The sequence below is a fragment of the Oncorhynchus masou genome, unplaced genomic scaffold, assembly GCF_036934945.1.
Source record: "Oncorhynchus masou masou isolate Uvic2021 unplaced genomic scaffold, UVic_Omas_1.1 unplaced_scaffold_1479, whole genome shotgun sequence".
In the NCBI taxonomy this organism is placed as follows: Eukaryota; Metazoa; Chordata; class Actinopteri; order Salmoniformes; family Salmonidae; genus Oncorhynchus; species Oncorhynchus masou.
The window spans coordinates 92,501-146,680 of record NW_027004787.1 but is presented as its reverse complement, the minus strand read 5'-3'; the positions used below and the strand labels follow the sequence as shown (position 1 = coordinate 146,680).

General features: G+C 44.7%; 1 protein-coding gene, 1 long non-coding RNA gene and 1 pseudogene across 2 annotated transcripts in view; 2 read left to right on the top strand and 1 right to left on the bottom strand.

Moving 5' to 3' along the window:
* The first annotated feature begins 2,214 nt into the window (after positions 1 to 2,214).
* Positions 2,215 to 3,369, top strand: LOC135530996 (uncharacterized). Its single transcript, XR_010453932.1, has 3 exons — positions 2,215 to 2,389; positions 2,515 to 2,574; positions 2,806 to 3,369. It is a non-coding gene; the product is annotated as an uncharacterized LOC135530996 (long non-coding RNA).
* Positions 3,370 to 21,129: 17,760 nt separating this feature from the next.
* Positions 21,130 to 32,412, bottom strand: LOC135531000 (tripartite motif-containing protein 16-like; annotated as a pseudogene).
* A 13,305-nt stretch (positions 32,413 to 45,717) lies between these two features.
* Positions 45,718 to 54,180, top strand: part of LOC135530999 (tripartite motif-containing protein 16-like) — a 13,318-nt gene continuing 4,855 nt past the window's right edge. Inside the window, exons 1-3 of the mRNA XM_064959154.1 lie at positions 45,718 to 46,399; positions 46,834 to 46,929; positions 51,607 to 51,840. Coding sequence (XP_064815226.1) covers positions 45,803 to 46,399; positions 46,834 to 46,929; positions 51,607 to 51,840 — 927 coding nt within the window. The 5' untranslated portion in view covers positions 45,718 to 45,802. The remainder of the gene's footprint in view (positions 46,400 to 46,833; positions 46,930 to 51,606; positions 51,841 to 54,180) is intronic.

Genomic DNA, 54,180 nt, shown 5'->3' with positions numbered 1-54,180 from the left:
CCCTCTCTGTCCGTCCGTCCCTCTCTCTGTCCGTCCCTCCCTCTCTCTCTCTGTCCGTCCCCTCTCCGTCTCTCTGTCCCGTCCCTCTGTCTGTCCGTCCCTCTCTCTCTCTGTCTGTCTGTCTGTCCGTCCCTCTCTGTCTGCTCTGTCCGTCCCTCTCTGTCTGCTCTGTCCGTCCCTCTCTCTCTGTCTGTCTGTCCGTCTGTCTGTCTGTCTGTCTCCCTCTGTCTGTCCGTCCCTCTGTCTGTCTGTCCCTCTGTCTGTCCGTCCCTCTGTCTCCGTCCCTCTCTGTCCGTCCCTGTCTCTCTCTGTCTGTCCGTCCCTCTCTCTCTCTGTCTGTCCCCCGTCCCTCTCTCTCTGTCTGTCCCCCTCTCTCTCTCTGTCTGTCCGTCCCTCTCTGTCTGTCTGTCTGTCCGTCCCCTCTCTCTCTCTCTCTGTCCGTCCCTCTCTGTCTGTCTTTTTTTCCCTTTGATAATGTCCGTCCCCGGCTCTAATTCTGCTCTGTCTGTCCCTCTCTCTCTCTCTCTGTCTGTCCCTCTCTCTCTCTCTCTCTCTCTGCTCTGTCCGTCCCTGTCTGGAGGACTGTGATCAAATCTTTACTGGCTGTCCGTCCCCTCTTGAGAGAAGGTCCGCTCTGAGGTGAAGGAGCTGTCCGTCCCCTCCTCTGTCTGTCAAGCTGTCCTCCTGGAGCAACTGAAGTCTGTCCGATCCTCTCTGAGGAAGAGAAGCACTGTCCTGGAGCTCTCTGTCTGTCTGTCTGATCCATCCCTCTCTGTCTGTCAGGTAACTAAACTGTCTTGTCTGTGATATGAAATTAACTTCATGGGAAATGTCTCTCTCTGTCTGTCTGTCCCTCTCTCTCTCTGTCCGTCCCTCTCTCTCTCTGTCTGTCTGTCTGTCCGTCCCTCTCTGTCTGTCTGTCTGTCCATCCCTCTCTGTCTGTCTGTCTGTCCATCCCTCTCTGTCTGTCTGTCTGTCTGTCTGTCCGTCCTCTCTGTCTGTCTGTCCGTCCCTCTGTCTCTGTCTGTCTGTCTGTCCGTCCCTCTCTCTCTGTCGGTCTGTCCGTCCCTCTCTCTCTGTCTGCCTGTCCGTCCCTATCTCTCTGTCTGTCCGTCCCTCTGTCCGTCCGTCCGTCCCTCTCTCTCTGTTGGTCTGTCCGTCCCTCTCTCTCTCTGTCCGTCCCTCTCTCTCTGTCTGTCTGTCCGTCCCTCTGTCTGTCCGTCCCTCTCTCTCTGTTGGTCTGTCCGTCCCTCTCTGTCTGCCTGTCCGTCCCTATCTCTCTGTCTGTCTGTCTGTCCCTCTGTCTCTCTCTGTCCGTCCCCCTCTCTCTCTCTGTCTGTCCGTCCCCTCTCTCTCTGTCCGTCCCCTCTCTCTCTCTGTCCGTCCCTCTCTCTGTCCCCCCTCTCTCTCTCTGTCCCCCCTCTCTCTCTCTGTCCGTCCCCCTCTCTCTCTCTGTCCGTCCCTCTCTGTCCTCTGTCCCCCCTCTGTCTGTCCGTCCCTCTCTCTCTGTCCCTCCCTCTGTCTGTCTCTCTGTCCGTCCATCTCTCTGTCCGTCCCCCTCTCTCTCTCTGTCCGTCCCTCTCTCTCTCTCTGTCCGTCCCTCTCTCTCTCTCTGTCCGTCCCTCTCTCTCTCTTTCTGTCCGTCCCTCTCTCTCTCTGTCCGTCCCTCTCTCTCTCTCTGTCCGTCCCTCTCTCTCTCTCTGTCCGTCCCCTCTCTGTCTGTCTGTCTGTCCGTCCCTCTCTGTCTCTCTCTCTGTCCGTCCCTCTCTCTGTCTCTGTCCGTCCCCTCTCTCTCTCTGTCCGTCCCTCTCTCTCTCTCTGTCCTGTCCGTCCTCTCTCTCTCTCTCTCCGTCCCTCTCTCTCTCTGTCTCTCTCTCTCTCTCTCTCTCCAGAGGTCTGTCCGTCTCTCTCTCTCTCTCTCTCTCCAGAGGTCCTCTCTCTCTCTCTCTCTCTCTCTCTCTCTCTCTCTCTCAGAGTTATCAGTCTCTCTCTCTCTCTCTCCGAGGTCCAGTCTCTCTCTCTCTCTGTCCGTTGTCAGTCTCTCTCTCTCTCTCTCTCTCTCCAGAGGTATCAGTCTCTCTCTCTCAGTCTCTCTCTCTCTCTCTCTCTCTCTCTATCAGTCTCTCTCTCTCTCTCTCCAGAGGTATCAGTCTCTCTCTCTCTCTCTCTCCAGAGGTATCAGTCTCTCTCTCTCTCTCTATCAGTCTCTCTCTCTCTCTCTCTCTCCAGAGGTATCAGTCTCTCTCCAGTATCAGTGTATCTTCAGACTTACCCAGCATCGTTGTCCGTCCTCTTCAGTCCTTTGGAGATGTGAGTCAGACTGTGTCTGAACTGAGAGAGAAACTAGAAGACTTCCTTAAAGGAGAATGGACCAAGATCTCCACTACAGGTGTGTTGAAAACAATAAGAACATCAACTTTAGACCATTGAAAGTTCCCTACTAGTCATATACATGTGGAATATGGTCTGATGATAACATTCCCTCTCTCTGTCAATGTGTTTGTGTGTCTGTAGTGAATATAGTGGATGTTGTACTGCCTCCAGAGCCCAAGACCAGAGAACAGTTGTTACAATGTGAGTCTCTTTATTGTGAAGTAACTAACAGTCTCTTTTTACTGACACTCCTAACAATCCCTCTAGAAATATATAGCAATAGTAGATCTAATCAAAGACTGGGTCTCTATCTGACTCCTCATATTTCTCTGATTTGATCTCTGCTGTGCTCTAATCAAAGACAGGGGAGATACAGTATCTGACTTAACTTATTGTTCTGACTCCCCTCGTTGGTCTCTGCTCTTCTCCCAGATTCCTGTCAGCTCACACTGGACCCAAACACAGCACACACACTCCTCTCTCTGTCTGAAGGGAACAGAAAGGTGACCTATACAGACCAAGTCCAACCATATCCTGACCATCCAGACAGATTCACCAACTGGTGGCAGGTTCTGTGTAGAGAGGGTCTGTCTGGACGCTGTTACTGGGAGGTGGAGAGGACTGGTGGTGTTGATACAGCAGTCTCATATAAAGACATCAGCAGAACAGAGAAGGGTAATGATGGTGCATTTGGACTCAATAACAAGTCCTGGAGTTTATATTACGATAGTGGTGGTTATTGTTTCAGACACAATAATGTTGAGACTAAAGTATCAGGCCCTCAGTCCTCCAGAGTAGGAGTGTACCTGGATCACAAGGCAGGTACTCTGTCCTTCTACAGTGTCTCTGACACAATGACCCTCCTCCACAGAGTCCAGACCACATTCACTCAGCCCCTCTATCCTGGGTTTAGGCTCTATTATTATAATGGTTCTGCTGAGCTGGTTAAACTGTAAACTGATTTGTTATTAATTAAAATTCAATCCAATGTTTTAATCCTGTACATTTCCATGAATCATGATGTCTGGTGTTGATGTATATTGGTTGTCATTCAGAACCATTGATATGTTTTCTCAGTTGGTTCTCTGTCTCTATGTAATTCTCCTCAGTATCATTGATCAGCTTGTTGGCTCGGTCCTAATTGATGTGTTCTCTGTCACCTGGAGCTGCATGGAAAATGGTCCAGGAACTAAAGGACAATTCAGGACTAGTCAGCCCACTACAAGCTGGTATCACTTCCTTTCTACTAAACTATATGGTCTGGTTTCCCAGACACAGATGAATCCTAGTCCTGGACTAAACAGTATGTTCAATGTAGATGTCCAGGAAACCGGCCCTAAATGTGTCATCTTTCATCCTCCCATACTGCTCAGTCCAGCAACATTAAACCTGTCCAGCAGGTGGTGCTGTTGACCAAACAATAAAACCAGCAGATATCTTGACTTGCCACTCAGTATATCAGTAATGTTCAGAATAGTACTTTAATATCATTGGAGATTGATGGTCTTTTTAATCCACTATCCAGAGTCAGGAACAGATGAAGTTAGGTCTGCTACTGTTCAGTGATTAAATATGATTTATGGTGATGGGAAATAATAAAAAACACTCAACTTCATCTAGTAATAGTTTTCCTTTGTTATTTATTCCAAGGTGTGTCTTTAACTTGTAAATGTATTGTGTGGAGGTGAGCTAGTGGTGTGGCTGATGTGGCTGAAGAGGGAGGAGAGGAAGAGGGTTTCAGGTGAGGGCTCAGAACAGATGAGGTGTGTTCAGGGGAATTATCTGTCTCTTTCTAAGTGGAACTGTCCCAGTTCCCTTCATGGATTTAAATTACTGTCTCTGTTCTGGTTCCTATTCCCTACGTAAACTCCCTTCTGACCATGTCTAAAGTAGTGTTTTACATTTGTGAGGGAATAGGGTGCTACATTTATTACAATATCATGCTTTAGTGTTTGGCTCAAAAATATATTAGATCTCCACCCCCTCACTTCCTGTCTGTCATCCCCCAGTTCTGTTAATGACTTCCTCTCATTGAACTGGGTCTCATTCTAAATGGTCACTTTGTTCACCCCAATCTGATAGTCAACTGGTCTTTCCATCATGAGAACATTTCACATAAGAACCGGTAGTCAGCATAGTTCACCTTTACATTTACATACATATTGTAATGCATGTCAACATGTTCCAGGATTGTTCCTATGGTTCTACATACAGTACCTGTTCTTCAGATAGACCAGACCCCATGGTGGTGGTTAAGTTTACAGCGTGCTTCAACAACATGAATGCCAGCTCAGTGGAGGAAATGGTGAGGGACATGAGCCCTCAGAGAGGGTGGACATGATACAGAGAGCAGGGAGGACAGGGAGGAAGGGAACAGTTGTATCTGAATGAAGTCCGGTCCATGGAGGAAATGGTTGATCATGTGGTCAACCAGAGGTCTGACCATGACAGAGGACAGGAATGATACACATTACAGTTCACCCCATTGAAAAGATCAACTGGCAAATTCCATCATGAGAACATTTCACTAAGAAAAGCGGTGAGTACATGGCTATATACTTCACCTATTCAGGTAAATCATATTGTAATGCATGTCAACATGTTCCAGGTAGTACTACTGACATAATACTATTCAGGTACCCTATTCAGGTACACTATATACTGTATACTATTCAGGTACATCCAGTAGATCACCATGGTGGTACCTGTATTGATATGACTGTACTCAGGTACATCAGAATACTGACAGTGGATTCAGGTACAACTATGGTGGTGGAATGTTCTACTGACCAGCAGGAGAGGACAGTGGAGGAAATATTGAGGGACAGGAATGATACACTGACCAGCAGGAGACACAGTGGAGGAAATGGTGAGGACAGGAATGATATATACTGTGTACTACTAGATACTGTATACTATTCAGGTACATCACTATATACTATTCAGGTACATCACTATATACTATATACTATTCAGGTACATCACTATATACTATATACTATTCAGGTACATCACTATATACTATACTATTCAGGTACATCACTATTACTGTATAGGTACATCACTATATACTGTATACTATTCAGGTACATCACTATATACTGTATACTATTCAGGTACATCACTATATACTGTATACTATTCAGGTACATCACTATATACTATATACTATTCAGGTACATCACTATATACTATTCAGGTACATCACTATATACTGTATACTATTCAGGTACATCACTATATACTGTATACTATTCAGGTACATCACTATATACTATATACTATTCATACATCACTATATACAGCAGTATATACTATTCAGGTACAGCACTATGATACTGGTATACTATTCAGGTACAGGTGGTGTCACTTTAGGTGCTGTGTTGTTACAGCAGTATACTATTCAGGTAGATCACTATATACTGTATAGGTGCTATTCAGGTACATCACTATATACCAGGTGGTGTAGATGCTATTCAGGTTTATGCACTATATACTATATACTATTCAGGTACAGGTTTACTGTGTATACTGTATATATTCAGGTACATCACTATATGCTTTATACTATTCAGGTACATCACTATATACTGTATACTATTCAGGTACATCACTATATACTGGTGTACTATTCAGGTTTACATCACTATATACCAGGTGGTGTCCAGATGCCTCTATTCAGGTTTAGGTGCTGTGTTGTTACACTATGATACTGGTGTCCAGATTCTAAAGGGTTTAGGTGCATCACTATATACCAGGTGGTGTAGATGCCTCTAAAGCTTTAGGTTCAGTGTTGTTACAGCACTATATACTGGTGTCCAGATGCCTCTAAAGCAGGTTTACATCAGCTATGATACCAGGTGGTGTACTCTAAAGCAGGTAGGTCACTATGATACTGTAGATGCCTAAAGCAGGTTTATCACAGCAGTATGATACCAGGTGGTGTCCAGATGCCTAAAGCAGGTTTAGGTGCTGTGTTGTTACTATGATACTAGGTGGTGTCCAGATGCCTAAAGCATCACAGCAGTATGATACCAGGTGGTGTCCACCTCTTCAGGTTTAGGTGCTGTGTTGTTACACAGTATGATACTAGGTGGTGTCAGGTGCATCACTATTTACTGTGTACAGCAGTATGATACTAGGTGGTGTCCAGATGCCTCTAAAGCAGGTTTAGGTGCTGTGTTGTTACATTCAGTATGATACCATGGTGTCCAGATGCCCCTAAAGCAGGTTTATGCTGTGTTGTTACAGGTATGATACAGGTGGTGTCCAGATGCCTCTAAAGCAGGTTTATGCTGTGTTGTTCAGGTATGATACATGGTGTCCAGATGCCTCTAAAGCAGGTTTAGGTGCTGTGTTGTTACAGCAGTATGATACCAGGTGGTGTCCAGATGCCTCTAAAGCAGGTTTAGGTGCTGTGTTGTTACAGCAGTATGATACCAGGTGGTGTCCAGATGCCTCTAAAGCAGGTTTAGGTGCTGTGTTGTTACAGCAGTATGATACCAGGTGGTGTCCAGATGCCTCTAAAGCAGGTTTAGGTGCTGTGTTGTTACAGCAGTATGATACCAGGTGGTGTCCAGATGCCTCTAAAGCAGGTTTAGGTGCTGTGTTGTTACAGCAGTATGATACCAGGTGGTGTCCAGATGCCTCTAATGCAGGTTTAGGTGCTGTGTTGTTACAGCAGTATGATACCAGGTGGTGTCCAGATGCCTCTAAAGCAGGTTTAGGTGCTGTGTTGTTACAGCAGTGCCAGATGAAAGAGGAGAGAGGTAATGGTTGTCTCCCCCATGGAGTGATGATAGAGGGATGTGAAAGGAGAGAGGTAATGTTTGTACTCCCCATGGAGTGATGATAGAGGGATGTGAAAGAGGAGAGAGGTAATGGAGTGATGTTGTAAAGAGGAGAGAGGTAATGGTTGTACTCCCCATGGAGTGATGATAGAGGGATGTGATAGAGGGATGTGAAGAGGATGTGAAAGAGGAGAGAGGTAATGGTTGTACTCCCCCATGGAGTGATGATAGAGGGATGTGAAAGAGGAGAGAGGTAATGGTTGTACTCCCCCATGGAGTGATGATAGAGGGATGTGAAAGAGGAGAGAGGTAATGGTTGTACTCCCCCATGGAGTGATGATAGAGGGATGTGAAAGAGGAGAGAGGTAATGGTTGTACTCCCCCATGGAGTGATGATAGAGGGATGTGAAAGAGGAGAGAGGTAATGGTTGTACTGGACTTATTTATTCCCTCATTACTGACTTATTCTGTTTCAATAACATCATTACAAAACACAAACTAATTACATTCAAGGAATTATTGTATTAAAGTTTCTGTATTAAAATTCACCATAAAATGTACAGTTCATTCCATAGTTTAACATGGGTAATGCTCCTTCCTATAAGAGTCAATGATGTGTTGGATGAGATGGGACCCTGCCTTCACCTGGGGATATTTGTTGGATCCGTCACAACAGGTGATGAGGACCTCATCCTCAAGCTGCACAAAGAAAGCCAGGGACTGCAGTGTGCTCCTGTCTCCAGCAGGGGGCAGTAAAACCCTATGGACCTGAAAGGGACTGCAGTGTGCTCCAGTCTCCAGCAGGGGGCAGTAAAACCCTATGGACCTGAAAGGGACTGCAGTGTGCTCCAGTCTCCAGCAGGGGGCAGTAAAACCCAATGGACCTGAAAGGGACTGCAGTGTGCTCCAGTCTCCAGCAGGGGGCAGTAAAACCCTATGGACCTGAAAGGGACTGCAGTGTGCTCCAGTCTCCAGCAGGGGGCAGTAAACCCCCATGGACCTGAAAGGGACTGCAGTGTGCTCCAGTCTCCAGCAGGGGGCAGTAAAACCCCATGGACCTGAAAGGGACTGCAGTGTGTTCCAGTCTCCAGCAGGGGGCAGTAAAACCCTATGTGTTCCAGTCTCCAACATTATTCAAAAACATTAAATCAAAAATAAACTAATTTCAATCATTTCTACTTATCTCATAAAGCAATGGTTAACACCTGTTAAGGCTCAGGACAATACTGCCCCCTTTGGATGAATTGCGTGCTCATAGTAAACTGGAAAGAAATCTGTCCAAAATTGCTAATATATGCATATAATAATAATTATTGAATAGAAAACACTCTAAAGCTTCTAAAACCGTTTGAATTATGTCTCTAAGTATAGCAGAACTCACAGGGCAGCCAATCTCCCAGCCAATCTCCCAAACTATTTTTCTCATCAGAAAAGTTGGGCCAACTTTGATGTCATCGCCCCCACACTTCCCAACCAGCTATGGATCTGGGATCAGTTTCTATGTCTTCCGCGAGATGTCTTCTATCAGTAGAGCGTTTAATTGTGCAAATCCCGCGAGCTTTGACCCTTTGGCAGGCAAAATACTGGGTGTCGTGAGAAAATACATGAACTTTCAGGCGCGCGTTGCGCACAGAGAGCCCTTTGTTCCATCTTGCACGAGAAGAATACAGTTTGTCTGGTCGATTTGAGAATTGTTTTTGTACGTTAAAACCTGTTAGAGCTAGGGCTACTTTTTTCAACATTTTGTAAAAAATCGTGCAACATTTCAACGTCCTGCTACTCATGCCAGGAATATAGTATATGCATATGATTAGTATATGTGGATAGAAAACACTCTGAAGTTTCTAAAACTGGTTAAACCACGGCTGTGAGTATAACAGAACGTGTGTCTCGGGGAAAACTGAAAACCCAAAAGAAAAAAATATCAATGCGCCAGTTGCCTGTATTGTCTATGGCAACATAGGGAAATAGATAGCTCCCAGTTGACAATTCCTACAGCTTCCACACGATGTCTCCAGTCTTGGCAATTGGTGTGATGTTATTCCTTGGTTCAACGAAGAAGAGGCACTTCCTGTCATCACTGCATCACAAAGGAAGTTTTGGTAGAGAGAATATCGACCATCGTCTGAAGACTTAATGCTATTGAATACAGATCGCCCCGTGATGAATTCGATCGCGTATTAACGTTTACTAATACCTAAAGTTGGATTACAAAAGTAGTTTGAAGCGTTTTGTCAAAGCTTATAGGCAACTTTTTTAATTTAAAAAAATAACGATGCGTTTAGAAAAAGTGTTTTTTCCTGGATTACACAGTCTTCATAAATGGACATTTTGGGTATACAAGGACCGATTTAATCGAAAAAAAGACCCAATTGTGATGTTTATGGGACATATAGGAGTGCCAACAAAGAAGCTTGTCAAAGGTAATGAATGTTTTATATTTTATTTCTGCGTTTTGTGTAGTGCCGGCTACGCTATTTCTTTTGTTTTACGTCCCCTTCAGGTATTTCGGGGTGTTGCATGCTATCAGATAATAGCTTCTCATGCTTTCGCCGAAAAGCATTTTAAAAATCTGACTTGTTGGCTCGATTCACAACGAGTGTCGCTTGAATTGAGTACCCTGCATGTGTGTTTTAATGAACGTTTGAGTTTTAACGAGTGCTATTAGCATTTGGCGTAGCGCATTTGCATTTATTTTTGGCAAGGTGGGACGCTAGCGAGGAGAGAATTGTTTTGTACGTTAATAGCATCCTAAAGCTTGATTCTGCACTTAGTCTGACCAGTTTAGTCGACATATAATGTGTAATTTTGAAGTTTTGATGCGCAACCCCTCGAGACCAGAAGTAATTTTGGATGCATTTCAGCTGGAACTTGTCGCATTTGCTAACACAAAGACACACAACTTGAAACAAAACGCTGTTTTGGGTAAGTATGACTCCTTCCACTACATTCTGATCGAAGACCATCAAAGGTAAGGGAATTTTTATGTTGTAATTTTATGTTTCTGTCGACTCCAACACAGCGGAGAAATATTGCTTACGTCTGAGCGCTGTCTCAGATTTCTGTAACATTAAAAAGAAATGTGACAAAGCGATTGCATTAAATAGAGTAGAAACTGGTGTTTCTCATTCATTTTATAATTAAATCCTACCTGTTTCTATCATTTCTAGTGAGATTGTTCTGGTCTCACCAGAAAGTCAGGATACAGGGCATTTGACACCATTAAATATTTCCTCTCCCTTTTCTTTCCCTGTCCTTCACAAACCATTTCAAAACCTTCCAAACATTTCCATCCTTCTGCAAACCCAATTTACAACTGAATTGAAAAGACACCATCCAAAATAATTCCCACACTATCAACCCCACTAATGCATATTCGTAACCAGTAAATTGTGTGTGTGTGCTGGTGAACCGTAGGTCAAAAACACAACTGAACAAGGCCTCACTTATCTGGAAGTCTGTTTATGGCCTAATCCAGATACTTTTATCCTGCTCTCCCCGACACCACAGTCTCTGGGGACCTTCCAATGAGAGATAATGAAACCCCCTTTTATCCTGCTCTCCCCGACACCACAGTCTCTGGGGACCTTCCAATGAGAGATAATGAAACCCCCTTTTATCCTGCTCTCCCCGACACCACAGTCTCTGGGGACCTTCCAATGAGAGATAATGAAACCCCCTTTTATCCTGCTCTCCCCGACACCACAGTCTCTGGGGACCTTCCAATGAGAGATAATGAAACCCCCTTTTCTGGAAAATAAATTGTACATTTCGTTAGCATTCACTATGTTACGTATTAATCAGCAAGCCAAAATGTATTAATTATAAACCAAACTTGATAATTGTAAATCCACTGTCTTTACTCTCATCATTAAATGTATTAATTATAAACCAAGTGGGACACAATCATGAAGTGGAATGACATTTATTGGATATTTCAAACTTTTTTAACAAATCAAAAACTGAAAAATTGGGCGTGCAAAATTATTCAGCCCCTTTACTTTCAGTGTAGCAAACTCTCTCCAGAAGTTCAGTGAGGATCTCTGAATGATCCAATGTTGACCTAAATGACTAATGATGATAAATACAATCCACCTGTGTGTAATCAAGTCTCCGTATAAATGCACCTGCACTGTGATAGTCTCAGAGGTCCGTTAAAAGCGCAGAGAGCATCATGAAGAACAAGGAACACACCAGGCAGGTCCGAGATACTGTTGTGAAGAAGTTTAAAGCCGGATTTGGATACAAAAAGATTTCCCAAGCTTTAAACATCCCAAGGAGCACTGTGCAAGCGATAATATTGAAATGGAAGGAGTATCAGACCACTGCAAATCTACCAAGACCTGGCCGTCCCTCTAAACTTTCAGCTCATACGAGGAGAAGACTGATCAGAGATGCAGCCAAGAGGCCCATGATCAATGTAGCTAAGTACATCTATTAATTATATCAAGGTCCTCACATACCCAGTCTTTTTGTAGCTCAGTACATCTATTAATTATATCAATGTCCTCACATACCCAGTCTTTTTGTAGCTGACTTAATCTATTAATTCCCCAAATTCCAGAAGAATCGGTAGAAAGATCTCGTGCTTCTTTCAGCGACTCCGTGGCTTTATTAAAATCCTCCATCTGACAGGGAGAAACGGGGTCGTTATTGTTCCCAAACCTTTCCCTTCTTTAAATAATACACACCTTCTATTAACTATTTTCCAAGGCAGCGCTACCCACTTCCCCGGATAATAATTCATTGGTCACAACACTTAATACCTTTTATTAGAACCTAAACTATAAATGTATTACTGGAGAATATGGATGACTTAATGTCTTATTCCAGTATTGCACCTTAAATATCACTATTATTAATTTTTAAGAGAGGCCACAGAGGGAGTCTCCTTCTCATCTTCCACCTTTGTTTCTCTCTTTATTTCCACCACTCTGGACACCAGGGCGTTTTACCAACTGGTGCATGGTGGGGGTTTTACCCACTGGTGCATGGTGGGGGTTTTACCCACTGGTGCATGGTGGGGGTTTTACCCACTGGTTTTACCTACTGGTGTATGGTGGAGGTTTTACACACTGGTGTATGGTGGGGTTTTTGCCTACTGGTGCATGGTGGGGGTTTTACCTACTGGTGTATGGTGGGGGTTTTACCCACTGGTTTTACCTACTGGTGTATGGTGGAGGTTTTACACACTGGTGTATGGTGGAGGTTTTACACACTGGTGTATGGTGGAGGTTTTACCCACTGGTGTATGGTGGAGGTTTTACCTACTGGTGTATGGTGGAGGTTTTACCTACTGGTGTATGGTGGAGGTTTTACACACTGGTGTATGGTGGAGGTTTTACCTACTGGTGTATGGTGGAGGTTTTACCTACTGGTGTATGGTGGAGGTTTTACACACTGGTGTATGGTGGAGGTTTTACCTACTGGTGTATGGTGGAGGTTTTACCTACTGGTGTATGGTGGAGGTTTTACCTACTGGTGTATGGTGGAGGTTTTACCTACTGGTGTATGGTGGAGGTTTTACCTACTGGTGTATGGTGGAGGTTTTATCCACTGGTGCATGGTGGAGGTTTTATCCACTGGTGCATGGTGGAGGTTTTACCTACTGGTGCATGGTGGAGGTTTTACCTACTGGTGCATGGTGGAGGTTTTACCTACTGGTGCATGGTGGAGGTTTTACCTACTGGTGTATGGTGGAGGTTTTATCCACTGGTGCATGGTGGAGGTTTTACCTACTGGTGCATGGTGGAGGTTTTACCTACTGGTGCATGGTGGAGGTTTTACCTACTGGTGCATGGTGGAGGTTTTACCTACTGGTGCATGGTGGAGGTTTTACCTACTGGTGTATGGTGGAGGTTTTACCTACTGGTGTATGGTGGAGGTTTTACCTACTGGTGTATGGTGGAGGTTTTACCTACTGGTGTATGGTGGAGGTTTTACCTACTGGTGTATGGTGGAGGTTTTACCTACTGGTGTATGGTGGAGGTTTTACCTACTGGTGTATGGTGGAGGTTTTACCTACTGGTGTATGGTGGAGGTTTTACCTACTGGTGTATGGTGGAGGTTTTACCTACTGGTGTATGGCGGAGGTTTTACCCACTGGTGTATGGCGGAGGTTTTACCCACTGGTGTATGGTGGAGGTTTTACCCACTGGTGTATGGTGGAGGTTTTACCTACTGGTTTTACCAACTGGTGCATGGTGTAGGTTTTACCCACTGGTGTATGGTGGAGGTTTTACCTACTGGTTTTACCTACTGGTGCATGGTGGAGGTTTTACCTACTGGTGTATGGTGGAGGTTTTACCTACTGGTGTATGGTGGAGGTTTTACCTACTGGTGCATGGTGGAGGTTTTACCCACTGGTGTATGGTGGAGGTTTTACCCACTGGTGTATGGTGGAGGTTTTACCCACTGGTGTATGGTGGAGGTTTTACCTACTGGTGTATGGTGGAGGTTTTACCTACTGGTGCATGGTGGAGGTTTTACCTACTGGTGTATGGTGGAGGTTTTATCCACTGGTGTATGGTGGAGGTTTTACCTACTGGTGTATGGTGGAGGTTTTACCTACTGGTGCATGGTGGAGCTTTTACCTACTGGTGTAAGGTGGAGGTTTTATCCACTGGTGTATGGTGGAGGTTTTACCTACTGGTGTATGGTGGAGGTTTTACCTACTGGTGTATGGTGGAGGTTTTACCTACTGGTGTATGGTGGAGGTTTTACCTACTGGTGTATGGTGGAGGTTTTACCTACTGGTGTATGGCGGAGGTTTTATCCACTGGTGTATGGTGGAGGTTTTACCCACTGGTGTATGGTGAAGGTTTTACCTACTGGTTTTACCAACTGGTGCATGGTGTAGGTTTTACCCACTGGTGTTACCAACTGGTGCATGGTGGAGGTTTTACCTACTGGTTTTACCTACTGGTGTATGGTGGAGGTTTTACCTACTGGTGTATGGTGGAGGTTTTACCTACTGGTGCATGGTGGAGGTTTTATCCACTGGTGTATGGTGGAGGTTTTACCCACTGGTGTATGGTGGAGGTTTTACCTACTGGTGTATGGTGGAGGTTTTATCTACTGGTGCATGGTGGAGGTTTTACCTACTGGTGTATGGTGGAGGTTTTACCTACTGGTGCATGGTGGAGGTTTTACCCACTGGTGGAGGTTTTACCCACTGGTGTATGGTGGAGGTTTTACCCACTGGTGTATGGTGGAGGTTTTACCCACTGGTGCATGGTGGAGGTTTTTCCCACTGGTGCATGGTGGAGGTTTTACCTACTGGTGCAGGGTGGAGGTTTTACCTACTGGTGCATGGTGGGGGTTTTACCTACTGGTTTTACCTACTGGTGTATGGTGGAGGTTTTACCTACTGGTGCATGGTGGAGGTTTTACCTACTGGTTTTACCTGGTGGAGGAGGTTCTACTGGTGTATGGTGGAGGTTCTACTGGTGTATGGTGGAGGTTTTACCTACTGGTTTTACATACTGGTGTATGGTGGAGGTTCTACTGGTGTATGGTGGAGGTTCTACTGGTGTATGGTGGAGGTTTTACCCACTGGTGTATGGTGGAGGTTTTACCCACTGGTGCATGGTGGAGGTTTTACCTACTGGTTTTACCCACTGGTGTATGGTGGAGGTTTTACCCACTGGTGTATGGTGGAGGTTTTACCTACTGGTTTTACCCACTGGTGTATGGTGAAGGTTTTACCTACTGGTTTTACCCACTGGTGCATGGTGGGGGTTTTACCTACTGGTGCATGGTGGAGGTTTTACCCACTGGTGTATGGTGGAGGTTTTACCTACTGGTTTTACCCACTGGTGTATGGTGAAGGTTTTACCTACTGGTTTTACCCACTGGTGCATGGTGGAGGTTTTACCCACTGGTGTATGGTGGGGGTTTTACCCACTGGTGCATGGTGGAGGTTTTACCCACTGGTGTATGGTGGGGGTTTTACCCACTGGTGCATGGTGGGGGTTTTACCCACTGGTGCATGGTGGGGGTTTTACCCACTGGTGCAGGGTGGAGGTTCTGCCAACCATTCCACCTTCTTCCTGTCTGACTTTTCATTCTTTCTTCAACATTCCTCCAGTTTTCTTTGTACTTTTCAACAATCCTTCTGCTTTGAACATGTTTAACACCTCGTCTTTTATTGATCCTTTTCTTTCCTGGGTCACTTGTTTTATGTGTTTTTATTAGAGTTTCCATTTCCTCACATACTGAGACATCAAATGTTCCTCCTCTGACCATTTAGTGCCCATTTTCCTGCTGCGTTTTCCCCATTTCTAAACATTTCTATTAGTGTCAACATTTCTTACATAGGGGGACGCCTGGCGCCCAGAATTTATACTGCTGTTTTACTCATATTTGCAGCCTGTATTTATCGTCATGATATTTATTACCATTTAATTTAATAATGTTCATGTATTTTTAATTTATCCTGACTGTTCTTCTAGTATTATATTACTTCAATGGTTATTCATGTACCATTCACACTTGCCTCCTTTAGTGTGGGACTGGGTGCGTCCTCCCTACCAGGTCACAGTCAAGTGACGGTCCGGGAGAAGTAGTGTGGGACTGGGTGCGTCCTCCCTACCAGGTCACAGTACAGTGACGGTCCGGGAGAAGTAGTGTGGGACTGTGTGCGTCCTCCCTACCAGGTCACAGTCAAGTGACGGTCCGGGAGAAGTGTGCAACCCATTCAGCACCAACAGCAGATAACTTTTACACTCACTTTTACACACCTCTTACGCTTTCCTAAACCACCTGCAAATTCATCCTTTTTCTGATACACTTCCTGGTCACAGAGAAAAGCGGTATTATACAGGGTTTTACCTGTCTGAGCAGTCCTTTACTGATTCACTTCCTCAACACAGCCAAGCGGTAACCACAGGGTTTTACCTGTCTGAGTAGTCCTTTACTGATTCACTTCCTCAACACAGCCAAGCGGTAACCACAGGGTTTTACCTGTCTGAGCAGTCCTTTACTGATTCACTTCCTCAACACAGCCAAGCGGTAACCACAGGGTTTTACCTGTCTGAGCAGTCCTTTACTGATTCACTTCCTCAACACAGCCAAGCGGTAACAACAGGATCTTTGCCTATCTGAGAAGTCCCTAATTGATTCACTTCATCTTCACAATAGGCAGTAAACATATGTATTTTTGCCTGTCTGATCAGTCCCCTATCGATACATTTCCTAGACACTATAGGGCAGCAACCACAGGTCTTTTATTTAATTCTATTCCACCATGCAGATGGACAGTTGTCACTTCAAACTGGACGGAACAGAACAGTCAACAGGACAGATGAATGAGATGGAATAAATGCCCCAGATGAGCGAATGAGCGAGCTGGATGAATTGAATGACTCACCTTACTCAGTCTGACAAGTTTGGCCCAACTGAATCAACACAATCCTAACTCAAACAGACTGAACAGACTGGTCAGATGAAGCACCTGAACAAGACAGGTGAATAACCCCACTCAACTGAACCATCCAGAACAGATGAAACACACACTCCCAATCTGCAGCGGCCACACTAATATTTATTTTAGACTGTTACAACCCTTAAAGCTTTTTCATTTTTTATGTTTATTCTTTCATGCATTTATTGAATTCAGAAGCTCCCGAAAGCTTTAGTTCAATAAATGTTGAGAAACCTACTTGGTGTTTCTATTGCTTAGGCAGGCTCTCGAAAAGAATCACAAAAAAATTAACTATAAGTAAGAACTGGGGCGGCAGGTAGTCTAGTGGTTAGAGCATTGGACTAATCATTTGAAAGGTTATAATATCAAATCCCCGAGCTGACAAGGCAAAAATCTGTCGTTCTGCCCCTGAACAAGGCAGTTAACCCACTGTTCCCCAGTAGGCCGTCATTGTAAATAAGAATTTGTTCTTAACTGACTTGTCTAGTTAGATAAAAACAGCTTACCTCTCATCTAGGTGTCCACCTGTTTGCTCAATTCATCCAGAAAGACCCGTCTGCAGTCATAGAGTTCTCCACCATTTGCTGGTCCCTTGTAGCCACTCCTGGCAAGCTCGCCATTTTTGTTGTGGAAATATTTGCTCAATTATATTTCTCAGATACCAGAACTTGTGAATTCAAATAGACTTTATTTACAAAGTAACAAGCTGGGCCATGGACCAACTGCCGGACTCAGTCTCAGTCCTTTTATACAGTTTCATGCTTATAGAGGTGTCATCGTCCCTCCACTTTATGCTAATAACCAGATCCCCTCGGCTTTACTCCACCATTGTTTCCAAATCTAAGTTCTTTCCTCTAGGCGGGGTTCCCCTCCCCTCTAGTTCCTTGGATCTATTATATTGGTGGCGCACCTATACATTATTTCCAGGAAATAATAAGTACAGATTACTATAGGAAATTATAAGATTGCTACATGCCATTATCAGACTATAATATTACTATGGGCCATTATAGGATGAAGTACAGATCCCTATAGTTCATTATAGAATTATACCATTAAGTACAGATAACTATAGTTCACTATATAATTATACCATTAAGTACAGATAACTATAGTTCATTATAGAATTATACCATTAAGTACAGATAACTATAGTTCACTATATAATTATACCAATAAGTACAGATAACTATAGTTCATTATAGAATTTTACCATATAAGTACAGATAACAGTTCATAACTATAGTTCATTACTATAGTTCACTATATAATTATACCAATAAGTACAGATAACTATAGTTCATTATAGAATTATACCAATAAGTACAGATAACTATAGTTCACTATATAATCATACCAATAAGTAAACTCAATCCCAGAATTCCACAGTGTCTTTGCTTATTCCCTTTATTGATATTCAGCCTTTTAACAAGAAACACATTCTGTTAACAGAAAACACCCTCACTATCAATTGCTGCAAAGAAACCACTGCTAATGGACACCAATAATAAGAAGAGACTTGCTTGAGCCAAGAAACACGAGCAATGGACATTAGACCGGTGGAAATCTGTCCTTTTGTCTGATGAGTTCAAATTTAAGATATCTGGTTCCAACCGTGTCTTTGTGAGAAGCAGATTAGATGAACAGATGATCTCTGCATGTGTGGTTCCCACCGTGAAGCATGGAGGAGGAGGTGTGATGTCTTTGTGAGAAGCAGAGGAGGTGAACAGATGATCTCTGCATGTGTGGCTCCCACCGTGAAGCATGGAGGAGGAGGTGTGATGGTGCTTTGCTGGTGAATGTCAGTGATTTATTTAGAATTCAAGGCAAACTTAATCAGCATGGCTACCATAGCAATCTGCAGTGATTCGCCATCCCATCTGGTTTGTGCTTAGTGGTAGTATCATTTGTTTTCCAGCAGGTCAATGACACCTCCAGGCTGTGTAAGGGCTATTTGACCAAGAAGGAGAGTGATGGAGTGCTGCATCAGATGACCTGGCCTCCACTTGATTTGTTGAACACGTTGTTGGTTACTACATGATTCCATGTGTTATTTTGGAGTTTTGATGTCTTCCCTATGTTTCTACAATGTAGAAAATAGTAAAAATAAAGAAAAACCCTTGAATGAGTAGGTGTGTCCAAACTTTTGACTGGTACTGTATGTTAAGGGGATGATTCACCCCAATAGAAAGGTCCATACCTCTAAATACCATCTTATTAGATGGATCCATTTCCCCCATTAGTTTGGGATTCAGACCTGCAGTCATCTTGATTTCAGACACTATGGAGAAGTGTTCCACAGGCAGTAAATCTGATGTAGAATAAATGGAACCTGGATCCATTTCATTCTATTAACATGGTTTATGTGTTATAGCAGTAATGGGGTTAAACTGATATTAAAATGACAACTCCATAGGTGGTACCAGGTCAGGGAGTTCATCTCTGCTCCCAGCATCCCTGGGACAGTACTGATCAACATAGCTGACCTGATGCAGAGGTGGACCAGTGATGTTTTCCTCTCAGTGGTGAGACTTGCCCTTCCATTTGACACACCTTTACCTGATGAGATCATACAAGACGTTACAGGCTTATTGCATGTGGAAACAGACCTGCGTTTAAAATAATGTTGAATATTTAATTAGCAGTGTTTGAGTTTGTTGTAATGGAACCAATAGAAAAGTCCTAAAAGTACAAACAAACCCCGCCGACCTGGAGGACAAAGGAAATGCTCAAAGTGTTGGAAAGATTTCAAATAGTATTTGAATCCAGGGTGTTATTGATTAGAGAACACTGTAGCAAAACATTTAGCAACAGAATTATTTTAGTTCAGTTAGTCCCTCCGTGTTTCAGTTCATTTTCTTCAGTTTGGCGCCTCCTGGATATGATTCAGGTCTCCGTGGAAACATCAATGTAAATTCACCTATGATTTTTATTCCTCACTTCCCCTTTCAGGTTCATAGGGTTTTACTGCCCCCTGCTGGAGACTGGAGCACACTGCAGTCCCTTTCAGGTCCATAGGGTTTTACTGCCCCCTGCTGGAGACTGGAGCACACTGCAGTCCCTTTCAGGTCTATAGGGTTTACTGCCCACTGCTGGAGACTGGAGCACACTGCAGTCCCTTTCAGGTCCATAGGGTTTTACTGCCCCCTGCTGGAGACTGGAGCACACTGCAGTCCCTTTCAGGTCCATAGGGTTTTACTGCCCCCTGCTGGAGACTGGAGCACACTGCAGTCCCTTTCAGGTCCATAGGGTTTTACTGCCCCCTGCTGGAGACTGGAGCACACTGCAGTCCCTTTCAGGTCCATAGGGTTTTACTGCCAGATGATGAGGCCCCAGATGATGAGGCCCTCTCAATACAGGTACTGTATGTAGAACCATAGTAAAGACCAGTATGGACTATCAATACAGGTACTGTATGTAGAACCATAGTAAAGACCAGTATGGACTATCAATACAGGTACTGTATGTAGAACCATAGTAAAGACCAGTATGGACTATCAATACAGGTACTGTATGTAGAACCATAGTAAAGACCAGTATGGACTATCAATACAGGTACTGTATGTAGAACCATAGTAAAGACCAGTATGGACTATCAATACAGATACTGTATGTAGAACCATAGTAAAGACCAGTATGGACTATATACTGTATGTAGAACCATAGTAAAGACCAGTATGGACTATCAATACAGGTACTGTATGTAGAACCATAGTAAAGACCAGTATGGACTATCAATACAAAGTGACCATTTAGAATGAGGCCCAGTTCAATGAGAGGAAGTCTTAACAGAACTGGGGGATGACAGACAGGAAGTGGGGGTGGAGATCTAATATATTTTGTGCCAAACACTAAAGCATGATATTGTAATAAATCTACACCCTATTCCCTACGTAGAACACTACTTTAGACCTGGTCAGAAGCACCGTAGTGCACTACGTAGGGAATAGGGAACCATTTGGAACAGAGACAGTAATTCCCCTGAACATCTTCCTCTTCCTCATCTGGTTTCTTGAACAGCCCTTCACTCCTCCCCTCTTCCTCCCCTCCTCCCTCTTCATTCTATTCTATCAGCCACACCACTAGCTCACCTCCACACAATACATTTACAAGTTAAAGACACACCTTGGAATAAATAACAAAGGAAAACTATTACTAGATGAAGTTGAGTGTTTTTTATTATTTCCCATCACCATAAATCATATTTAATCACTGAACAGTAGCAGACCTAACTTCATCTGTTCCTGACTCTGGATAGTGGATTAAAAAGACCATCAATCTCCAATGATATTAAAGTACTATTCTGAACATTACTGATATACTGAGTGGCAAGTCAAGATATCTGCTGGTTTTATTGTTTGGTCAACAGCACCACCTGCTGGACAGGTTTAATGTTGCTGGACTGAGCAGTATGGGAGGATGAAAGATGACACATTTAGGGCCGGTTTCCTGGACATCTACATTGAACATACTGTTTAGTCCAGGACTAGGATTCATCTGTGTCTGGGAAACCAGACCATATAGTTTAGTAGAAAGGAAGTGATACCAGCTTGTAGTGGGCTGACTAGTCCTGAATTGTCCTTTAGTTCCTGGACCATTTTCCATGCAGCTCCAGGTGACAGAGAACACATCAATTAGGACCGAGCCAACAAGCTGATCAATGATACTGAGGAGAATTACATAGAGACAGAGAACCAACTGAGAAAACATATCAATGGTTCTGAATGACAACCAATATACATCAACACCAGACATCATGATTCATGGAAATGTACAAGATTAAAACATTGGATTGAATTTTAATTAATAACAAATCAGTTTACAGTTTAACCAGCTCAGCAGAACCATTATAATCATAGAGCCAAACCCAGGATAGAGGGGCTGAGTGAATGTGGTCTGGACTCTGTGGAGGAGGGTCATTGTGTCAGAGACACTGTAGAAGGACAGAGTACCTGCCTTGTGATCCAGGTACACTCCTACTCTGGAGGACTGAGGGCCTGATACTTTAGTCTCAACATTATTGTGTCTGAAACAATAACCATCACTATAGTAATATAAACTCCAGGACTTGTTATTGTATCCAAATCCACCATCATCTCTCCCTGTTCTGCTGATGTCTTTATATGAGACTGCTGTATCAACACCACCAGTCCTCTCCACCTCCCAGTAACAGCGTCCAGACAGACCCTCTCTACACAGAACCTGCCACCAGTTGGTGAATCTGTCTGGATGGTCAGGATATGGTTGGACTTGGACTGTACAGGTCACCTTTCTGTTCCCTTCAGACAGAGAGAGGTGTGTGTGTGCTGTGTTTGGGTCCAGTGTGAGCTGACAGGAATCTGGGAGAAGAGCAGAGACCAACGAGGGGAGTCAGAACAATAAGTTAAGTCAGATACTGTATCTCCCCTGTCTTTGATTAGAGCACAGCAGAGATCAAATCAGAGAAATATGAGGAGTCAGATAGAGACCCAGTCTTTGATTAGATCTACTATTGCTATATATTTCTAGAGGGATTGTTAGGAGTGTCAGTAAAAAGAGACTGTTAGTTACTTCACAATAAAGAGACTCACATTGTAACAACTGTTCTCTGGTCTTGGGCTCTGGAGGCAGTACAACATCCACTATATTCACTACAGACACACAAACACATTGACAGAGAGAGGGAATGTTATCATCAGACCATATTCCACATGTATATGACTAGTAGGGAACTTTCAATGGTCTAAAGTTGATGTTCTTATTGTTTTCAACACACCTGTAGTGGAGATCTTGGTCCATTCTCCTTTAAGGAAGTCTTCTAGTTTCTCTCTCAGTTCAGACACAGTCTGACTCACATCTCAAAGGACTGAAGAGGACGGACAACGATGCTGGGTAAGTCTGAAGATACACTGATACTGGAGAGAGACTGATACCTCTGGAGAGAGAGAGAGAGAGAGAGATACCTCTGGAGAGAGAGAGAGAGAGAGAGAGAGAGATACCTCTGGAGAGAGAGAGAGAGAGAGAGAGAGAGAGACTGATACCCTCTGGAGAGAGAGAGACTGATACCTCTGGAGAGAGAGAGAGAGATACCTCTGGAGAGAGAGAGAGAGAGAGACTGATACCTCTGGAGAGAGAGAGAGAGAGAGACTGATACCTCTGGAGAGAGAGAGAGACTGATACCTCTGGAGAGAGAGACTGATAGGAGAGAGAGAGAGAGAGAGACTGATACCTCTGGAGAGAGAGAGAGAGAGAGAGAGACTGATAGGAGAGAGAGAGAGAGAGAGAGACTGGGAGAGAGAGAGAGAGAGACTGATACCTCTGGAGAGAGAGAGAGAGAGAGACTGATACCTCTGGAGAGAGAGAGAGAGAGACTGATACCTCTGGAGAGAGAGAGAGACCTCTGGACAGAGAGAGAGAAAGGGGACTGATACCTCTGGAGAGAGAGAGAGACAGACAGAGAGAGAGAGAGAGGGACTGGAGAGAGAGAGATACCTCTGGAGAGAGAGAGAGAGAGAGAGAGGGACGGACAGAGAGAGAGAGAGAGACGGACTCTGGAGAGAGAGAGAGGACGGACAGAGAGAGAGAGGGAGGAGAGAGAGAGAGAGAGAGGACTGACGAGAGAGAGAGAGAGGACGGACAGAGAGAGAGAGAGGACTGACGGACAGAGAGAGAGAGGGACCTCTGGACAGAGAGAGAGAGAGAGGACAGAGAGAGAGAGAGGACGGACAGAGAGAGAGGACAGAGAGGACGGACAGAGAGAGAGAGGGGGACGGACAGAGAGAGAGAGGGACTGACGGACAGAGAGAGAGAGAGAGAGGGACGGACAGAGAGAGAGAGAGGGGGACGGACAGAGAGAGAGAGAGGGGACGGACAGAGAGAGAGGGGACGGACAGAGAGAGAGGACAGAGAGAGACAGAGAGAGAGGGGGACAGAGGAGAGAGAGAGGGGGACGGACAGAGAGAGAGAGAGGGGACGGACAGAGAGAGAGAGAGGGGGACGGACAGAGAGACAGAGAGAGAGGGACAGGAGAGAGAGAGAGAGGGACGGACAGAGGAGAGAGAGGGACGGACAGAGGGAGAGAGAGGGGGACGGACAGAGAGAGAGACGGACAGGGACGGACAGAGAGAGAGAGAGGAGGGGACGGACAGAGAGAGAGAGAGAGGACAGAGAGAGAGAGGGGGACGGACAGAGAGAGAGAGGGGGACGGACAGAGAGAGAGAGAGAGAGAGGGGGACAGACAGAGAGAGAGGGACGGACAGACAGAGAGAGAGAGAGAGGGGGGACGGACAGAGAGAGAGAGACGGACAGACAGAGAGAGAGAGGGGGACAGACAGAGAGAGAGAGAGAGAGGGGACGGACAGAGAGAGAGAGAGGGACGGACAGAGACAGAGAGAGGGGACGGACAGAGAGAGAGAGACGGACAGAGAGAGAGAGGGACGGACAGAGAGAGACAGAGGACGGACAGAGACAGAGAGAGAGAGAGGGGACGGACAGAGAGAGAGACGGACAGAGAGAGAGAGAGAGACGGACAGAGAGAGAGGGGACGGACAGAGAGAGAGAGGGACGGACAGAGAGAGAGAGAGAGAGGGGACGGACAGACAGAGAGAGACGGACAGACAGAGAGAGAGAGAGGGACGGACAGAGAGAGAGAGAGAGAGGGGACGGACAGACAGACACGGACAGACAGACAGAGAGACGGACAGACAGAGAGAGAGAGAGGGGGACGGACAGAGGAGAGAGAGGGGACGGACAGGACAGAGGGAGGACAGAGAGGGAGAGACGGACAGGACAGAGAGAGGGACGGACAGAGAGAGAGAGAGACGGACAGACAGAGAGAGAGACAGAGAGAGGGGACGGACAGACAGAGAGAGAGGACGGACAGAGACAGAGGGGACAGACAGAGAGAGAGGGGGGACGGACAGACAGAGAGAGAGGGACAGACGGACAGAGAGAGAGGAGAGGGGGACGGACAGAGAGAGAGAGAGAGAGGGGACGGACAGAGAGAGAGAGAGGGGGACAGACAGAGAGAGGGACAGGAGAGAGGGGGGGACGGACAGAGACAGAGAGAGGGACGGACAGAGAGAGAGAGAGAGGGACGGACAGAGAGAGAGAGAGAGGGGACGGACAGAGAGAGAGAGGGGGACGGACAGAGAGAGAGAGGGGACGGACAGAGAGAGAGAGAGGGACGGACAGACAGACAGAGAGAGAGGGACAGACAGAGAGAGAGGGACGGACAGAGAGAGAGAGAGGGACGGACAGAGAGACAGGACAGGACAGAGACAGAGAGAGAGGGACGGACAGACAGACGGACAGAGAGAGAGACGGACAGAGACAGACAGAGAGACAGGGGGACGGACAGAGAGAGAGAGGACGGACAGAGAGAGAGGACGGACAGAGAGAGAGAGACGGACAGACAGAGAGGACGGACAGACAGAGAGAGAGAGACGGACAGACAGAGAGAGAGGGGACGGACAGAGAGAGGACAGAGAGAGGACGGACAGAGAGAGAGAGAGGGAGGACGGACAGAGAGAGAGAGAGAGAGGGACAGACAGAGAGACAGACAGAGAGAGGGGACGGACAGAGAGAGAGAGAGGGGACAGACAGACAGAGAGAGACAGACAGAGAGGAGGGGGACGGACAGAGAGACAGACAGAGACAGGGACGGACAGACAGAGAGAGAGGGGACGACAGACAGAGACAGAGAGGGACAGACAGAGAGAGAGAGGGACGGGACAGACAGAGAGAGAGGGGGACGGACAGAGACAGAGAGAGAGGACGGGACGGACAGAGAGAGAGAGGGGACAGACAGAGGGGAGAGAGAGAGAGGGGACGGACAGAGACAGAGAGAGAGGGGACGGACAGACAGAGAGAGACGGAGGGGGACGGACAGAGACAGAGAGAGACGGACAGACAGAGAGAGGACGGACAGAGAGGGACGGACAGACAGAGAGAGGGGGACGGACAGAGAGACGGACAGACGGACAGACAGACAGACAGACAGAGGGACAGACAGACAGAGAGGGACGGACAGACAGACAGAGGACGGACAGACAGAGACAGGACAGAGGACACAGAGAGAGGGACGGACAGAGAGAGGGACGGACAGACAGAGGGACGGACAGACAGAGACGGACAGACAGAGAGGACGGACAGACAGAGGGACGGACAGACACAGACAGACGGACAGACAGACAGACAGACACAGACAGACAGACAGAGGGACGGACAGAGAGGGACGGACAGACAGACGGACAGACAGACAGACAGAGGGACGGACAGACAGACAGAGAGAGGGGACGGACAGACAGAGAGAGAGAGAGAGAGACAGGGGACAGGACAGACAGAGGAGGGACGGACAGACAGACAGGACAGAGACAGAGAGAGAGGGACGGACAGACAGACAGAGAGAGAGGGACGGACAGACAGACAGAGAGAGACGGACAGACAGACAGACAGAGACAGACGGACAGACACAGACAGAGGGACGGACAGACAGACAGAGAGAGAGAGGACAGACAGACAGACAGACAGACAGAGACGGACAGGACAGACAGAGACAGACAGAGAGAGAGGGACGGACAGACAGACAGACAGAGGACGAGACGGACAGAGACAGAGGGACGGACAGACAGAGGGACGGACAGACAGACAGAGATGGGGACAGACAGAGAGAGAGGGACAGACAGACAGACAGAGGGACGGACAGACAGACAGACAGAGACAGGACAGACAGACAGACAGACAGACAGAGGGACGGACAGGACAGAGGGGACGGACAGACAGAGGGACGGACAGACAGACAGACAGGACAGACAGAGAGGGACGGACAGACAGACAGAGAGGGGACAGGACAGACAGACAGAGAGGGACGGACAGACAGACAGAGAGAGAGGGACGGACAGACAGAGAGAGAGAGGGACAGGACAGACAGACAGAGAGAGGGACGGACAGACAGACAGAGGGACGACAGACAGAGAGGGACAGGACAGACAGAGGGACAGACAGACAGAGAGAGAGGGACAGACAGACAGACAGACAGAGAGGGACGGACAGACAGACAGACAGACAGAGAGACAGACAGACAGACACAGACAGACAGAGGGACAGACAGACAGACAGAGAGGGAGGACAGACAGACAGACAGACAGAGAGGGATGGACAGACAGACAGAGAGAGAGGGACGGACAGACAGACAGAGAGAGACGGACAGACAGAGAGAGAGAGAGGAGACGGACAGAGAGAGAGAGAGAGAGACGGACAGACAGACAGAGAGAGAGACAGACAGACAGACAGAGAGAGAGAGACGGACAGAGAGAGAGAGAGAGAGACGGACAGAGAGAGAGACATTTCCCATGAAGTTAATTTCATATCACATGTAACAAGACAGTTTAGTTACCTGGAGGAAATGGATGTGATCCTCTGTGTGTGAGAGCTGCTCCAGCTCAGTGCTTCTCTTCCTCAGCTCAGCGATCTCCTGCTTCAGTTGCTCCAGGAGTCCTTCAGCTTGACTCACTTGAGCCTTCTCTTGGGCTCTGATCAGCTCCTTCACCTCAGAGCTCCTTCTCTCAATGGAGCGGATCAGCTCAGTAAAGATCTGATCACTGTCCTCCACTGCTGACCACTGCTGACTGTGCAGAGCGCTGGAGAGAGAGAGACAGAGAGAGAGAGAGAGAGACAGAGAGACAGAGAGAGAGAGACAGAGAGAGAGAGAGAGAGAGAGAGAGAGAGAGAGAGAGAGAGAGACAGACAGAGAGACAGAGAGACAGACAGAGAGAGAGAGAGAGTCCTGCTCTAGGACAGACAGGTACAGAACACCTCTTGGTCCTGCTCCACAGACAGGTACAGAACACCTCTTGAGTCCTGCTCTACTCTCCTCCCTCCTGACAGACAGACAGACAGACAGAGACCTCTTGAGAGCTCTAGGAGAGACAGAGAGAGAGACAGACACAGAGGTCCTGCTCACTCTCCTCCCTCCTGGACAGACAGGACAGAACACCTCTTTGGAGAGCTCTACTCTCTCCCTCCTGGACAGACAGAACAGGTACAGAGACACCTCTTGGTCCACCACAGCCTTGTCTCTCCCTCCTGGACAGACAGGTACAGAACACCTCTTGGTCCTGCTCTACTCTCCTCCCTCCTGGACAGACAGGTACAGAACACCTCTTGGTCCTGCTCTACTCTCCTCCCTCCTGGACAGACAGGTACAGAACACCTCTTGGTCCTGCTCTACTCTCCTCCCTCCTGGACAGACAGGTACAGAACACCTCTTGGTCCTGCACCTCTTGGTCCTGCTCTACTCTCACTCCCTCCTGGACAGACAGGTCCCTCCTGGACAGACAGGTACAGAACACCTCTCCCTCCTGGACAGACTACAGAACACCTCTTGGTCCTGCTCTCTCCTCCCTCCTGGACAGACAGGTACAGAACACCTCTTGGTCCTGCTACTCTTGGTCCTGCTCTACTCTCCTCCCTCCTGGACAGACAGGTACAGAACACCTCTTGGTCCTGCTCTACTCTCCCTCCTGGACAGACAGGTCCTCTTGGACAGACAGGTACAGAACACCTCTTGGTCCTGCTCTACTCTCCTCCCTCCTGGACAGACAGGTACAGAACACCTCTTGGTATATCATATATATCTCATATCATCATTCAGAACTTTAAGCATATCTTTGGGAGGACGTCCAGCCTGTTTGACAAAGATAAACAAAGAATTTTTTCAAATTTGTGCTGACAAAATAATCAAATGTAATGTTTTTTACCAAAAACTCTACATGGACAGCAGAAAGCTGTGATCAATTAAATACAACGTTAACTAGATATTATCTGTGTCATTTATAGCCTGGCACAGATAGTAAAACTACATTAAATACCTGTGTAGATTTATCTGTGTCATTTATAGCCTGGCACAGATAGTAAAACTACATTAAATACAACGTTAACTAGATATTATCTGTGTCATTTATAGCCTGGCACAGATTAAAACTACATTAAATACAACGTTAACTAGATATTATCTGTGTCATTTATAGCCTGGCACAGATAGTAAAACTACTGTAGCGACCCGCACAGACAGCTGTGTGTTATGTGTTCGGCTAGTAGCTGGTTGTGTTGTACTTACCAGTTCCCAGTGTTCGCGGGGTCCGACATGCCAATCAACCTGCTATCTGCCAATCACAGGAATGCCTGGGATGTTCTGATGCCGGGCATCCTGGTGGTTGGCGGAGTGGCGTGGAGGGGGCGGGGCATTGGAAGTTAAGCTTCAGCCTTTGTTCTCTCTCTGACGTCTGGGCTTCACAAGAGAAGGTCCCGATTGGCTTGTGGGGTATCTTTCATTTATTTGGCGTGAGCTCAGGCCAAACAGTAGCCTGTGTAAAGTTGCTAATAAACCGTCAATTCGTAACTCAATCCTCTGTCTGGACAATTGTTCCTTTATGATCGAGTCAGGTCATTACACTACATTAAATACAACGTTAACTAGATATCATCGCCACATAACTTATGTCGAATTTAAAAGACACCGTTACCGTTAGTAACGTCTGTTACACTGTAACTTACAGGCAGCCTCACATAAAAACCTATTGGTTAACAAAGCTTTGATTATGACCAAAGTCTATAGTAGTGAAAACTCTCTCTCTCTATTCTAACTTACCACACATTCACATCACTGCCTCGACATGAATGTGTCCTGTCAGAGCCGTTTCCTGTCCGTTAACTGTTAACAGTCTCGAGCCACAGCTTAACCAATGAGCTACAAGGAGGACTGACAGTCACGAGCGGTGCAGCAGCCTCTGCAGCAGCAGCCTCCCCGGGTCCTAGTGCCCGCCCGGTAAGACGGTTAAGATGCGATGGAACGGTTGACGGAGAGAAAATAAATCACAGAGAAAATATATTGACTGATATATTGAATTGTTTAGGGAAGCTTTAGCTTTGGCTTTAATACATTCTGAAAATACTTGAAAATAAAAATAATAGTAGCCCTCCTCAGGAACAACAAAACCCTCACAGACCAACTTCTTCTTCTATGATATAATGGAGGTCCTCAAATCTTATTTTGGGGATATGGAGGCGTCTCGTGTGGCCAATAGCCTGGGGAAATGCATAGCGCCAAATTCAAATAATACGCGATAAAACTCAAACTTTCATTAAATCACACATGCAGGGTACTCAATTAAAGCTACACTCGTTATGAATCCAGCCAACATGTCAGATTTTAAAAATGCTTTTCGGCGAAAGCATGAGAAGCTATTATCTGATAGCATGCACCCCCTGAACCACCTGAACGAGATGTAAACAAATGAATTAGCGTCGCCGGCGCTACACAAAACGCTGAAATAAAATATAAAACATGCATTACCTTTGACGAGCTTCTTTGTTGGCACTCCAATATGTCCCATAAACATCACAATTGGTCCTTTTTTTCGATTAATTCCGTCCATGTTTACCCAAAATGTCCATTTATAAAGCCCGTTTTGATCCAGAAAAAAACAGCTTTCCAAAACGCAACGTCATGACAAAACATTTCAAAAGTTGCTTAAAACTATGCCAAAATACTTCAAACTACTTTTGTAATCCAACTTTAGGTATTTTTAAACGTTAATAATCGATCAAATTGTTGACGGGGCGATCTGTATTCAATAACAGCAAGTCAACAATACATGCACGGTTTTCTCTCTTCCATAACATAATCCACAGTGTCACCTCTGCCTCTTCTTCGTTTCACCAATGATTAACTTCAACCCAAAGACTGGTGACATCCTGTGGAAGTTGTAGGAACTGTAAACTGGGCGCTATCTAATTTCCCTTGACAAAGACAATTCAGGGAACTGCCAGAGGGATTTTTGTTTTTCTGAACAGTTTTTCCTTGGGCTTTTGCCTGCTACATAAGTTCTGTTATAGTCACAGACATGATTGAACCAGTTTTAGAAACTTCAGAGTGTTTTCTATCCACACATACTAATCATATGCATATACTATAGTCCTGGCATGAGTAGCAGGAAGTTGAACAACAAAACCCACATGCTTTTTATCAAAAAGTAGAAATGCTGCACCCTATCCTTTAAGAGGTGTGGTCCACAAACCAACATTAAAACCCTCACAGACCAACTTCTTCTATGATATAATGGAGATCCTCAAACCAACGTTAAAGGTGCATGGCGCCACCTACTGTTCTGGAGTGTGTTCAATCACGGTTTACACCTCTAAATCCTCCTACCAAACTCAGTACTTCTGAGAAAATAAAAGAGTCCTACTAACTTCTAATAGACCCTCCCCATCCCCCAAATCACTTCCAAGTGTAATGTTTACTGTTCATTTCTGATTGTTTATTTCACTTTTGTTTATTGTCTATTTCACTTGCTTTGGCAATGTAAACATATATTTCCATGCCAATAAAGCCCTATGAATTTAATTCAATTGAGAGAGAGACAGTTCCATTTTAATGTATAGGGGGCATGAGTCAGTCATGGTTACTCATGGTTATGTGATGAGGCAGCCCAGTTGGTTACATGAACCAGTCTATTCTCTGAAAGGGGTCCAGACAGCCTGTTCCCAACAGTGGGGTCAGTGGGATTGGATAGGGGCCCCTCTCTCTCTCTCTGACTGGAGGAGAGAAGTGAAATGGTGTGTCTCCTCTGGTCAACAATACTCACCTTGAAAGACTCCACAGCCTGTTGGAGCTCCTTCAGCTCCTTCTCTCTCTCCTGGAATCTCTGCTGGACCTTCTGCTGACTCATCCCCAGCTGCCTCTGTGGAGAATCACTCTTCAATGAGCTATCAAGCTTTATTAGTCCAGTAGATCAATAGTATAGTAATGTGACATAGGACCCATAGAGAGGAAGGTCTACAATCCTGAGGAAGTCCCTTTACAATATTATATTATGTTGCTATGTGAATGATTATAGTTTTTATGGTAGGCCTACATGTATCAAGGAGTTGAGACTGAACTTTGGACTCATAAAAAGGCCATTCAGAATGATAATAGTGTTTGACTTTAGAAAATGGTGATACATTTGGAGAATCTGGGTTAACATATCTATATACTCAAGGTTTGTGTTCATATTTGTGGATCCATTTCATATTGTATATAATATAATGATCTCATATTCAAACAGATTTAGTTCCTACTGTATCTTTAATTCTTAGTTTATCAGACAGCCACCAACAAGTTGTTCTGGTCTTACCTGTTTCTCAGTCCTCTCTGCTGCAGCTGACACTGTATCATGGCCTTTATGTTCATCCATTGTACACAGATAACAGATACACTGCTGATCGGTACGACAGTAAACCTCCAGCAGTTTGTCATGATGAGAGCAGATCTTCTCCTGTAGTTGTGCGGTGGCTTTGACCAGCTTGTGCTTCAAAGCAGGAGATTCATAGTGAGGTTGGAGGTGAGTCTCACAGTAAGAGGCCAGACATGCCAGACAGGACATGAGGGCTTTCTGCTTTCTGGTCCCAGTGCAGAAATCACACGCCACATCTCCAGGTCCAGCATAGCACAGAGCAGGAGGGGGAGCAGCCTGGAGTCCTGTCTTCCTCAGTTTCTCCACCAGCTCAGCCAACATGTTATTTTTCCTCAGATTAGGCCTTGGAGTGAAGGTCTCTCTGCACTGAGGACAGCTATAGACCCCTTTCAGAACATCCTGATCCCAGCAGCCCTCAATACAGCTCCTACAGTAACTGTGTCCACAGGGAATAGTGACCGGCTCCTTCAGTAGATCCAGACAGACAGAACAACAGAACTGGTCCTGGTCCAGCAGAACTCCCTGTTGAGCCATTTGGACGGTTGTTCACTCTCACACAGACAGACGACAGAGAGACTCAGATCAGTTTCGTTTCCTCAGAAGAGAGTTTGTGGAAGAAGGGGAGGGACTTCCTGGTTCTGCCAGAGGGGTGGGGTTAGAAGGAGGGAGGGGTTAGAGGAATGGAGGAAGAGAGAGAGGAACTGCATGCAACAGCAAGAGGGAGACAAATAGTTTTGTTCCAAGGTTAGAGCCCTTAACATGGAACAAATGACATAATGAATCTTAAAATGTGAGTTGTTAGAATATATGAAGGGTAACAGTTTCTATGAAGTACGTATGTATCATTATTTTAATGACCTTTATAATGCCTTATAATACACCTATGTGTTGTAATTAATCAATAAGGACTGAGGAGGTGTGGTATATAGTTAATATACAGTACCACAGATAAGGACTGAGGAGGTGTGGTATATAGTTAATATACAGTACCACAGATAAGGACTGAGGAGGTGTGGTATATAGTTAATATACAGTACCACAGATAAGGACTGAGGAGGTGTGGTATATAGTTAATATACAGTACCACAGATAAGGACTGAGGAGGTGTGGTATATGTTAATATACAGTACCACAGATAAGGACTGAGGAGGTGTGGTATATAGTTAATATACAGTACCACAGATAAGGACTGAGGAGGTGTGGTATATAGTTAATATACAGTACCACAGATAAGGACTGAGGAGGTGTGGTATATAGTTAATATACAGTACCACAGATAAGGACTGAGGAGGTGTGGTATATAGTTAATATACAGTACCACAGATAAGGACTGAGGAGGTGTGGTATATAGTTAATATACAGTACCACAGATAAGGACTGAGGAGGTGTGGTATATAGTTAATATACAGTACCACTGAGGAGGTGTGGTATATAAATATACAGTACTACAGATAAGGACTGAGGAGGTGTGGTATATAGTTAATATACAGTACCACAGATAAGGACTGAGGAGGTGTTCTATAGTTAATATACAGTACCACAGATAAGGACTGAGGATTGTGGTATATAGTTAATATACAGTACCACAGATAAGGACTGAGGAGGTGAGGTGTATATATTAATATACAGTACCACAGATAAGGACTGAGGAGGTGTGGTATATAGTTAATATACAGTACCACAGATAAGGACTGAGGAGGTGTGGTATATAGTTAATATACAGTACCACAGATAAGACTGAGGAGGTGTGGTATATAGTTAATATACAGTAACACAGATAAGGACTAGGAGGTGTGGTATATAGTTAATATACAAATTATGGCCACAGATAAGGACTGAGGAGGTGTGGTATATAGTTAATATACAGTAACCACTGAGGAATATAGTTAATATACAGTAACACAGATACTGAGGAGTTTGTGGTATATATTAATATACAGTACCAAGATAAGGACTGAGGAGGTGTGGTATATAGTTAAAATACAGTACCACAGATAAGGACTGAGGAGGTGTGGTATATAGTTAATATACAGTACCACAGAAAAGGACTGAGGAGGTGTGGTATATAGTTAAAATACAGTACCACAGATAAGGACTGAGGAGGTGTGGTATATAGTTAATATACAGTACCACAGATAAGGACTGAGAAGGTGTGGTATATAGTTAATATACAGTACCACAGATAAGCTCTAATCTGAGGAGTTTGTGGTATATAGTTAGTCTACATGGCTCCAATCAGATAGTGGTACTGAGGAGGTGTGGTCTATAGTTTATACATCAGATAAGGACTGAGGAGGTGTGGTATATAGTTAATATACAGTACCACAGATAAGGACTGAGGAGGTGTGGTATATAGTTAATATACAGTACCAATCTGATAAGGACTGGTAGGAGGTGTGGTATATGTTAATATACAGTACCACAGATAAGGACTGAGGAGGTGTGGTATATAGTTAATATACAGTACCACAGATAAGGACTGAGGGGTGTAATATACAGTACCAGATAAGGACTGAGGAGGTGTGGTATATAGTTAATATACAGCACCACAGATAAGGACTGAGGGGTTATAGTTAATATACAGTACCAACAGATAAACTGAGGAGGTGTGGTATATAGTTAATATACAGTACAACAGATATGGACTGAGGAGGTGTGGTAATAGTTAATATACTGTACCACAGATAAGGACTGAGGAGGTGTGGTAGTGTTAATCTACAGTACCAATCTGATAAGGACTGGGGGTGTGTAAGGTAGGAGGTGTGGTAGATGTCTATCTACCACAGATATGAGGAGGTGTGGTCAATAAGTGGAGGAGGTGTGGTATAGTAAGGGGGTGGTAGATGTCTATATAGTTAATAATACCACAGATAAGGACTGAGGAGGTGTGGTATATAGTTAATATACTAAGGACTGAGAAGGTGTGGTATATAGTTAATATACAGTACCACAGATAGACTGAGGAGGTGTGGTATATAGTTAATATACAGTACCACGGATAATGTCTACTGTTCTTAGTTGAGAATTATCTCACTTTCAAAAATACTCTAATCTAAGGAAGACTAGTACAGTGGGGCAAAAAAGTAGAGCCACCAATGTCTAGTCTCCCACTTAAAAAGATGGCTCTAATCTGATAGTGGTATGACAGACAAAATGAGAAAAAAATCCAGAAAATCACATTTAATCACATTTAATGAAGTTATTTGCAAATTATGGTGTAAAATAAGTATTTGGTCAATAACAAAAGTTTGAAGTGTACGTATGATGAAAATTACAGGCTCTAATCTGATAGTGGTAGTGGGGTGGTAGATGTCTAGTCTCCCTTATGGCTCTAATCTGATAGTGGTAGTGGGGTGGTAGATGTCTAGTCTCCCTTATGGCTCTAATCTGATAGTGGTAGTGGGGTGGTAGATGTCTAGTCTCCCTTATGGCTCTAATCTGATAGTGGTAGTGGGGTGGTAGATGTCTAGTCTCCCTTATGGCTCTAATCTGATAGTGGTAGTGGGGTGGTAGATGTCTAGTCTCCCTTATGGCTCTAATCTGATAGTGGTAGTGGGGTGGTAGATGTCTAGTCTCCCTTATGGCTCTAATCTGATAGTGGTAGTGGGTGGTAGATGTCTAGTCTCCCTTATGGCTCTAATCTGATAGTGGTAGTGGGGTGGTAGATGTCTAGTCTCCCTTATGGCTCTAATCTGATAGTGGTAGTGGGGTGGTAGATGTCTAGTCTCCTTTATGGCTCTAATCTGATAGTGGTAGTGGGTGGTAGTTGTCTAGTCTCCCTTATGGCTCTAATCTGATAGTGGTAGTGGGGTGGTAGATGTCTAGTCTCCCTTATGGCTCTAATCTGATAGTGGTAGTGGGGTGGTAGATGTCTCCTCCATTATGGCTCTCTGATAGTGGTAGATGTCTAGTCTCCCTTATGGCTCTAATCTGATAGTGGTAGTGGGGTGGTAGATGTCTAGTCTCCCTTATGGCTCTAATCTGATAGTGGTAGTGGGGTGGTAGATGCCTAGTCTCCCTGTTGGCTCTAATCTGATAGTGGTAGTGGGGTGGTAGATGTCTAATCTCCCTTCTGGCTCTAATCTGATAGTGGTAGTGGATAGTAGGGTGGTAGATGTCTAGTCTCCCTTATGGCTCTAATCTGATAGTGGTAGTGGGGTGGTAGATGTCTAGTCTCCCTTATGGCTCTAATCTGATAGTGGTAGTGGGGTGGTAGATGTCTAATCTCCCTTCTGGCTCTAATCTGATATGGCTCTAATCTGATAGTAGGGTGGTAGATGTCGAGTCTCCCTTCTGGCTCTAATCTGATAGTGGTAGTGGGGTGGTAGATGTCTAGTCTCCCTTATGGCTCTAATCTGATAGTGGTAGTGGGGTGGTAGATGTCTAATCTCCCTTCTGGCTCTAATCTGATAGTGGTGGTGGGGTGGTAGATGTCTAGTCTCCCTTATGGCTCTAATCTGATAGTGGTAGTGGGGTGGTAGATGTCTAGTCTCCCTTATGGCTCTAATCTGATAGTGGTAGTGGGGTGGTAGATGTCTAGTCTCCCTTATGGCTCTAATCTGATAGTGGTAGTGGGGTGGTAGATGTCTAGTCTCCCTGTTGGCTCTAATCTGATAGTGGTAGTGGGGTGGTAGATGTCTAGTCTCCCTTATGGCTCTAATCTGATAGTGGTAGTGGGGTGGTAGATGTCTAGTCTCCCTTATGGCTCTAATCTGATAGTGGTAGTGGGGTGGTAGATGTCTAGTCTCCCTTATGGCTCTAATCTGATAGTGGTAGTGGGGTGGTAGATGTCTAGTCTCCCTTATGGCTCTAATCTGATAGTGGTAGTGGGGTGGTAGATGTCTAGTCTCCCTTATGGCTCTAATCTGATAGTGGTAGTGGGGTGGTAGATGTCTAGTCTCCCTTATGGCTCTAATCTGATAGTTGTAGTGGGGTGGTAGATGTCTAGTCTCCCTTATGGCTCTAATCTGATAGTGGTAGTGGGGTGGTAGATGTCTAGTCTCCTTATGGCTCTAATCTGATAGTGGTAGTGGGGTGGTAGATGTCTAGTCTCCCTTATGGCTCTAATCTGATAGTGGGGTGGTAGATGTCTAGTCTCCCTTATGGCTCTAATCTGATAGTGGTAGTGGGTGGTAGATGTCTAGTCTCCCTTATGGCTCTAATCTGATAGTGTTAGATGTCTATTATCTCTAATCTGATAGTGGTAGATGTCTAGTCTCCCTTATGGCTCTAATCTGATAGTGGTAGTGGGGTGGTAGATGTCTAGTCTCCCTTATGGCTCTAATCTGATAGTGGTAGATGTCTATTCTCCCTCATAAGCTCTAATCTGATAGTGGTAGTGGGGTGGTAGATGTCTAGTCTCCCTTCTGGCTCTATGATATGGCTCTAATCTGATATGGGTGGTAGATGTCTAGTCTCCCTTATGGCTCTAATCTGATAGTGGTAGTGGGGTGGTAGATGTCTAGTCTCCCTTATGGCTCTAATCTGATAGTGGTAGTGGGGTGGTAGATGTCTAGTCTCCCTTATGGCTCTAATCTGATAGTGGTAGTGGGGTGGTAGATGTCTAGTCTCCCTTATGGCTCTAATCTGATAGTGGTAGTGGGGTGGTAGATGTCCGAGTCTCTCTTATGGCTCTAATCTGATAGTTGGTAGTGGGGTGGTAGATGTCTAGTCTCCCTGTTGGCTCTAATCTGATATGGCTCTAATCTGATAGTAGTGGGGTGGTAGATGTCTAGTCTCCCTGTTGGCTCTAATCTGATAGTGGTAGATGTCTAGTCTCCCTGTTGGCTCTAATCTGATAGTGGTAGATGTCTAGTCTCCCTTATGGCTCTAATCTGATATGGCTCTTATCTGATACTCTAATCTGATAGTGGTAGTGGGGTGGTAGATGTCTCGTCTCTCTTATGGCTCTAATCTGATAGTTGTAGTGGGGTGGTAGATGTCTAGTCTCCCTTATGGCTCTAATCTGATATGGCTCTTATCTGATACGTCTCTAATCTGATAGTGGTAGATGTCTCTTATTTTTTGGTGTACAAACACTTTTTCATATCTATAAGGTAAATACACTTGATTGTAAAAGTGTTGTATATTTTGGTTTGGTCCATCGCGGGTTTCTGTATTTCTGTTCACCCTTATTGTTCTCTCTTGCCTGACCTTTGTTGGATTCTGTATTTTACATTATAGCCATTAGCATATATATGATTAAATATTATCTGATGTTGGTTGAACAGTCAGGATCTATACATCGACGGAGGGAGGAAGAAGCGCCAAGAGGCGCGGACCCGCCTGAGCGCCTGCGATAGGCTGGGCAAGTTTAAACCACGCCCAGTCTCTACTGTGATAGGCCAACAGACGGGCTTGAACTCCGTCTATCATAATGTGTATCAGAACAATGTTTACGTACATCCTGTCAGTTCTCTGTTCTGCCCTGCGTGGTATTACAGTGAGCCCGTATATACGAACGTTGCATTTGCCATTTATGACTTAGCTAATAAAAAATACATAGTATAAAATCGGTGACTCATTGTTATATTTATCCTGATACCAGATTCGAATTTACGCAACTCTAACATTACCATGAAGAAGATGCCAGACACAGAGACCATGAGTCTGCTGAGTTTGTCAGTGAAGGGCTGGAAGGGCTCCGGCTTGCCAGAGATGGGGTTTACTCTCTCTACTCGGGAGTACTTGGCTTCGAACTGGGGCCGCAGATTCTCCTGGGACAAACACATACACTCCAGTATATCATACCAATAACTCTGATATTTCTGACTGGTCCAATCATAGATACCCCTGATCCAGTCAATACTAGGACCGTATCCTAACTACAGTACGTGCTCATGACATATCAAATGGATCAACCAGACATTGCTGACTGAGTAATGTCTGAATACTAGTGTTCATACAGTACCAGTCAACAGATTGTACACACCCTAGTCATTCCAGGAGTTTACTTTATAAGGACTATTTTCTACATTGTAGAATAACAGTGAAGACATCAAAAATAACACATATGGAACCATGTACTAACCAAAAAAGTGTTAATACATTTTTTTTTTATTATAAAATAAAAAATATCAAAATATGAAATTAAAAAGCCTAAAATTAAAAAAACATGGAAAGAATATATATATATTAAATATATGTAGCAACCATTCAATGCCTCCTCAAAACTAATGAAATATCTACTTACAATCTACTTACAAGCCCTTAACCAACAATTCAGTTTTAAGAAAATAGAGTTAAGAAAATATTTACTAAATTAAGTAATGTAAAAAAATAAGAACAAGGTAACATGATAAAATATGGTAGGAGTCAATGTGCAGGGGTTTAGGTTCGTTAGGTTAGTTTAACATGATAAAATAACAGATATGGTAGGAGTCAATGTGCAGGGGTTTAGGTTCGTTAGGTTAGTTTAACATGATAAAATAACAGATATGGTAGGAGTCAATGTGCAGGGGTTTAGGTTTGTTAGGTTAGTTTAACATGATAAAATAACAGATGTGGTAGGAGTCAATGTGCAGGGGTTTAGGTTTGTTAGTTTGGTTTGTACATGTAGGTAGGGGGGAAGTGACTTTGCATAGATAATAAACAGTTTGTAGCAGCAGTGTACAAAACACTGCAAACAGCAAACTTAATGATGGTGTTGGAGTCGTGCCACGCAGTTGTGGGTGAACAGGGAGTACAGGAGGGGACTGAGCACGCACCCCTTAGGCTTCAGATTCTTTCAAACAATTAATTATAAGATTTACAACAATGGAGTAGTTAACCGATCCGAATCCTTTTCTAGAAACTACTTCCTCTCCTCTATATGACAGTTAGTGTGTAGAAAACTGAGTATAGAAAAGCTTGTCTGTTCAGATTGCACACTCTTCTCTGTTACTTCCTGCCCGTTTCTATAGAGATGACTTCCTTCAGATAGAACTGAAACGGGATGTGTCACACCCTGCGGTCGTAACCCAAACGGCTCTGAGCTGTACGGCCTTGTGACTAAGTCACACAAAGACAAGCCTGAATCAGCGAAGTAATACGAGCACATAACAAGAGACAATTCTCTAAGGTTAACTCAACATAGCATGTCTAATCTACATATCATTTTGTCCACCATTGCTGCCCATCAGGAAGTCCATGATCCAGTTGCAGAGGGAGGTGTTTAGTCCCAGGCTCCTTAGCTTAGCTTAGCATTCTCATGTAACTGATCCTGTTGTCCAGGTGGGAAAGGGCAGTGTAGAGTGCCATTGGGATTGCGTCATCTGTGGATCTGTTGGGGCGGTATGTGAATTGGAGTGGGTCTAGGGTTTCCAGGATGATGCTGTTGATGTCTGATTTGATTTCAATAGGGGCACCTACAGTGGGGAGAACAATTATTTGATACACTGCAGATTTTGCAGGTTTTCCTACTTACAAAGCATGTAGAGGTCTGTAATTTTTATCATAGGTACACTTCAACTGTGAGAGACGGAATCTAAAACAAAAATCAAGAAAATCACATTGTATGATTTTAAGTAATTAATTTGCATTCTCCAATCAGCCATTAAACTCTAAGTGTTTTAACCTTTTTTAAACTAGACAAGTCAGTTAAGAACAAATTCTATTTACAATGACGGCCTACCCCGGACAACGCTGGGACAATTGTGCTCCACCCTATGGGACTCCCAATCACGGCCGGTTGTGATACAGCCTGGATTCAAACCAGGGACTGTAGTGACACCTCTTGTACTGAGATGCAGTGCCTTTGACCACTGTGATACAGCCTGGATTCAAACCAGGGACTGTAGTGACACCTATTGTACTGAGATGCAGTGCCTTAGGCCCTGTGATACAGCCTGGATTCAAACCAGGGACTGTAGTGACACAGTGCCTTATTGATACAGCCTGGATTCAAACCAGGGACTGTAGTGACATGTACTGAGATGCAGTGCCTTAGGCCCCTGTGATACAGCCTGGATTCAAACCAGGGACTGTAGTGACACCTATTGTACTGAGATGCAGTGCCTTAGGCCCCTGTGATACAGCCTGGATTCAAACCAGGGACTGTAGTGACACCTATTGTACTGAGATGCAGTGCCTTAGGCCCCTGTGATACAGCCTGGATTCAAACCAGGGACTGTAGTGACACCTATTGTACTGAGATGCAGTGCCTTAGGCCCCTGTGCCACTCAGCCACTCAGGAGCAGCGATCTAAGACTGAGCCGTTGAGGCGTTGGAAAACCTCCCTGGTCTTTGTGGTTGAATCTGTGTTTGAATTCCACGGAGGGACCTTACAGATACACTATATATACAGCAGTATGTGGACACCCCTTACAGATACACTATATATACAGCAGTATGTGGACACCCAGCAGTATGTGGACACCCCTTACAGATACACTATATATACAGCAGTATGTGGACACCCCTTACAGATACACTATATATACAGCAGTATGTGGACACCCCTTACAGATACACTATATATACAGCAGTATGTGGACACCCCTTACAGATACACTATATATACAGCAGTATGTGGACACCCCTTACAGATACACTATATATACAGCAGTATGTGGACACCCCTTACAGATACACTATATATACAGCAGTATGTGGACACCCCTTACAGATACACTATATATACAGCAGTATGTGGACACCCCTTACAGATACACTATATATACAGCAGTATGTGGACACCCCTTACAGATACACTATATATACAGCAGTATGTGGACACCCCTTACAGATACACTATATATACAGCAGTATGTGGACACCCCTTACAGATACACTATATATACAGCAGTATGTGGACACCCCTTACAGATACACTATATATACAGCAGTATGTGGACACCCCTTACAGATACACTATATATACAGCAGTATGTGGACACCCCTTACAGATACACTATATATACAGCAGTATGTGGACACCCCTTACAGATACACTATATATATAGCAGTATGTGGACACCCCTTCAATTGAGTAGATTTGACTATTTCAGCTACACCCATTCCTGTCATGTATAACACCGAGCACCTAGTCATGCAATCTCCAAACCCTGGCAGTACAACGGCCTTACTGAAGAGCACAGTGACTTTCAACGTGGTGCTGTCGTAGGATGCCACCTTTCCAACATGTCAGTTCGTAAAATGTCTGCCCAGCTAGAACTTGTAACGGGTGTCGTCAGAAGGATGAGACCGAGGCGCAGCGTTCTTTGAGTTCCACATCATTTATTATCGAAGTGAAACTTCAGAAAAAAACAAAACAATAAAGAAACCAACGACCGAATAGCTTTCTTCAACTACCTGCACACAAACAAAGAACAAGATCCCACACAGAAGGAGGGAAAAGGGCTGCCTAAGTATGATGCCCAATCAGAGACAACGATAGACAGCTGTCCCTGATTGGGAACCATACCCGGCCAAAACATAGAAACACAAATCATGTGTAAATATTTGTATGAACAGAACAAGATTCAACAACTGAGACATAAACTGAACAAGTTCCAAAGACATGTGAGTAACAGAAATGGAATAATGTGTCCCTGAACAAAGGGGGGGTCAAAATCAAAAGTAACGGTCAGTATCTGGTGTGGCCACCAGCTGCATTAAGTACTGCAGTGCATCTACTCCTCATGGACTGCACCAGATTTTCCAGTTCTTGCTGTGAGATGTTACCCCACTCTTCCACCAAGGCATCTGCAAACCCTCCGGTCCAACAGGTCCCAGACGTGCTCAATGTTATTGTCTTTTTATTTTTATTTCACCTTTATTTAACCAGGTAGGCTAGTTGAGAACAAGTTCTCATTTACAACTGCAACCTGGCCAAGATAAATCATAGCAGTGTGAACAGACAACACAGAGTTACACATGGAGTAAACAATTAACAAGTCAATGTCATAAGAGTGAATTCACACATTTGTATTAACAAGTCAATAACACAGTAGAAAAAAGAGAGTCTATATACATTGTGTGCAAAAGGCATGAGGAGGTAGGCGAATAATTACAATTTAGCAGATTAACACTGGAGTGATAAATGATCAGATGGTCATGTGCAGGTAGAGATACTTGTGTGCAAAAGAGCAGAAAAGTAAATAAACAAAAACAGTATGGGGATGAGGTAGGTAAATTGGGTGGGCTATTTACCGATGTACTATGTACAGCTGCAGCGATCGGTTAGCTGCTCAGATAGCAGATGTTTAAAGTTGGTGAGTGAGATAAAAGTTCCAGTCACAGGCAGCAGAGAACTGGAAGGAAAGGCAGCCAAATGAGGTGTTGGCTTTAGGGATGATCAGTGAGATACACCTGCTGGAGCGCGTGCTACGGATGGGTGTTGCCGAGAATGAAGCAAGGGCCAACCAACAAGAGCATACAGGTCGCAGTGGTGGGTGGTATAGGGTGCTTTAGTAACAAAACGGATGGCACTATGATAAACTGTATCAGTTTGCTGAGTAGAGTATTGGAAGCCATTTTGTAGATGACATCGCCGAAGTCGAGGATTGGTAGGATAGTCAGTTTGGCGGCGTGAGTGAAGGAGGCTTTGTTGCGAAATAGAAAGCCGATTCTAGATTTGATTTTGGATTGGAGATGTTTGATATGAGTCTGGAAGGAAAGTTTTCAGTCTAGCCAGACACCTAGGCACTTATAGATGTCCACATATTCTAGGTCGGAACCATCCAGGGTGGTGATGCTAGTCGGGCGTCGGGTGCAGGCAGCGAACGGTTGAACACTATCTAGAAGACAGAGACATATCATTACATACAGTATAGAACACCATCTAGAAGACATATCATTACATACAGTATAGAACACCATCTAGTAGACATATCATTACATACAGTATAGAACACCATCTAGTAGACATATCATTACATACAGTATAGAACATCTAGTATATCATTACATACAGTATAGAACACCATCTAGAAGACATATCATTACATACAGTATAGAACACCATCTAGAAGACATATCATTACATACAGTATAGAACACCATCTAGAAGACATATCATTACATACAGTATAGAACACCATCTAGAAGACATATCATTACATACAGTATAGAACACCATCTAGTAGACATATCATTACATACAGTATAGAACACCATCTAGTAGACATATCATTACATACAGTATAGAACACCATCTAGTAGACATATCATTACATACAGTATAGAACACCATCTAGTAGACATATCATTACATACAGTATAGAACACCATCTAGAAGACATATCATTACATACAGTATAGAACACCATCTAGAAGACATATCATTACATACAGTATAGAACACCATCTAGTAGACATATCATTACATACAGTATAGAACACCATCTAGAAGACATATCATTACATACAGTATAGAACACCATCTAGTAGACATATCATTACATACAGTATAGAACACCATCTAGTAGACATATCATTACATACAGTATAGAACACCATCTAGAAGACATATCATTACATACAGTATAGAACACCATCTAGTAGACATATCATTACATACAGTATAGAACACCATCTAGTAGACATATCATTACATACAGTATAGAACACCATCTAGTAGACATATCATTACATACAGTATAGAACACCATCTAGTAGACATATCATTACATACAGTATAGAACACCATCTAGAAGACATATCATTACATACAGTATAGAACACCATCTAGTAGACATATCATTACATACAGTATAGAACACCATCTAGTAGACATATCATTACATACAGTATAGAACACCATCTAGTAGACATATCATTACATACAGTATAGAACACCATCTAGAAGACATATCATTACATACAGTATAGAACACCATCTAGAAGACATATCATTACATACAGTATAGAACACCATCTAGAAGACATATCATTACATACAGTATAGAACACCATCTAGTAGACATATCATTACATACAGTATAGAACACCATCTAGTAGACATATCATTACATACAGTATAGAACACCATCTAGTAGACATATCATTACATACAGTATAGAACACCATCTAGTAGACATATCATTACATACAGTATAGAACACCATCTAGTCATTACATACAGTATAGAACACCATCTATTATCATTACATACAGTATAGAACACCATCTAGTAGACATATCATTACATACAGTATAGAACACCATCTAGTAGACATATCATTACATACAGTATAGAACACCATCTAGAAGACATATCATTACATACAGTATAGAACACCATCTAGAAGACATATCATTACATACAGTATAGAACACCATCTAGTAGACATATCATTACATACAGTATAGAACACCATCTAGTTATCATTACATACAGTATAGAACACCATCTAGTAGACATATCATTACATACAGTATAGAACACCATCTAGAAGACATATCATTACATACAGTATAGAACACCATCTAGAAGACATATCATTACATACAGTATAGAACACCATCTAGTAGACATATCATTACATATCATTAATCATTACATACAGTAAACAACACCATCTAGAAGACATATCATTACATACAGTATAGAACACCATCTAGTAAGACATATCATTACATACAGTATTTCACCTACAGTACATTGTATCCATTTCTCCCCCTCCCCCAGTAGACAATTATCTACAACACATTGTACACTTTTACAACCACGTACAGTTATTATGGACACAGCATCAGTTTAAGACTTTACAACATTCATTAAAAGCATTATAGATATGTACTTCTAGAAACTGTTACCCTTTATATATTCTAACCACTCTATTTAATTTATTCCATATTACAGGGTCCTAACCTAGGAACTAAAATATTGTCTCCTTCTCAACTTTGCCTCTCTCTCCCTCCCGTCCTCTAACCCCAGCCCTCCTTCCCTCCTTCTAACCCCACCCCTCTGGCAGAACCAGGAAGTCCCTCCCCTTCCCACAAACTCTCTTCTGAGGAAACGAAACTGATCTGAGTCTCTCTGTCGTCTGTCTGTGTGAGAGTGAACAACCGTCCAAATGGCTCAACAGGGAGTTCTGCTGGACCAGGACCAGTTCTGTTGTTCTGTCTGTCTGGATCTACTGAAGGAGCCGGTCGCTATTCCCTGTGGACACAGTTACTGTAGGAGCTGTATTGAGGGCTGCTGGGATCAGGATGTTCTGAAAGGGGTCTATAGCTGTCCTCAGTGCAGAGAGACCTTCACTCCAAGGCCTAATCTGAGGAAAAATAACATGTTGGCTGAGCTGGTGGAGAAACTGAGGAAGACAGGACTCCAGGCTGCTCCCCCTCCTGCTCTGTGCTATGCTGGACCTGGAGATGTGGCGTGTGATTTCTGCACTGGGACCAGAAAGCAGAAAGCCCTCATGTCCTGTCTGGTGTGTCTGGCCTCTTACTGTGAGACTCACCTCCAACCTCACTATGAATTTCCTGGTTTCAAGAAGCACAAGCTGGTCAAAGCCACCGCACAACTACAGGAGAAGATCTGCTCTCATCATGACAAACTGCTGGAGGTTTACTGTCGTACCGATCAGCAGTGTATCTGTCTGCTGTGTGTGATGGATGAACATAAAGGCCATGATACAGTGTCAGCTGCAGCAGAGAGGACTGAGAAACAGGTAAGACCAGAACAACTTGTTGGTGGCTGTCTGATAAACTAAGAATTAAAGATACAGTAGGAACTAAATCTGTTTGAATATGAGATCATTATATTATATACAATATGAAATGGATCCACAAATATGAACACAAACCTTGAGTATATAGATATGTTAACCCAGATTCTCCAAATGCATCACCATTTTCTAAAGTCAATCACTATTATCATTTTGAATGGCTTTTTATGAGTCCAAAGTTCAGTCTCAACTCTTTGATACATGTAGGCCTACCATAAAAACTATAATCATTCACATAGCAACATAATATAATATTGTAAAGGGACTTCCTCAGGATTGTTGACCTACCTCTCTATGGGTCCTATGTCACATTACTATACTATTGATCTACTGGACTAATAAAGCTTGATAGCTCATTGAAGAGTGATTCTCCACAGAGGCAGCTGGGGATGAGTCAGCAGAAGGTCCAGCAGAGATTCCAGGAGAGAGAGAAGGAGCTGAAGGAGCTCCAACAGGCTGTGGAGTCTTTCAAGGTGAGTATTGTTGACCAGAGGAGACACACCATTTCACTTCTCTCCTCCAGTCAGAGAGAGAGAGAGAGGGGCCCCTATCCAATCCCACTGACCCCACTGTTGGGAACAGGCTGTCTGGACCCCTTTCAGAGAATAGACTGGTTCATGTAACCAACTGGGCTGCCTCATCACATAACCATGAGTAACCATGACTGACTCATGCCCCCTATACATTAAAATGGAACTGTCTCTCTCTCAATTGAATTAAATTCATAGGGCTTTATTGGCATGGAAATATATGTTTATATTGCCAAAGCAAGTGAAATAGACAATAAACAAAAGTGAAATATACAATCAGAAATGAACAGTAAACATTACACTTGGAAGTGATTTAGGGGATGGGGGAGGGTCTATTAGAAGTTAGTAGGACTCTTTTATTTTCTCAGAAGTACTGAGTTCGGTAGGAGGATTTAGAGGTGTAAACCGTGATTGAACACACTCCAGAACAGTAGGTGGCGCCATGCACCTTTAACGTTGGTTTGAGGACCACACCTCTTAAAGGATAGGGTGCAGCATTTCTACTTTTTGATAAAAAGCATGTGGGTTTTGTTGTTCAACTTCCTGCTACTCATGCCAGGACTATAGTATATGCATATGATTAGTATGTGTGGATAGAAAACACTCTGAAGTTTCTAAAACTGGTTCAATCATGTCTGTGACTATAACAGAACTTATGTAGCAGGCAAAAGCCCAAGGAAAAACTGTTCAGAAAAACAAAAATCCCTCTGGCAGTTCCCTGAATTGTCTTTGTCAAGGGAAATTAGATAGCGCCCAGTTTACAGTTCCTACAACTTCCACAGGATGTCACCAGTCTTTGGGTTGAAGTTAATCATTGGTGAAACGAAGAAGAGGCAGAGGTGACACTGTGGATTATGTTATGGAAGAGAGAAAACCGTGCATGTATTGTTGACTTGCTGTTATTGAATACAGATCGCCCCGTCAACAATTTGATCGATTATTAACGTTTAAAAATACCTAAAGTTGGATTACAAAAGTAGTTTGAAATATTTTGGCATAGTTTTAAGCAACTTTTGAAATGTTTTGTCATGACGTTGCGTTTTGGAAAGCTGTTTTTTTCTGGATCAAAACGGGCTTTATAAATGGACATTTTGGGTAAACATGGACGGAATTAATCGAAAAAAAGGACCAATTGTGATGTTTATGGGACATATTGGAGTGCCAACAAAGAAGCTCGTCAAAGGTAATGCATGTTTTATATTTTATTTCAGCGTTTTGTGTAGCGCCGGCGACGCTAATTCATTTGTTTACATCTCGTTCAGGTGGTTCAGGGGGTGCATGCTATCAGATAATAGCTTCTCATGCTTTCGCCGAAAAGCATTTTTAAAATCTGACATGTTGGCTGGATTCATAACGAGTGTAGCTTTAATTGAGTACCCTGCATGTGTGATTTAATGAAAGTTTTGAGTTTTATCGCGTATTATTTGAATTTGGCGCTATGCATTTCCCCAGGCTATTGGCCACACGAGACGCCTCCATATCCCCAAAATAAGATTTGAGGACCTCCATTATATCATAGAAGAAGAAGTTGGTCTGTGAGGGTTTTGTTGTTCCTGAGGAGGGCTACTATTATTTTTATTTTCAAGTATTTTCAGAATGTATTAAAGCCAAAGCTAAAGCTTCCCTAAACAATTCAATATATCAGTCAATATATTTTCTCTGTGATTTATTTTCTCTCCGTCAACCGTTCCATCGCATCTTAACCGTCTTACCGGGCGGGCACTAGGACCCGGGGGAGGCTGCTGCTGCAGAGGCTGCTGCACCGCTCGTGACTGTCAGTCCTCCTTGTAGCTCATTGGTTAAGCTGTGGCTCGAGACTGTTAACAGTTAACGGACAGGAAACGGCTCTGACAGGACACATTCATGTCGAGGCAGTGATGTGAATGTGTGGTAAGTTAGAATAGAGAGAGAGTTTTCACTACTATAGACTTTGGTCATAATCAAAGCTTTGTTAACCAATAGGTTTTTATGTGAGGCTGCCTGTAAGTTACAGTGTAACAGACGTTACTAACGGTAACGGTGTCTTTTAAATTCGACATAAGTTATGTGGCGATGATATCTAGTTAACGTTGTATTTAATGTAGTGTAATGACCTGACTCGATCATAAAGGAACAATTGTCCAGACAGAGGATTGAGTTACGAATTGACGGTTTATTAGCAACTTTACACAGGCTACTGTTTGGCCTGAGCTCACGCCAAATAAATGAAAGATACCCCACAAGCCAATCGGGACCTTCTCTTGTGAAGCCCAGACGTCAGAGAGAGAACAAAGGCTGAAGCTTAACTTCCAATGCCCCGCCCCCTCCACGCCACTCCGCCAACCACCAGGATGCCCGGCATCAGAACATCCCAGGCATTCCTGTGATTGGCAGATAGCAGGTTGATTGGCATGTCGGACCCCGCGAACACTGGGAACTGGTAAGTACAACACAACCAGCTACTAGCCGAACACATAACACACAGCTGTCTGTGCGGGTCGCTACAGTAGTTTTACTATCTGTGCCAGGCTATAAATGACACAGATAATATCTAGTTAACGTTGTATTTAATGCCAGGCTATAAATGACGCAGATAATATCTTCAAATGAGAAGACAGGCTATCTGTCACTGCCCACAAAATGAGGTGGAAACTGAGCTGCACTTCCTAACCTCCTGCCCAGATAATATTAGAGAGACTATTTCCCTCTGATTACACAGATCCACAAAGAATTGTCCAATTTTGAAAAACTCCCATATCTACTGGGTGAAATTCCACAGTGTGCCATCAGAGCAGCAAGATTTGTGACCTGTTGCCACGAGAAAAGGGCAACCAGTGAAGAACACGCACCATTGTAAATACAACACATATCTATGCTTATTTATTTTATCTTGTGTCCTTTACCATTGCACATTGTAAAAACACTGTATATATATATAATATGACATTTGTAATGTCTTTATTGTTTTGAAACTTCTGTATGTGTGATGTCTACTGTTAATTTTTATTGTTTATTTCACTTTATATATTATATACCTTACTTGCTTTGGCAATGTTAACACATGTTTCCCATGCCAATAAAGCTACTTGAATTGAATTGAATTGAATATCTAGTTAACGTTGTATTTAATGTAGTTTTACTATCTGTGCCAGGCTATAAATGACACAGATAATATCTAGTTAACGTTGTATTTAATGCCAGGCTATAAATGACACAGATAATATCTATTTAATGTTGTATTTAATGTAGTTTTACTATCTGTGCCAGGCTATAAATGACACAGATAATATCTAGTTAACGTTGTATTTAATGCCAGGCTATAAATGACACAGATAATATCTATTTAATGTTGTATTTAATGTAGTTTTACTATCTGTGCCAGGCTTTAAATTACACAGATAATATCTAGTTAACGTTGTATTTAATGTAGTTTTACTATCTGTGCCAGGCTATAAATGACGTAGATAATATCTAGTTAACGTTGTATTTAATGTAGTTTTACTATCTGTGCCAGGCTATAAATGACGTAGATAATATCTAGTTAACGTTGTATTTAATGTAGTTTTACTATCTGTGCCAGGCTATAAATGACACAGATAATATCTAGTTAACTTGTATTTAATTGATCACAGCTTTCTGCTTTCCATGTAGAGTTTTTGGTGTCATTACATTTGATTATTTTGTCAGCACAAATTTGGAAAAAATTCTTTGTTTATCTTTGTCAAACAGGCTGGGCAGGACCCAAAGATATGCTTAAAGTTCTGAATGATGATATGAGATATATATGATATACCAAGAGGTGTTCTGTACCTGTCTGTCCAGGAGGGAGGAGAGTAGAGCAGGACCAAGAGGTGTTCTGTACCTGTCTGTCCAGGAGGGAGGAGAGTAGAGCAGGACCAAGAGGTGTTCTGTACCTGTCTGTCCAGGAGGGAGGAGAGTAGAGCAGGACCAAGAGGTGTTCTGTACCTGTCTGTCCAGGAGGGAGGAGAGTAGAGCAGGACCAAGAGGTGTTCTGTACCTGTCTGTCCAGGAGGGAGGAGAGTAGAGCAGGACCAAGAGGTGTTCTGTACCTGTCTGTCCAGGAGGGAGGAGAGTAGAGCAGGACCAAGAGGTGTTCTGTACCTGTCTGTCCAGGAGGGAGGAGAGTAGAGCAGGACCAAGAGGTGTTCTGTACCTGTCTGTCCAGGAGGGAGGAGAGTAGAGCAGGACCAAGAGGTGTTCTGTACCTGTCTGTCCAGGAGGGAGGAGAGTAGAGCAGGACCAAGAGGTGTCCTGTACCTGTCTGTCCAGGAGGGAGGAGAGTAGAGCAGGACCAAGAGGTGTTCTGTACCTGTCTGTCCAGGAGGGAGGAGAGTAGAGCAGGACCAAGAGGTGTTCTGTACCTGTCTGTCCAGGAGGAGAGTAGAGCAGGACCAAGAGGTGTTCTGTACCTGTCTGTCCAGGAGGGAGGAGAGTAGAGCAGGACCAAGAGGTGTTCTGTACCTGTCTGTCCAGGAGGGAGGAGAGTAGAGCAGGACCAAGAGGTGTTCTGTACCTGTCTGTCCAGGAGGGAGAACAAGGCCTGGTGGACCTGGAGAGCAGAGTTCTGACTGAACCTGTCTATCTCTCTCTCTGTCTCTCTCTGTCTCTCTCTGTCTCCAGCGCTCTGCACAGTCAGCAGTGGAGGACAGTGATCAGATCTTTACTGAGCTGATCCGCTCCATTGAGAGAAGGAGCTCTGAGGTGAAGGAGCTGATCAGAGCCCAAGAGAAGGCTCAAGTGAGTCAAGCTGAAGGACTCCTGGAGCAACTGAAGCAGGAGATCGCTGAGCTGAGGAAGAGAAGCACTGAGCTGGAGCAGCTCTCACACACAGAGGATCACATCCATTTCCTCCAGGTAACTAAACTGTCTTGTTACATGTGATATGAAATTAACTTCATGGGAAATGTCTCTCTGTCCGTCCCTCTCTCTCTCTCTGTCCGTCCCTCTCTCTCTCTCTCTGTCCGTCCCTCTCTCTCTCTCTGTCCGTCCCTCTCTCTCTGTCCGTCCCTCTCTCTCTCTCTGTCCGTCCCTCTCTCTCTCTCTGTCCGTCCCTCTCTCTCTCTGTCCGTCCCTCTCTCTCTCTGTCTGTCTGTCCCCCTCTCTCTCTCTCTGTCCGTCCCTCTCTCTCTCTCTGTCCGCCCTCTCTCTCTGTCTGTCCGCCCCTCTCTCTGTCTGTCTGTCCCTCTCCTCTCTCTGTCTCTGTCCCTCTGTCTCGCCTCTCTCTCTGTCTGTCCGTCCCTCTCTCTCTGTCTGTCCGCCCTCTGTCTCTCTCTCTGTCCGTCCCTCTCTCTCTCTGTCTGTCCCCCTCTCTCTCTCTGTCTGTCGTCCCTCTCTCTCTGTCCCTCTGTCTCTCTGTCTCTCTCTCTGTCCGTCCCTCTCTCTGTCTGTCCGTCTCTCTCTCTCTGTCCGTCCCTCTCTCTCTCTCTGTCCGTCCCTCTCTCTCTCTCTCTGTCCGTCCCTCTGTCTGTCTCTCTCTCTGTCCGTCCCTCTCTCTCTCTGTCTGTCTGTCCGTCCCTCTCTCTCTGTCTGTCTGTCCCTCCCTCTCTCTGTCTGTCTCTCCGTCCGTCCCTCTCTCTCTGTCTGTCCGTCCCTCTCTGTCTGTCTGTCCGTCCCTCTCTCTCTGTCTGTCCGTCCGTCCCTCTGTCTGTCTGTCCCCTCTCTCTGTCTGTCCGTCCCTCTGTCTGTCTGTCTCCGTCCCTCTCTCTGTCTGTGTCCGTCCCTCTCTCTCTGTCTGTCCGTCCGTCCCTCTGTCCGTCTGTCTGTCTGTCCCTCTGTCTGTCTGTCCGTCCTGTCTGTCCTCTCCTCTGTCTGTCCTGTCCGTCCCTCTCTCTGTCTGTCCTGTCCGTCCCTATCTCTCTGTCTGTCTGTCCGTCCCTCTGTCTGTCTGTCCGTCCCTCTGTCTGTCTGTCCGTCTCTCTCTCTGTCTGTCCGTCCCTCCTCTCTGTCTGTCCCGTCCCTCTGTCTGTCTGTCCGTCCCTCTGTCTGTCCTGTCCGTCCCTCTCTCTCTGTCTGTCTGTCCGTCCCTCTCTCTCTGTCTGTCCGTCCCTCTGTCTGTCCGTCCCTCTGTCTGTCCGTCCCTCTGTCTGTCCGTCCCTCTGTCTGTCCGTCCCTGTCTCTCCGTCCTCTCTGTCTCTGTCCGTCCCCTCTCTCTGTCTGTCCGTCCCCCTCCTCTCTCTCTGTCTGTCCCTCTCTCTCTCTGTCTGTCCGTCCCTCTCTCTCTCTCTCTGTCCCGTCCCCCTCTCTCTCTCTGTCCGTCCCTCTCTCTCTCTCTGTCTGTCCGTCCCTCTCTCTCTCTCTCTGTCCGTCCCCTCTCTCTCTCTGTCTGTCCGTCCCCTCTCTCTCTCTGTCCGTCCCCCTCTCTCTCTCTCTCTGTCCGTCCCCCTCTCTGTCTGTCTCCCTCTGTCCGTCCCTCTCTCTCTCTCTCTCTCTGTCCGTCCCTCTCTCTCTCTCTCTCTCTGTCTGTCCCCCCTCTCTCTCTCTCTCTCTGTCCGTCCCTCTCTCTCTCTCTGTCCGTCCCCTCTCTCTCTCTCTCTGTCCGTCCCTCTCTCTCTCTCTCTGTCTGTCCGTCCCCTCTCTCTCTCTGTCTCTGTCCGTCCCCTCTCTCTCTCTCTGTCCTGTCCGTCCCTCTCTGTCTGTCCGTCCCCTCTCTCTCTGTCCGTCCCCCTCTCTCTCTCTCTGTCTGTCCGTCCCCTCTCTCTGTCTCTCTGTCCGTCCCCCTCTCTCTCTCTCTCTGTCCGTCCCCTCTCTCTCTCTCTGTCCGTCCCCTCTCTCTCTCTGTCTGTCCGTCCCTCTCTGTCTGTCCGTCCCTCTCTCTCTGTCTGTCCGTCCGTCCCTCTCTCTCTCTCTGTCCGTCCCTCTCTCTGTCTCTCTGTCTGTCCCCCCTCTCTGTCTGTCTGTCTGTCCCTGTCCGTCCTCTGTCTGTCCGTCCCCCTCTCTCTCTCTCTGTCCCCCTCTCTCTCTGTCCGTCCCCTCTCTCTCTCTCTGTCCGTCCCCTCTCTCTCTCTCTGTCTGTCCGTCTCTCTCTCTCTGTCCGTCCCTCTCTGTCTGTCTGTCCGTGTCCCTCTCTCTGTCTGTCCGTGTCCCTCTCTCTCTGTCCGTGTCCCTCTCTCTGTCTGTCCCTCTCTCTCTGTCCGTGTCCCTCTCTCTCTGTCCGTCCCTCTGTCTGTCTCTCTGTCCGTGTCCCTCTCTCTGTCC